Here is a 72,089-nt window from a genome sequence, read left to right as displayed (position 1 = left end):
CGTCCTTGTTAGGAATTCATTCGACTCCTCCAGTTCCTCTACATTAGCAACCTCTTTGGGTTGTCCCAGTTTCGTTTCTACATGTTTCTGGAATTTAGTCCAATTCGTTGCCCTAGGGTTTCTAAAGGTTCCTCCCTTCTCTACCCTCTTTAGTGGGATGCTGAAGCTTATATACGCATGGTCGGAGAAGGATGGTCTATCGAGAACCATCCAATCATACCTTGATATATCACGCTCGGAGCTCAATGTAATATCCAGAACATTGCTGGATGTTGGACCAATGTATGTAGGAACAGTTCCCCTGTTGGCTATCTGCAAATTGGTTTGCAGGATGTAACAAAATAGAGATTCGCCTCTCTCGTTCGTATCTGCTCCTCCCCACGCATTGTGGTGCGCATTTGCATCTGCGCCTATTACCAACCGCCCTTTGCGCCCTTCCTCCTGTACTAGCCTTTTGCACTCCATCGGTGGAACCTCCGCAGCATGGGCCATGTAGCAGGACGCCAGGATAAATGCCTGCTTATTCTTTTGCTCAACGGCCACCGCTACGAGGTCCTCGGTGGTGTAATTAGGCAGCATATATGAATTCAGCTGTTTCCTTACCATTACTACAGCTCGCACCCGTCCTTCCGTTTGTGCCTAGTAAACGCCAAACCCGCGCGCGCTAAGTCCAGAAACCTTTCCTCCCGATGAGAGCCACGGCTCCTGGATCAGCGCCACGTCAAACGAACCCTCCTCAAGGGTTAGGAGGAGTTCGCTGGACGCCACTTTACTGTGTTGGAGGTTTATCTGTAGGACTCGCAGCACCATTGGGCTGTTTGTCCCCCTCCAGCACCTTCGTCTTGACGTCGTCGTCCTCCTCTTGCCCTTTTGGTTTAGAGTATTCGAAGCCCCCTTCAGCCCCTCGTGAATGTTGTGCCGTGTGTTCCTCTGTGCGAGTCACAGCACCATTTAGCGGTTGGTCCTCTTCTAGCACGTTCGTGGTGACGTCGGGGACCCCCACCTGTCTTTTTTCCCTTAGGCTTCTGAGGTCCTTTTCGACTTCGCCCACTTCCAGCGTGTTAGGATTTTTATCCTCGGGACTTCTTTTCCTGAGTCGCATGTAAATTTTGCCAGTGCCAAAGGACATTTTGCCAAGCTGCGTGTACAAAATATTCTCCGCCTGCTTGTTTATTTGGAAGATGTAGAACTGACCATCCTCGGTAGGCCGAGATACAGTAAGTACCTTCCAATCCTGTGTCGGTATGTTCGGATTCTGATTCTGCAGAAGTCGCAGTGTATCCTCCGACTTCATCACGCATGGTATCCATACCTTAACTTTTGGTACCGTGGGGATTTGCGCTTTATCCACCACCTCAAACCGCGCATTCGTGCCTTGCCTTTGTAGGTTTGGAACGACTTCCTCCAGCCACCGCAAGCTCGCGATGTTGTCGCACGCTATCATCTTCACACCATTATACCATCCCCCCGAATCAAAGGTTGGAAGGGGCTTACTTGGTTGTTCCCGCATCATCTTAAGCATTAAGCTAATAAGCTCCCTTTCCACAGATCTCCACCTTTCAGTAGTCATTTGTCCGAACGGACTGCTACGATCAACCAGCGCCACAGTCAGTGACTGCTTTGCCACATCACTCATCTTCTCGGGAAAAGCAGGAGTCTTAGTGTTATCTCCCTTTGGAACCTCCGAGAACACCGGAGTCTTCGCGTTAACTCCCTTTAGCGCCTCCGAGAAAGCCGGAGTCTTAGCGTTATCTCCCTTTGGCTTATCTCCTACTTCCGTAGTTGGAACTTCCCTCTGACTGGCAGCTTTCGAGGTAGTTGCTACCTCGCTATTGGAACCCATCTGTCTTACAGCTTTGGGCCTACTTGTCTTGTCTATGCGACTGCCCTGCCTCGCAGCTCTAGGACTGGGTCCTTTCTGCCTCTTGAAAATAGGCTTATCGCCTTCTGCCGAACGTTGCCTCTTCATTCTGCCATTCGACGCTTCTTCCTCCTCGTACCGGTTGCAGAACCGAGGGTTTCTCGCAGCAAACCTTTTGAACTGCCTTCGACCTACTTCTACCGCTTCATGGGCCCATTCCAAGCGCTCGATCTCCACTTCTGTTGGGTCGACCACTGCTCCCAAGCATTGTACAATTCTTAGTGCTGCACGGTACTGCGAGAGAGCTCTTTTACTTCCTCTGCTCCGTACCCTTCTCCACTCTTCTACTCCGTTTTCATTTGTGTGCTTCTCCAACACGGAGTTCATTGAATCAGCACTACTCTCGCTCCCCGAGTCCGACGCATCGCTTAATTCGTATTTGTCGTCCTTGGATTGCGACTCAGTCCTCCTCTTTACATCCTCCTTATTACATTCAGGTAATGAGTTGTTCATCTTGGTCGTACGACCACCTGCCCGACAAGGCGGGCTCAGCGGTCCAGTATTATATACGGGGAAAGAACCGTCCGCCACAGCAGCGCCCCTTACTGCGGTAAGGCCATAACTACTTCCCGAGATGGCCCGGTATCGGGAAGGCTCCGTTCGAATACAGCCGAATTTATCCCCTGGCTGCAAATCGTCCAATAGGCACGGTCCGCATAACACCCTGGATTAGGGGGTTGGCAGTTCTTGGTCACCGACATCCCGCCGCCCTCCTATGAGGCGAAACGGCGTAGATGTCAGTCCTAAACAGCTACGCCTCATAGTCGGGCGCTATGGAGTTCGGCTAAGCCCTCACACCAACGACAAGGTGCCTACCCTAGTGAGGGCTCACGTCGAATGACTTTAGGCAATTTTTGCGAGGCAATGGTATTACACATAAACGAAGTGCACCAATTCATCCGGCGACAAACGGACAGGCCTAAAGGTAAGTGCAGACGCTGAAAGATAAGCTCAAAGCTATGCACAGCAGTACGAAAGACATAGACACAAAATTGGCACAAATTTTAATGTGTTACCGTCGTATGGTAAATACATCCACGGGCGTATCACCAGCACAGCGAATGTTTAACAGGCAGGTTCGTTCGAGGTTGGATTTGCTATTGTCAGCAGCACAAGAAGACCGAGAAAAACAAATTAAACCGGCGAGTCGGAAGTTTTACGAAGGGGAACGCGTATCAGTGCGAGATTACTACGATAAAAAGTATCAATTCGGTCGTATTCTCAGAAAACTTGGGGAATTGCACTATAACGTCCTCTTGGATGATGGCAGAATATGGAAACGACACATCAACCAAATTCATCGAATCGGCGACAGTATTCCCGAACACAGCAATGATCATTATGGTGAGCTACCAGATGAAGAAATCGCAGCTCAAAGACAATCGTTTTCAACCACGGCCCAAGACGCCAATACTCAAGCTGAGGTAGAAGGACCACCGACATCGTCAGAAAAGGAAAGTACTACTGAGGAGCAGACAGTATCGGAGCCCAGACGGTCACAACGTCAGCGCGTTCCAAAACAACGTCTAACGTACGATGGAAATTTTCAGCCCTACGAAGAATAGGTAAACTGAAAACTACATTCAGCTTAGCGTAATTTCGAAGTTTTCTTCTCTGAGGCGGGAAAGTTGTTATAAATACACCTACATACTAACCTTAAGTATTAAACTCGATACTATTAATAAGCATAATATTTGATACTAGCATTGAACTGTTATCTCTATTATTGAAATAAAGTAAAGCCCCCATTACTGATACTTAGCATAGACTTGACTTGACTTGGCGTAAACTTGGCAACTTAGCCACGATTATACTCCACTTGGCGCATACAATCTGGCATCATAATCAGCGTTGAAATTTATTTTTAAATAAATGTCAATTTGTATGACAAAATGTCAAAATGAAATGGAAACAAACAAATGGCATCTCAAAATGTAAGCGTCACTTAGAACTTGCCAAGTTTTGAGTAATCAGTAACATGCAATGTTCATTTAACAGAACTGTAAGTGACAGTTCTCAAGTCAAGTCAAGTCTATGCTATGTATCAGTAATGTAGCCTTAAGTGATTCTACAGCATTACAACTGTATACTAGGGGGACTCATGAAACCTTATAAATGCCTTATAAAGTGTGTAAACGTATAAATTTATCTAGTGCGTAAACGAGCTGTCAAATTTTGTATGAAAAATCATTTACATAATTTGTATAAATTTACGCGCACATTTCATTGTGTAAACGCGGTAAACTGAAAGGAATGCAACCTTGCAGACATTACAACAGACATTTTCATCAGAAATCTCCAACACCAGCAAGTCATTTGTAAGTATATCTTAGTAAAGACATTTTAGTTTTGATTTTTCACTTAATCTTGGCATTTTTTAATTTGTATAACCATCAAAAAATTTTTTTTGCCAATAATACAGCTGATAAACAATTAAGTTTATCAAGAATATTACTAGGTGCGTTCATATAACAGCGTGTGTAAATGGATATAATTTTACACCTTATAAGTTTATATGTTTTCATGAGTCCCCTTACTATCCGTTAGGCAGAGAATTATTTGCGTCCGATTCATTCGTATACTGAGTATATTGGAGCCGTAGACGCAATGGCAGATATTTTGATTATTTTTGAAGTTTAACATTTGTAAACAGTTGGGTTTCTCTGCTGTCACCATCACCACTAGAGAGCTATTGAAGAGACGCTCCGACCAAGATAATAGGGGAACTCATGTAACCTTATAAAGTGTGTAAACGTATAAATTTATCTAGTGCGTAAACGAGCTGTCAAATTTTGTATGAAAAACCATTTACATAATTTGTATAAATTTACGCGCACATTTCATTGTGTAAACGCGGTAAACTCAAAGCAATGCAACCTTGCAGACATTACAGCAGGCATTTTAATCAGAAATCTCCAACATCAGCAAGTAAAGACGTTTAAGCTTTGATTTATCACTTATTCTTGGTATTTTAATTTGTATAACAATCAAAACATTTTTGTTTGGCAATAATACAGCTGATAAACAATCAAGTTTATCAAGAATATTACTAGGTGCGTTCATATAACAGTGTGTGTAAAACGATATAATTTTACACCTTATAAGTTTATATGCTTTCATGAGTCCCCCTAATATGTTGCGAATTACGCACATATATTTGTTCAAACTTGTCACAGTTACTGATGGAGAAAATGCGAAGCCATCTTTACCGTCTAATACGTAAATTGAACTGTAGAGGAAGAAGCACTTTATGCAATTTAATAAAATCAAAAAATGATAGTTGTGCTAAAATGGGGTAAAGTATTGTATGTTAAAGTATAGCGAAGTCTCAGCGGCTTTATCCTGGTGAAAATTGAGTTTGAATAGTCTCATTCTTTATTCTTAGAAACATGTACGGAGGTACCTCGTAAGATATTAAAAATCCTCAACGCTTTTTTTTTCCATAACCTAAAAAAAACTCATATTCAAACTTCTGTTTAACTTCTACATACCAATAGCTAGCTTTACCACCAGAAGGAGTCACTATTGCTTCTACGCCTATGCTATTGTTTCCTACATCGATGAGCTTTGTAATAAAATAAACAGCTATCTCCCAATATCTCCACTTTTCTCGCCTCGCGAAACCAGATATTGTCGCCCACCAAATCATCGGTGACCTTATTTAAAACATGGACGCGCCAAATGTCGACCATATGGCATTACGCTACCGACTGTCTTACACCTTAAAACTTGGGTGTGACGTTCGATCAGTATCTATATTTTGGAGAGCATGCACTAGCAATTGTATCGAAAATCCAGAGCTGTAATAAATATTTAATATAATTCGATAAATCGGCAGCACTTGGGGTAAAGATAAATAGACGCTTGCATCGTACGCGTCTCCGATATGGTCGCCAAGCCTAAAGGTTACTCACTGGAAGAAAATACAGGCCTGCCATAATGCTGCCCATAAAATCGCTACGGGCTGCCTTCTTATGTCCTCAGAACACCACCTGTACGATGAGGTGAGAAAACTCCGAATAAGGGAAAGAAATGAAATGCTAACCAAACAGTTTCTGTTGAATACCCAGAAACCTGGGCATCCCAACAGACATCTGATTGATGAGCCAACACCGCCCAGGGGCTTAAGGAGTCACCTCCGTAAGCACTATGAGGAAGTACGGCACCTGCGAACAAAGCCGTATGAAGCCAAAAACTTAAGCAGGTCCTTGGTGATCTCCATAAACAGGCGTCGGACCTCTATGTCAGGAATTGCCCGGTGAATCCAGTACTCAAAGAACAATACCCTAAACTTCCAGAAGAGGAACGCACACTCCCTAGGGAAACGCGAGTCACTCTAGCCCAACTTCGATCTGGATATTGTAACAGGTTAAACTCTTACCTATCCAGAATCAACCCCGACATACAAACTGTCCCTGCTTGCAGTGTGTCCCCACATGACACCAACCATCTCTTCAATTGTAATGTGGAACCAACGCCTCTAACACCCCTCTCATTATGGTCCAACCCTGTTGAAACAGCAAGTTTCCTCGGACTCCCGTTAGAGGACATTGATGACAATTTGTGATCGGTGAGACCTATTGGATGGGGCGAAGCACTGCTACAACAACAACAACAACCATCTGCGGAACGATCAATATGATCACATTAAACTTTCTGAGCCATCCCGTCCCTCCCTCTGGTCCCACTAGGAACTTGGGGTCGGCAGAGCCTCGCCTGCTAAATATGTAAGTGATGCATTCATATTTATAACAGGATTCCTCTCGCGTAGATGAGGTTGACAATTTGGTTGCGGAAGCTCTGAACCTATAAAGTCTTGCCGCTTATCAACCCCTTGAGTCCCTCGTTTACTTTGGTGTACAGACATGTTTTGATTGTTTTCTTATAGAGCCAGGGGCGTAGCCAGAAAATTGCCTTGGGGTGTTAAAAAAAAATTTTTTTTTCAGTTAAATAAATTTAAAAAATGTTGTTTTAGCTTTAACATTAAAGGATACACGTCCTTTAATGTTAAAGCTTAGAATATGATATGGAAAAGGTTACATTAAAAACTCAAGCCGACGCATTTCTTTGCCATTTCATCTAAAACTTCATCAACGGTAACAATTTGATCACGGTGGATGCTTAGTGATACACAGCCATTCAATCGATATTTACTCATCGTGTTTCTCAAATAGTTTTTAATCAGCCTAAGAGTTGAAAAAGATTTCTCGTTCGTTGCCATTGTTACTGGAAGCGTACACAAGATTTTCAACAACATGTGAACATTAGGAAAAACCACAGAATCGCATTACTGTAATATTAATCATAGATAAATTGATAAAAAAAAAAAAACAAAAACCGAAGTACCTCCTTCAGGAATAAGTAGAATTCATGCTTTTTGAGCCTATGCATGAGATCTAACGTATACGTATATAAAAGAAAGAAACTGATCGAATAGAAAAATATTTAATTTAAAAAAGTCATATCTACACGGAAAAAACACTAATGTGTTTTTTACATTTTAAAATGTGAAAAACACATTATTTTTTCATTTATCAAATAATTTGAATTTTACATTTTTGAAATGTGTTTTTGATATGGAAAAAAATGTAGATATTACATTATAATAATGTGTTTTCCACATGGAAAATAATGTCAAATTTGCATTATATTTCAAAATATGAAATGTGTACTTCGAAAAAATGCTGTAAATTTAACATTATTTAAATGTTGAGAATAAACACGAGAATTAGTATCGTTTAAGACCCGATTAATGGTGACTTATAACCACAAAACCATCACCAGATAAAACAGCTGATCGAACCTGCCTTAGGGAAATCAATGTAATCAATTAATGGTGCCATACCATAACGATACCGCCATAACCATACCATAGCCAACCAATTGAATTTTGGTTTTCTGCCATATCCACAAACACCTGATTGTTTTTTCCCCTTTTTTTTGCCATTTTGTGTATGTGTATATCATTTTTTTGTTTGCCGATTTTTTGTTTTGGTAATTAAAAACTCTATTGTTTCATTTATTTGAAAGACAAATTAATTTCGTTTATTGTTTATGCAGATCATAATGGATGACTGCAAATTAATTGAATTTGTACGCGATTTCCCATGCCTTTATGACAAGGCAAACTGGGATTTTAAAGACGCAAATAAAAAAAGTGCCGCTTAGAAAGACATAGCAGAGAATTTAGGTGTTGATGGTAAGTAATAATGAATAATCTTATAATATGTGCGTACTTAGGTATGATTATTCCCAATAGTGGCAGTAGTAGTAAGGCGATGGGGGAAATTACGAGAGCGTTTTAGTAAAGAGATAAGAAGCAGTAAAAACACTTCAGGAAATGGCGCGTCTGATGAAAGGCAGTGGGTTTTCTTAGAGAGTCTTCAGTTCTTAAGAGCCCACATTATATCCCGACCGTAAGTATAATGGGATTGCTTAACATGTTTGATTATGAACAAAATTTCTATTACAACAGAATGCGGAAGAGCTTTCAATATATAAACAGAAGTGTTGAAGGTGGCAAAGGTACACCCACCGTTTGCGAGTCACGCCCTGCAACTCCCACTTTACCTGAGCTGCTATCTATAAATACACAGTCCCCTCCTATTCCTCCAGCGCAGCTGTCACCTGCTTTACCTCAGTCGTCTCCAATGCCACAACCGCAGTCTGAGCCATCAACGTCTCGCGGACGAAAACGAACGGCAGTTTTGCGTGATGAATTGGACGCTGCCATAAAGGAGACCGTCCAAACTTTTAGCTCGCTGCGAGAATTACAGTGCCGATATAAGCGCATTTGGCTCCATGACGTGCTCCATCATATCGAGTTTGAAGAAGAAAAATCAGGCGGTGGTGATGCAACGGTGCACTGAGATTTTCATGCAAGCTCAGATTGAGGAGAACGACGAAGCAGAGATTGCGGAATACTTGTACGACAACCAGTAGGGTGATTGCCATTTTTATAAATTTAATTTTAAAACTAAAAGGCTGGCACTACAAAGCAGACAAGAAATGGGTAATTGTTTATTTTAGCTCACAACAACTAAAACACGTCCAAAAATGTCGGGAGGGGTGTCAAAAGGCGGGCCTTGACCTCGGGATCAATACGAAGGCGAAAAAAGAACATTTTGCTTCTATCAAAAGGTGTTCAGAAAAAAACAAATAACCCCCGGTTTAGCCAAAATCGAGAGCCTGATCCAACGCCGGGTACGCGATCTATATTATTTCTGCATAATTGTGTGTGTGTACAACAAAATCCTCAAAAATACAGCCACATGAAAATTTGAAACCGGTTTTTGAAAATATCTTGCCTGAAATAAACTTTTAATTTTCGCCTTTGGATTATTTATACCGAGGTCAAAACCCGTCACCCGACATCTCTGCCAACAGTTCTGGACGTGTTTTATCAGTTTGGAGCTAAAGTAAACAATTACCAAAAAAGGCAGGCATACAAATATATGTAAGTAAGAAGTTTTTGTATATCTTCTTTATATACATATTTGTATGTCTGCCTCTTTACACTTTTTAACGCCAGCCTTTCAATGGCAAAACCTATCTTTTTCGTTTATAAAGAAATTGACTGATTTTTCTATTTAATTTCCTTTTAAGTTGTAATGAAATCTGAATACATCCCGTGGCATATATTTAATATGTCAATACTAGAAGACCCGGCAGACGTTGTCCTGCCCTAAATTTGGCCTACCTGCATACATTTTAATAAGCTTTTTCCGTCTGACTCTGCCCTCCCTCTTCACTTTTTCCTAATCCTTTTATTCACTCATCCCTCCGTCTTTTTCGCTTCATCTATCTCCATCTTCGTCTCATTCTATCTCTTTCTCAATCTCCTTCTCTCTTTTCTCTTCTCTCAATTCCTTCTCATTCTTCTGCATCCCTTATTGCCTGTTGTTGTTGTAGTGATAAGGTTGCTCCCCGAAGGCTTTGGGGAGTGTCATCGATGTGATGGTCCTTTGCCGGATACAAATCCGGTACGCTCCGGTACCATAGCAGCATTAAGGTGCTAGCCCGACCATCTCGGGAACGATTTATGTGGCCACATTAAACCTTCAGGCCATTCCCTCCCTCCCTACCCTCAAATTCCATGACGAGCTTGGGTCGCCAGAGCCTCGTCTGTTAGTGAAACAGGATTCGCCGCGGATATGTGAGGTTGACAATTGGGTTTGGAGAAGCTATATATTGCGCTGGCAACCTGAAGGGTTGCGCTACACAGCCCCTTGAATCTGGTATTTTAGTCGCCTCTTACGACAGGCATACCTACCGCGGGTATATTCTGATCCCCTAACCCGCGCTTCAAGAGGCATTTCAACGGTCGATCTCTTGGGTCACGAGCTTTGGTGGTCCGGACCAGACTTTTTGAAGGTGGCAGAACCGTTTCAAACCCAAACTTCTTCGAAGCTGCATACGACCGACATAGGTTTACGAAAGAAGGTGCACTCTCACGTTTTAAACCCCATTACTCAATGGACGATACTCACGAAATATTCATCGTTTTCAAAGCTTCGCAGAATCATGGCTTATGTTTTGAGATTTATTGGCAATTCACGCGCAAACAAGCTAAACGTCATGAAACTGAGTGGGCCTCCGACTTGCTACGAAGTATCAGAGGCAGAACATCGCTTAATCAAATATACGCAACAACTTTATTTTGGGAATGAAATCGCCCTGTGTGCAAAAAATAAACCTATCCCGCTGCGCGGTAGCCTGTTACGGTTGCAGCCTTTTCTCGATCAACGTGGTATTCTTCGGGTAGGAGGTCGACTTAAATCGGCAAACGTTACTTACGACACAAAACACCCTTGCATACTACCTAAAGTTTCTCCGTTGGCAAAATTAATTATCTCCGATATACATCATTTTACATTGCATGCGGGGCCTCGCATAATCCAAGCAGTGTTGCAACGTCGATATTGGGTTGTCGGTGCTCGTAGCTTAATACGCAATATTTACCACAAGTGCGTCAAATGCACTCGCCTAAACCGAAGTCTCGCTACCCACTCAATGGGCGACCTTCCTTCGGTGCGCACGACGTACGTCCGCTGTTTTACGCATACCGCTGTAGATTTCGCAGGCCCTTATTTGCTCAAATTTACGCATGGGAGGGGGGCAAAATCCACCAAGGGGTATATCTCCTCATTTATTTGTATGGCAACTGGCGCAATGCACCTCGAGCTCGTCGGGGATCTTTCCAGTTCGTTTTTCTCAACGCTCTAAAGAGGGTTGTCAACCGCCGAGGGCTTTGTAAAGTTATGCTCTCCGACAACGGTACGAATTTTGTCGGTGCTGAAAAGGAGTTACGTAAACAATACGAGTCGTGCATGAAAGACGACAAGATACAAAAATTTTTTGCAAGTTCAGCCATTGAATGGCGATTCAATCCACCCATCGCTCAACATATGGGTGGCTACGGGGAGACTGGGATCAAACGGATAAAATATCATTTGAAGGCGTTTTGGGTGACAATTTATTATCGTATGAAGGATTCAGAACGATTTTAACAGAAGTCGAGGCATGCGTAAATTCTCGCCTCTTGGTGAAAACTCTACTCATCATAGCGACTTGGAAGTCCTTACGCCCGGACACTTCCTTGTGGGGGAACCACTAAAATCACTTCCAGGGTCAAGGGTTCTCTGGAAGTGTACACCAAAGATAGCAGCTAATCTCCTCAATGAGGCAGCACTTCTGGGGGCGCTGGCACAACGAATATCTTATCAGCTTGCAACGGCGCATGAAATGGTTTCGGTCTTCACCCAACCTACAACACGGAGACATCGTAACCGTGTGCAGCAAGGCCACCCTCCTAGTAAGTGGACACTTGGTCGAGTAACACAATGCCATCCCGGTGCTGACGGTCAAGTTCGAGTAGATACTCTGAAGACAGCAAATGGAGAAATAGTGTGGCCGATCGCTAAGCTATGCTTGTTACATGCCAAGGGAGACCTATTTTGCGACAAGCCTGTTGCAACACATCAACAATAATATACAAATTCTGAAAAAATTTTATATTTATACAGTACACCTGCTCACAGACTGGTTTTCACATCAGTTCATAAACGTATAAATATTATATGTATTTCGCATTTGAAAGCTACTGGTAAAAAAAAAATTTTAACTAATAATAACTTTACCTTTCAAGGAAGAACCAAGCAAATAGGATACCCACGATGACACGCTCAAGGGAAGCCGAGATTATGAATTTGCAATTTCGCTGTTTATTAGTTTAATTGAATTTCTAATGCTCTTTGTAAACTAAGATAAGATTAATTTTGAACTTATCATGTTTCATCGCTAGTTCAAGGGCGGCGGTATGTTGAGTTCATAATTGCATATCTATAATGTTATAATTTAGTTCCTAAAGGGGTTAATGCGCAAGCACGAAACATATGTTTGACATTTGCTTATATTCTGTTTATTAAAGCAAAAATAAATATTAAGTAGTACAATTAAATGTACATTAAGTGTGTCAAGCACTATTTATTCTTTGGAATTTGGTAAGCCGCTACCCGCATACAGTCCACTGCGTAAAGCAAACCGCCTCAACCGGACAATTCCTTCTGGGGGAACCACTAAAATCAGTTCCAGAGCCTGAGGGCCAAGGGTTCTCTGGAAGTGTACAACAAAGATGGCAGCTAATCTCCTCAATGAGGCAGCACTTCTGGCGGCGCTGGCACAACGAATATCTTATCAGCTTGCAACGGCGCATGAAATGGTTTCGGTCTTCACCCAACCTACAACACGGAGACATCGTAACCGTGTGCAGCAAGGCCACCCTCCTAGTAAGTGGACACTTGGTCGAGTAACACAGTGTCATCCCGGTGCTGACGGTCAAGTTCGAGTAGTTACTCTGAAGACAGCAAATGGAGAAATAGTGCGGCCGATCGCTAAGCTATGCTTGTTACCTGCCAAGGGAGACCTATTTTGCGACAAGCCTGTTGCAACACATCAACAATAATGTACAAATTCTGAAACAAATTTTATTTTTATACAGTACACCTGCTCACAGACTGGTTTTCACATCAGTTCATAAACGTATAAATATTATATGTATTTCGCATTTAACAGCTACTGGTAAAACAAAATATTTAAACTAATAATAACTTTACCTTTCAAGGAAGAACCAAGCAAATAGGATACCCACGATGACACGCTCAAGGGAAGCCGAGATTATGAATTTGCAATTTCGCTGTTTATTAGTTTAATTGAATTTCTAATACTCTTTTTAAACTAAGATAAGATTAATTTTGAACTTATCATGTTTCATCGCTAGTTCAAGGGCGGCGGTATGTTGAGTTCATAATTGCATATCTATAATGTTATAATTTAGTGCCTACAGGGGTTAATGCGCAAGGACGAAACATATGTTTGACATTTGCACCGGCATGGCACTGTGTTACTCGACCAAGTGTCCACTTACTAGGAGGGGTGGACTGGTTGCACACGGTTAAGATGTCTCCTTGTTGTAGGTTGGGTGAAGACCGAAACCATTTCGTGCGCCGTTGCAAGCTGATAAGATATTCGTTGTGCCAGCGCCGCCAGAAGTGCTGCCTCATTGAGGAGATTAGCGGCCATCTTTGGTGTACTCTTCCAGAGAACCCTTGACCCTCAGGCTCTGGAAGTGATTTTAGTGGTTCCCCCACAAGGAAGTGTCCGGTTGAGGCGGTTTGCTTTTCGCAGTGGACTGTATGCGGGTAGCGGCTTACCAAATTCCAAAGAATAAATAATGCTGGACACACTTAATGTACATTTAATTGTACTACTTAATATTTATTTTTGCTTTAATAAATTTTGGTAGAGCACAGAATATTTGTGGCGGTAGTTGCACGGAAAAATAGTAAGTAAGTAAAATGTATGACAACGAACAAAGATATAAGCAAATGTCAAGCATATTGTAACGAATTTGCTGCAAATCCTCTTATTTTCCCTTTTGCTAGGTTCGTATCGCTAAACTGTTGAATAAATAACTCCAATATTGAATAAGGGAAAAATGGCCTTTATTAAAATACTTCACAATAACACTCAAACTGTGCAACGAATAGCTTAATAACCAAACTGATAGCTTAAATGAAACTGACTTTCAAAATAATACTGCTATTGCTCGCTAGATATCGTCTTAGTCGTAACTGCTTGACAACTCAAATCAAACTGAATTCTAGCGCCTCTACAATTGTCGCCTTTTATACTCTTTGATTTCAACCTTCGCATCTTCTAGGCGATTCCAGAATCTACTTGTCCAGCAGCTCTCAAACTTCTCAGCTGTAACTACAATTGCACAATTTTATACATCTTCTAGGCGCTTCCAGAAACTACTAGTCCAGTAGCTCTCAAACTTCTCAGCTGTAACTACAATTGCACAATTTTATAGTTTTTCTCATTGCATACTTATAGGAGTATCTCAGATATATGCATGTATTTGTGCATTGATTCTCCGCTGCTCGTATACGTAAATGGCACATATGTGTAGACGCAATTATTGATTCGTTTATGTAGATACATAATGATTGAATTATTGATGTGAATTCATGTCACTGCTTAGCATCGGCTTAGAGATAGCAGCACTCCTTAGTTTCGTTAATATTCGTAACAATATGTTTCGTGCTTGCGCATTAACCCCTTTAGGAACGAAATTATTACATTATTGATATGCAATTATGAACTCAACATACCGCCGCCCTTGAACTATCGATGAAATATGATAAGTTCAAAATTAATCTTATCTTAGTTTACAAAGAGCATTAGAAATTCAATTAAACTAATAAACAGCGAAATTGCAAATTCATCATCTCGGCTTCCCTTTAGCGTGTCATCGTGGGTATCCTATTTGCTTGGTTCTTCCTTGAAAGGTAAAGTTATTATTAGTTTAAATATTTTTTTTTACCAGTAGCTTTCAAATGCGAAATACATATAATATGTATACGTTTATGAACTGATGTGAAAACCAGTCTGTGAGCAGGTGTACTGTATAAAAATAAAATTTGTTGCAGAATTTGTATATTATTGTTGATATGTTGCAACAGGCTTGTCGCAATATAGGTCTCCCTTGGCAGGTAGCAAGCATAGCTTAGAGATCGGCCGCACTATTTCTCCATTTGCTGTATTCAGAGTAACTACTCGAACTTGACCGTCAGCACCGGGATGGCACTGTGTTACTCGACCAAGTGTCCACTTACTAGGAGGGGTGGACTCGCTGCACACGGTTACGATGTCTCCTTGTTGTAGGTTGGGTGAAGACCGAAACCATTTCGTGCGCCGTTGCAAGCTGATAAGATATTCGTTGTGCCAGCGCCGCCAGAAGTGCTGCCTCATTGAGGAGATTAGCTGCAATCTTTGGTCTACACTTCCAGAGGACCCTTGACCCTGGAAGTGATTTTAGTGGTTCCCCCACAAGGAAGTGTCCGGGCGTAAGGACTTCCAAGTGGCTAGGATGAGTAGAGTTTTCAAAAAGAGGCGAGAATTTACGCATGCCATGTCACCCAAAACGCCTTCAAATAATATTTTATCCGTTTGATCCCAGTCTCCCCGTAGCCACCCATATGTGGAGCGATGGGTGGATTGAATCAATGGCTGAACTTGCAAAAAATGTTTGTATCTTGTCGTCTTTCATGCACGACTCGTATTGTTTACGTAACTCGTTTTCAGTAACGACAAAATTCGTACCGTTGTCGGAGAGCATAACTTTACAAAGCCCTCGGCGGTTGACAAACCTCTTTAGAGCGTTGAGAAAAGACGAACTGGAAAGATCCCCGACGAGCTCGAGGTGCATTGCGCCAGTTGCCATACAAATAAATGACGAGATATACCCCTTGGTGGATTTTGCCCCCCTCCCATGCGTAAATTCGAGCAAATAAGGGCCTGCGAAATCTACAGCGGTATGCGTAAAACAGCGGACGTACGTCGTGTGCACCGAAGGAAGGTCGCCCATTGATTGGGTAGCGAGATTTCGGTTTAGGCGTAGGTGGTAAATATTGCGCATTAAGCTACGAGCACCGACAACCCTGTCCCAGAGGGTGGTATGTATTTTACTCCAATCCCAGTCCCACTCCGAGTCTCAGTCCCAGTCCTAGTCCTAATCCCAGTCCAGTCCGTCTCTGGATAATATATTACTCTGTACCAAAGCACTCATCAACAGCTTTCATTTGATATCCATATTGTATAAACACTGTATAGGCATTCACTGGTCCATGTTTTGGCCTATATCTCGAGATCCTGTACCTGTAGTAACCACCGCGTGAGGTTTACACAACTTGTATGAAAGTTTGAACAAAATCGACCGACGCATCTCTTCAAACACCGGCGACCAACAAGCACACATTTTAGCCTTTCTTTTTATATATGTAGATTTTTATTTTTCACACTTCACTATAATATTAAAACGAAATGCAGATTTTCGTTGCTTTTGAAATTCGGCTTAAAAATTGCACATGGAACAACTAAAGACTCTCCTGTATTAAAAAAATGTCATAGTACCTCTAAATCACGGGCCCCCTCAGAAACAATCCTCCGCAACCCCGCACCCCCCCCCCCCCCCCCCCCCCCCCCCCCCCGGAGGAGGGCCTGGTGATGTGCTATACTTGATATCATTCGCTATAATATTTTTTATTGATAAGCAGGCTGTTTAATTAAACACCAAGCAATTACACGGAAGTATATCCGCACCACCTGAAAATATGAGTATAACTGCGTATACATAACATTTTATTATTACGTATAAACAAATAAAAAAAAATGCAATAAAATAATATTGCGACTATAAACTGAGATATAACCTATCCTATATTTCAAGTTAGATCAAACTACACACGGGGTGCAAAACAAATTCAAAATCGATTCAGTAGTTTAGGAGTCCATTGGCCTCAAACCTGGGACACGTGTTTTTTATATATTAAGATGAATGCGACTGCAAATATGCCACGGGATGTACAGTTTTGTTCACAAAAGTTGTAGCAAAAATTATTGCAACATTTTATCGGTTATTTGTTTCTTTTATTTAATTTTATTAATTTTAGAAAAAACTTGAATGTATTGTATAACGAAAACTATGTAAACCACTTTCAAAAACGTTTTCAAACAAATTAGAAAATTCAAGAAGTTTTTCATAAAAATTCTAAACTTTTTACTAGGATATTTTAGACAAATTTTTTAGTATCGAGTTTTGTAGGTTAATGAATTTTAGTCTAACAAAGTGCAATTTCGAAGTCTGCCAAAATTCGCATTGATTTTTGACACACTTCCAAATTGCACTTTGTTAGACTAAAATTTATTAACCTACTAAATAAACTCCATACTAAAAATTTTTTTTTTAAATTCTAAGTAAAAAAGTTTGAAATTTTTATGAAGATTTTCAAAAACTTCTTGAATTTTCTAATTTGTTTGAAAACGTTTTTGAAATTGGTTTACATAGTTTTCGTTATACAATACATTCAAGTTTTTTCTAAAATTAATATAATTAAATAAAAGAAACAAATAACCGATAAAATGTTGCAATAATTTTTGCTACTATTTTTGTATGTAGATATATTTGAGATTCCTAAGAAAGTACAAAATGTAGATTGAAAATCGAATTATGATACATTAATTTCTTTATTTATTAATATATTATATGCTGTATTGCATGTAACATGAAAGTTGACCTATCCTAATATAATAATACTTTAATTCGAGTATAAAACAAGTAAGAAAGGCTAAGTTCGGGTGTAACCGAACATTACATACTCTGTTGAGAGCCATGGAGACAAAATAAGGGAAAATCATCTCGTAGTAAAATGAACCTAGGGTAACCCTGGAATGTGTTTATATGACATGTGTATCAAATGGAAGGTACTAAAGAGTATTTTAAGAGGGAGTGGGCCATAGTTCTATAGATGGATGCCATTTAGGGATATCGCCATAACGGTGGACCAGGGCTGACTCTAGAATTTGTTTGTACGACATGGATATCAAATGAAAGTGTTAATGAGTATTTTAAAAGGGAGTGCGCCTAAGTTATATAGGAGGACGCCTTTCGAGATATCGCCATAAAGGTGGACCAGGGGTGACTCTAGAATTTGTTTGTACGATATGGGTATCAAATGAAAGGTGTTAATGAGTATTTTAAAAGGGAGTGGGTCTTAGTTCTATAGGTGGACGCCTTTTCGAGATATCGCCATAAACGTGGACCAGGGGTGACGCTAGAATGCGTTTGTACAATATGGGTATCAAACGAAAGGTGTTAATGAGTATTTTAAAAGTGAGTGGGTCTTAGTTCTTTTCGAGATATCGCCATAAAAGTGGACCAGGGATGACTATAGAATTTGTTTGTACGATATGGGTATCAAATGAAAGGTGTTAATGAGTATTTTAAAAGGGAGTGGGTCTTAGTTCTATAGGTGGTCGCCTTTTCGAGATATCGCCATAAAGGTGGACCAGGGGTAACTCTAGAATTTGTTTGTACGATATGGGTATCAAATGAAAGGTGTTAATTAGTATTTTAAAAGAGAGTGGGCCTTAGTTCTATTCGTGGTCGCCTTTTCGGAATATCGTTATAAAGGTGGACCAGGGTTGACTCTAGAATGCTTTTGTACAATATGGCTATCAAACGTAATGTGTTAATAAGTATTTTAAAAGGTAGTGGGTCTTAGTTCTTTTCGAGATATCGCCATAAAAGTGGACCAGGAGTGACTCCAGAATTTGTTTGTACGATATGGGTATCAAATGAAAGGTGTTAATGAGTATTTTAAAAGGGGGTGGGTCTTAGTTCTATAGGTCGACGCCTTTTCAAGATATCGCCATAAAGGTAGACCAGGGGTGACTCTAGAATTTCTTTGTACGATATGGGTATCAAATGAAAGGTGTTAGTGAGTATTTTAAAAGGGAGTGGGTCTTAGTTCTATAGGTCGACGCCTTTTCAAGATATCGCCATAAAGGTGGACTCCAGAATTTGTTTTTACGATATGGGTATCAAATGAAAGGTGTTAATGAGTATTTTAAAAGGGCGTGGGCCTTAGTTCTATAGGTCGACGCCTTTTCAAGATATCGCCATAAAGGTGGACCAGGGGTTACTCTAGAATTTCTTTGTACGATATGGGTATCAAATGAAAGGTGTTAATAAGTATTTTAAATGAGTATTTTTGTACGTGGAAGCCTTTTCGGAATATCGTCATAAAGGTGGACCAGGTGTGACTCCAGAATGCGTTTGTACAATATGGGTATCAAACTAAAGGTGATAATGAGTATTTTATAAGGGCGTGGGTCTTAGTTCTTTTCGAGATATCGCCATAAATGTGTACCAGGGGTGACTATAGAATTTGTTTGTACGATATAGGTATCAAATGAAAGGTGTTAATGAGTATTTTAAAAGGGAGTGGGTCTTAGTTCTATAGGTGGTCGCCTTTTCGAGATATCGCCATAAAGGTGGGCCAGGGGTGACTCTAGAATTTGTTTGTACGATATGGGTATCAAATGAAAGGTGTTAGTGAGTATTTTAAAAGGGCGTGGGCCTTAGCTCTATAGGTGGACACCTTTTCGAGATATCGCCACAAAGGTGGACCAGGGGTGACTCCAGAATTTGTTTTTACGATATGTGTATCAAATGAAAGGTGTTAATGAGTATTTTAAAAGGGCGTGGGCCTTAGTTCTATAGGTGGACGCCTTTTCGAGATATCGCCATAAAGGTGGACCAGGGGTGACTCCAGAATTTGTTTGTACGATATGGGTATCAAATGAAATGTGTTAATGAGTATTTTAAAAGGGAGTGGGTCTTAGTTCTATAGGTGGCCGCCTTTCCGAGATATCGCCATAAAGGTGGATCAGGGGTGACTATAGAATTTGTTTGTACGATATGGGTATCAAATGAAAAGTGATAATGAGTATTTTAAAGGGGCGTGGGCCCTAGTTATATGGGTGGACGCCTTTTCGGGATATCGCCATAAAGGTGGACCAGGGGTAACTATAGAATGCGTTTGTACAATATAGGTATCAAATGAAAGGAGTTAATGAGTATTTTAAAACCGCGTGGCCCTTAGTTCTATAGGTGGACGCCTTTTCGTGATATTGCTATAAAGGTGGACCAGGGGTGACTCTAGAATGCTTTTTTACAATATGGGTATCAAACGAAAGTTTTTAATATGTAGTTTAAAAGGGAATGGGCCTTAGTTCTATTCGTGGACGCCTTTTCGGGATATCGCCATAAACGTGGACCAGGGGTGACTCTAGAATGCGTTTGTATAATATGAGTATCAAACGAAAGGTGTTGATGAGTATTTTAAAACCGAGTGGGCCTTAGTTCTATGGGTGGACGCCTTTTCGAGATATCGCCATAAAGGTGGACCAGGGCTGACTCCAGAATTTGTTTGTACGATATGGGTATCAAATGAAATGTGTTAATGAGTATTTTAAAAGGGAGTGGGTCTTAGTTCTATAGGTGGCCGCCTTTCCGAGATATCGCCATAAAGGTGGATCAGGGGTGACTCTAGAATTTTTTTGTACGATATGGGTATCAAATGAAAGGTGTTAATGAGTATTTTAAAAGGGAGTGGGCCTTAGTTATATGGGTGGACGCCTTTTCGGGATATCGCCATAAACGTGGACCAGGGGTAACTATAGAATGCGTTTGTACAATATAGGTATCAAATGAAAGGAGTTAATGAGTATTTTAAAACCGCGTGGGCCTTAGTTCTATAGGTGGACGCCTTTTCGTGATATTGCTATAAAGGTGGACCAGGGGTGACTCTAGAATGCTTTTTTACAATATGGGTATCAAACGAAAGTTTTTAATAAGTAGTTTAAAAGGGAATGGGCCTTAGTTCTATTCGTGGACGCCTTTTCGGGATATCGCCATAAACGTGGGCCAGGGGTGACTCTAGAATGCGTTTGTATAATATGAGTATCAAACGAAAGGTGTTGATGAGTATTTTAAAACCGAGTGGGCCTTAGTTCTATGGGTGGACGCCTTTTCGAGATATCGCCATAAAGGTGGACCAGGGCTGACTCTAGCATTTGTTTGTACGATATGGGTATCAAATGAAAGTTGTTAATAATTATTTTAAAAGGGAGTGCGCCTTAGTTATATGGGTGGACGCCTTTTCGGGATATCGCCATAAACGTGGACCAGGGGTAACTATAGAATGCGTTTGTACAATATAGGTATCAAATGAAAGGAGTTAATGATTATTTTAAAAGAGCGTGGGCCTTAGTTCTATAGGTGGACGCCTTTTCAAGATATTGCCATAAAGGTGGACCAGGGGTGACTCTAGAATGCTTTTTTACAATATGGGTATCAAAAGAAAGGTGTTAATAAGTATTTTAAAAAGGAATGGGCCTTAGTTCTATTCGTGGACGCCTTTTCGGGATATCGCCATAAACGTGGACCAGGGGTGACTCTAGAATGCGTTTGTATAATATGAGTATCAAACGAAAGGTGTTGATGAGTATTTTAAAACCGCGTGGGCCTTAGTTCTATGGATGGACGCCTTTTCGAGATATCGCCATAAAGGTGGACCAGGGGTGACTCTAGAATTTGTTTGTACGATATGGGTATCAAATGAAAGGTATTAATGAGTATTTTAAAAGGGAGTGGGCCTTAGTTATATGGGTGGACGCCTTTTCGGGATATCGCCATAAACGTGGACCAGGGGTAACTATAGAATGCGTTTGTACAATATAGGTATCAAATGAAAGGAGTTAATGAGTATTTTTAAAGGGCGTGGGCTTTAGTTCTATAGGTGGACGCCTTTTCGAGATAGTGCCATATAGGTGGACCAGGGGTGACTCTAGAATGCTTTTTTACAATATGGGTATCATACGAAAGGTGTTAATAAGTATTTTAAAAGGGAATGGGCCTTAGTTCTATTCGTGGACGCCTTTTCGGGATATCGCCATAAACGTGGACCACGGGTGACTCTAGAATGCGTTTGTATAATATGAGTATCAAACGAAAGGTTTTGATGAGTATTTTAAAACCGAGTGGGCATTAGTTCTATGGGTGGACGCCTTTTCGAGATATCGCCATAAAGGTGGACCAGGGCTGACTCTAGCATTTGTTTGTACGATATGGGTATCAAATGAAAGGTGTTAATAATTATTTTAAAAGGGAGTGCGCCTTAGTTCTATAGGTGGACGCTTTTTCGAGATATCGCCATAAAGGTGGACCAGGGGTGACTCTAGAATTTGTTTGTACGATATGGGTATCAAACGAAAGGTAATAATGAGTATTTTAAAAGGGAGGGGGCCTTAGTTCTATAAGTGGACGCCTTTTCGAGTTATCGCCATAAAGGTGGACCAGGGGTGACTCTATAATGTGTTTGTACGATATGGGTATCAAATTAAAGGTATTAATGAGGGTTTTAAAATGGAGTGGTAGTAGTTGTATATGTGAAGGCGTTTTCAAGATATCGAACAAAATGTGGGCCAGGGTGACCCAGAACATCATATGTCGGGTACCGCTAATTTATTTATATATGTAATAGCACGAACAGTTATCCTTCCAAGATTCCAAGGGCTTTTGATTTCTCCCTGCAAAACTTTTTCATTTTCTTCTACTTAATATGGTAAGTGTCACACCCATTTTACAAAGTCTTTTTCTAAAGTTATATTTTGCGTCAATAAACCAATCCAATTACCATGTTTCATCCCTTTTTTCGTATTTCGTATATTATTATGGCATTTTTTTCATTTTTAGTAATTTTTGATATCGAAAAAGTGGACGTGGTCATAGTCGGATTTCGGCCATTTTTTACACCAATATAAAGTGAGTTCAGATAAGTACGTGAACTGAATTTAGAAAGATATATCGATTTTTGCTCAAGTTATTGTGTTAACGGCCGAGTTGAAGGGCGGACGGTCGACTGTGTATAAAAGCTGGGCGTGGCTTCAACCTATTTCGCCCTTTTTCACAGAAAACAGTTATCGTCCTAGAATCTAAGCCTCTACCAAATTTCATAAGGATTGGTAATGTTTTGTTCGACATATGGCATTAAAAGTATCCCAGACAAATTAAATGAAAAAGGGCGGAGCCACCCACACCCATATCATTACTGGAGTTGAATGTTGACATAATTTACTTATATACTGTAAAGATATTAACTTTTCTTTTAAAATTTGACTTAAAAATTTTTTTTTTTTTTTAAAGGGGGCGTGGTCGTTCTCCGATTTTGCTAATTTTTATTAAGTATGCATATAGTAATAAGAGTAAGGTTCCTGCCAAATTTCATCATAATATCTTCAACGACTGCCAAATCACAGCTTGCAAAACTTCTAAATTACCTTCTTTTAAAAGTTGGCGGTGCCACGCCCATTGTCCAAAATTTTACTAGTTTTCTATTCTGCGTCATAAGTTCAACTCACCTACCAAGTTTCATCGCTTTATACGTATTTGGTAATGAATTATCGCACTTTTTCGATTTTTCGAAATTTTCGATATCGAAAAAGTGGGCGTTGTTATAGTCCGATATCGTTCATTTTAAATAGCGATCTGATATGAGTGCCCAGGAACCTACATACCAAATTTCATCAAGATACCTCAAAATTTACTCAAGTTATCGTGTTAACGGACGGACGGACATGGCTCAATCGAATTTTTTTTTCGATACTGATGATTTTGATATATGGAAGTCTATATCTATCTCGATTCCTTTATACCTGTACAACCAACCGTTATCCAATCAAAGTTAATATGCTCTGTGAGCTCTGCTCAACTGAGTATAAAAATATGGTGAATATTGAATTGTGATAATGTAACAAATAAACACACATAAGAACTTAAATTTTTATAATAGTAGATATGTACACACCTGCTCATATTAATGGTGAAAATAGTTTATTCGTAACATATATTGATGTACAGTTGCGAGCAATAAAATAGCAGTGACAATTATTGATGTATTTTATCAGTTATTTTCTCCTTTTATTTATTTTCGTTAATGGTAGAAATAACTTCAATGAATTGTATAACCAAACACATGTAAATTTATTTCGAACACATTTTCGGGAAAATGCGAAAATTTGAAAGGTGTTAAAAAATCTTCAGGCAAATTTCAAACTTTTATTTAGAGTTTTCAGAATTTTTTTTAGTATGAAGTTTTGTAGTCCAATCAATTTTAGTATAACAAAGTGCATGTTCGAAGTCTCTCAAAAATCGCATTGATTTTTGCCAATTTTTTTTTTCAAAGAGTGTTTTAGATTTGGTTCCATACAGAGAGTAAATATTTATATGGAAGAAAATCTAAAACACTCTTTGAAAAAAAATGGCAAAATCAATGCGATTTTTGAGAGACTTGAAACATGCACTTTGTTATACTAAAATTTATTGGACTACAAAACTTCATACTAAAAAAAATTCTGAAATCCCTAAATAAAAGTTTGAAATTTGCATGAAGATTTTTTAACACCTTTCGAATTTTCGCATTTTCCCGAAAATGTTTTCAAAATTAGTTTACATGTGTTTGGTTATACAATTCATTGAAGTTATTTCTAAAATTAACGAAAATAAATAAAAGAAAAAAATAGCGTTTATAATTCACACTTCTATTGTCGTGTTCACAGCTGTATGTGTTATTATTGATATTCATTTAAAATATAGCATAATCTATAACAAAAATCGTATATGTATATAAAAGTTTCAAAGTTTACACAAATGCCAGAATATTTTTTTAGGTAATCTTTGGTTGGTTAGTAATAGCTCAAACACAGATTTTTGTTGATGCATTAGTGGATGAAAATTTAACACTTTCTAACTTGGACATTATTATAATAAAATTGAATAAGAAACAAAGTTGCATAAAATAGATTTTCTAAAAATTCTGCTCAAAAAGTTTTAAAGTTCGTCAAGGATTTTTAAAGTTACATATATTTATTTATATGAACTAAATTTGCGTATTTATGAAAGTGCAAAAAATATTTATTTAAAAAATTTTTTTGTTTTCCTTCAAAATGTTGAATTCAATTTTTCGTTTTCCGGCAAAATATTTAATTTGAATTTTGCACTTTCCATTTTATACTAAATATTAGTATGTATGTGTAAACACCAAAGTGCAAAACTAGAATAAGAATGCAAAATACAAACTTTGTGGTATTATATTATGCTCTATTTAATATACACGAGGCAGAATTGCAATTTTTACCAATTTTTGATTTAGTGAAATTATTTGAACTAACTTTCTATATAAAAAACCATAATATATGTTTTAAAAATATATGAAGTATTTTCCAGTATCGTTCTTTACTGTATGTATACAGAAAAAACTAAATAAATTACATTATTCTATGTTAAAATAATTTGAAAAGCTTATGATTTTGTAGCAGCATTGTGTTTGTGCAGCAGCAATGGTTGTTGCTTTGTTTTGTTGTGTATCCGCCTCACGCCGAAATGATCTATAAGGAGGTAGTCAAAATGTAAAATAACTTCTAGATGAGTGTACATAAGTTGGGTTCTTACCTCCTGAAACATATTACTCGATGTGATTTTTAAATGCTACTGCACCATCGGTCATAAAATAGTTGGTAAGGTATTCCCGATACTCGCATGCACTATTTCGGCCGCTTCTTCGAAATGAGTGTATTGTCCGCAGCGGGCCTCCACAAGTTCTTAGTTCGTTCCTCCATTCTGCACTCGCCTCTTCTCCGTCAGTGTAGTTTTATGGGCAATACCACCGACTAGTATCGTGGAACATAATGAAATTATGCAGCACTAAACATGCGCAGCCAAAATCCCAAATGTTTTCTATAATGCGGCGGGCCCGCGACAGTCTGTAACAGTCCCTTGTCGTATTCATTCCCGGATATGGTTTCATTAGATTGTTCTTTAAGGGTAATGCACAATCTCCAACGAAGAAATGCGGAAAGGGTTGTGACGATAATGGAAGAGGAGTATCTGGTGGAAGTGGTAATCGATTTTCCAACAGATCTTCCCCAAACCTTGTTCCATGAAAAATGCCTCCATCGTTTTGAATTCCATAATCTCCTGCGCTTACGGCGGTAAACTTGTATTTAGCATCGCATGCTGCCAACAAGGCGATGCTGAAAAAGTTTTTATAATTAAAAAACAGTGATCCTGACTTCGGAGGGCATTTTGTAGCAACGTGCTTTCCATCAATAGCACCTACACAATTTGGCATGTTCCACATTTGGGAAAATTCAGTGGTTATATATTTGTATTGCTGCTCTGTGGGTTCACTTAAATATTTTGGGGAAAGCGTTTGCTAGATAACCTCGCAAGTCTCCAACACAATCATCCTCACAGTGCTCTTTCCAATTTTGTGGCTCCAAGCAATTTGAAAGGAATACCATGTGCCAAGTACCTTAAAATCATACTAATTAATACAATATACGATGTTAATATCTGGAAATTGTTTACTGAAGTGTAATGGATAAACGTTCTTCCACACCAATTTGTTGTTTGAATTTGGTCAGTGATGGAGTCATTAGTTTTAAAAAAAAGTGTCATAAACCGGCAGGGACATTCTTTTATGTACAAACAACTCGCTTTCGTCCATATCCTTAATTATTAAGAAAGTTTTTTGGTGATATCCGGCTTGAGTCCTATTAGCATTAATGGGGCGGGCATGCCATCGTCTTTTTTTTCTTAATTTCCTTCTTTTAGCATATAACGCCATTATGCTGAGGAACAAGTTGTCAATTTCTTCGTCACTGCTCATGTTAGCTTAAACAGGAATAAATATATGTATATGCTTTATTTACTTCTTTCTTAATTATCCATTATATATAGTGCGGTTCATAGATGCGATAGCAAGGAATTGCCGGCAGACGAAACCGCAAACCAGGAGATAAGAAAATTATTGCTCTCAATGCCGAGATCAAGCAATTGGTCGACCAACACAAACAGACCAAACGGTAAGAGCACCTCAGGATAAGCAACCTCTTTGCTGGTGTTGGTAATATATGGTCAACCGCCAATCCCTAACAGACCCTACCAAATATAACGACAGAGTATAAATGCACTTCCCACGGCAGCCGGTTCTATGCACCAAAAGGTTTTGTCTGGCAGTTTCCGTGTTTTATATGAATATACTTACTGTTTAATTCACGTCCTTGTACTCAAATATATATAAATCTCCGCCTATATGTTGGCGGTAGCCACGGTTATACCACACACCCGGACTTGGCATGGCGTAGCCCAGGGTGATTTTTTATAAGCGCGGCCGAAGGCCGCCAACGCAGGAAAGTGTTTTGCGCAAAAATACTATGGATTCCACCCCCCGTTACGGAGGTACCCGCTGGTCATTTTTCGGTTATTCTTTAATATCTTTTGAACGAGTTAAAATTTTTATTTCCGCCTTCGGATTATTAATACTGATGTCAAGACGCGTCGTTTGACACCTCTCTCGATATTTTTGGTAGCGTATTAGCAGTCGACCCCTCAACTAGACTATTACCGTACAATCACTTTTTATAAACAAAACATTCCCAGCTCATGACAGCGATGGTCAGCTGTTTACGGTTATGGCACCATTAATCGATCACAATAGAGATGGTTATGGATATGGGTATGGTTACGACTATGGCATTAGGGTTAAAATTAAAATAAAAAAAATGTAAGGCGCGATAACCTCCGAAGAGATCTAAGGCCGAGCTTCTCTTCCAATTTGCGTCGTGCTCATCTTGATTTTCCCTACAAATTGGCCGGACGGGACCTACATGTTTATGCCGACTCCGAACGGCATCTGCGAGGCAGATGAGTTTTCACTGAGAGCTTTTCATGGCAGAAATACACCCGGAGCGCTTGCCAAACACTGCCGAGGGGCGACCCCGCTTAGAAAAATTTTCTTCTAATTGAAAAAACTTATTTCTAAAATTTTGATGTTGCTTTGCCCGGGGTGCGAACCCAGGGAATACGGTGTGATAGGCGGAGCACGCTACCATCACACCACGGTGGCCGCACATTACGGCATTAGGGTTAAGGAAAGTTTAATTTGGCATTTAGTTCGACAAACAAACAGAACCCTAAGTAATGTTTATATGTATGTTTATATGTAGCTTGTCGCCGTGACGTAAGGACATAGTGTACCTACACAAGTGTGTCAACTAAGCGATAAACGTCAAAACTACAAACAGCCTCGCTCACCTGATGCAAATCTCAGGTCTAGAGTTGCATTTTTGGTACGTAAGAGTACTTCAAGCTGAGTTGCATTTGATAGTTTAATAAAACTTTGTAGTATTTACAGATGAAACAGTTGCATATATTTCCGCGGAAATAAGAATACTAGAAGATTTGTAGCCTGCAACAATGCGAAAACATACGGAAAGAAAAAAATTATTTAAATTAGAGTCAAAATATAAAGCGCCACACGTGTAACATGGAAAAATTTCACTTCTAAGGCTGTTTACACAAAGGCATAAGGGCAAAATTATATACGCGTTTTGGTCGCTTCAGAGCAAAGATAACGTACGGCGTTTCATTGTTTTTCGTATGGCGTTGTCAAAGCGTAGGGACGCAACCAAAGCATTTATGTAAATTTTTCGATACTACGCCCGACAGATGAATTAATGAATGCAACACAACTAAAGCGTCTGTGTAAATCCGCCTTAAGTAGCTGTGAAAGTCCCTGGAAATAAAATGGTGCTGTAAGTGCAAACAAATCAAATTCCTATATGACACTACTTTATTTTCTATGTATTTTTCTTGTATTTTCTCTTATATTTTTTGTCGAGGGAGCCAATAAGGTTTCAGTACTGGTGTAAGTGTGTGAACTATATTTAAAAAAACTAACGAAATACAAGAAAAATGCAACTTATTTCATTAAAAACAAACGAGCCAGTTTGTATTTCGATAGGGGTTTTTCACATTAGGCCGTTTTTTCTTTATTTTTTCTGACAAATGAAAATTTTGTTTTTAGTTTCAAAATTTTGTATATAAAAACACAACTAAATTCAAAGTGTAAATTGTGTGTGCAAATGAGTTTTCAATAAGTGTACATTTTTCAGTTTTTCAAAGTTAAGGAATTGACCTCCATATTCTTATGTTACACAAATATAGTGAACTTGGGTACAGAAGTTCAAATTAAAAATTTTTTCACAATAATTTGAAAAACTCTACGTTTTCTCTGCTTTTTACACTTAAAGGAGTAACCCTCCGTAATAAATTAAACTTTTAATGAAAATCAATAATTCTGAACTGAACACTTTTCGCCATGATATAAAATTAAAATGCTGTGGAACAGGAGCAATACTTTTGTGACTATATAAACCCTGTTTCAATCTTTTACGTCTCTGCACAGTACCCTAATTGGCCGTTTTCAATCGAAATAACAATGGCAACCCAGATTTTCCCGTTATGCTCACTTAAGCGAGTGCCTGTCAGAAAGAAGTCAACGCACTATGCGTAAGGACAGAAGAATCATGATAATATTCAGACGTATGGAGTTTTCATATTTTCCTTTTCATTCCGTTGAATGTAATCGGGGTTGAGGCGAACGAGCAAACGCCTGAATTGATTATATTCACGCATGAAATAAACCCCAAAAACCCCCGTCGCTACGCCCCTGTATAGAGCTGAGCTACATTAAAATGAACGAGTCCACGGCGACGTTACTGACCAGTTTAACGCCTTATAGGTAGTTGGCAAAAGAAACGGTATATACGATCAGAAGGCACTCGAAGACGATGCCTCAAAACTTATAACCAAAACAATAATTATCATTTCCCTGACACAAATTATATAGTTTTTCCTCCGGAGTTGGACACAATCTTTTCATTATATTACTTAACAATTTAAGAGTAGATATTTTTTTTGAATTTGTATTTTGACTTACCAGCAACAACAGAATCATGTTTAATTGTACGCCGCAGCATCATGTAACGAAGCTCAGTTTCTTGCAAAAATTGTTCGTCATCGCCACGTAAAATCAATGTACATATTCTAGAATTAACGCAACCTTTAAATAATTATAAACTATGAAAATAAAATCAATGTCAAACCCACTATCAAACCATGGAAAATACTGAAACATTCACCACCAACTAGACGTTCTTCAAAGTAATCACATTGACCCAAAACACTTGAATTAATATCATTAGCTGTAGTCATAACAGCACCCCCACAAGCTTTCTTTGTACGTTTCAAATATTCTTCTGGTACACGAACAGCACAGAACATATCACAATCTGTAAAATACTGTGTAGCAACATCACCAATTGGTAGTTTAGATAACACAACATTGGCGCTTTACTTAGCTAGTTTATTGTACAGAATACGCCATGCAGCATCAACAATTTTCTGATACTCTTGACATTTATCTACACGTACTTCAACATTATACGCTACAATGACATTTTTCATATAGATGCGTTTAACACAAGCTTGTGAATTCCAATAACATCGCCACAATCAACCAAGATGTTGCGTTTGTAAATATAAAGGAACTTCATATTTGGCAATTGAAGTTTATTACGCCTTGTCCAACATTCTCCCTATACAACAAAAATACTTGCTAACATATTTTGTGTTGTTGTTGTAGCGATAAGGTTGCTCCCCGAAGGCTTTGGGGAGTGTTATCGATGTGATGGTGCTTTGCCTGATAAAAATCCGGTACGCTCTGGTACCACAGCACCATTGAGGTGCTAGCCCGACCATCTTGGGAACGATTTATGTGGCCACATTAAACCTTCAGGCCATTACCTCCCTCCCTACCCTCGTTTATTAGTGAAACAGGATTCGCCGCGGATAGGTGAGGTTGACAATTGGGTTTGGAGAAGCTATATATTGCGCTGGCAACCTCAAGGGTTGCGCTACACAGCCCCTTGAATCTGGTATTTTAGTCGCCTCTTACGACAGGCATACCTACAGCGGGTATATTCTGACCCCCTAACCCGCTGGGGTACATATTTTGTGTCATATTCGATTGCTATATTGCAGTTTTTAATCGTAAAAAATGTTAGAAAATTTACTAACCAGTGGGAAAATTAATTTCATTTGCAATGTGTGCCATCATCCTTAGCCAAAGCAAATGTCAAATTCTTCTTCTTATGATTTGCTTGGAACAAAATTTGGGAGATGGCTACTTTTCAATATCAGATGGCGCCAGTGTCGCTCATTCTACCGTTCTCCATAAAAATACTTGCAATCTACTCATAATGCATAAGCTTGTGTTAAGCTCATCTATATGAAAAACTGCTTATGTGTCGGAGCTATGAATGGGTGCGTTTTTGGTCAGACGATTTTTGCATGGATGATAAGCCTTCCTGCGATTTACAACGAGATTGACTGAATTTTTGTATGTGTGCGTGTCGGGTATTTGGCGCTTGCCCCGCGACTATCAAATAAAACGCCATCAATCAACATTTGCATTGAGAAACCGTAGCGTTCGGACGTGAATATGTCGTCATCGGATAATAACTTTTTTTACTTGCAACTACAGCAGTTTTATTAAATAAAAAGAAAAAGAGTGATAAATAGAAATTGTGGATGAAAAGCTTTTACGCAAAACGTAATAGGTTTACACATGTACATCTTCTAAACGAATTAAAATTGTTATGTAAAGAGGAATATAAAATTTTTTTTGCGAATGGACTCGGAAACATTTGACGAACTTTTGTATATGGTCACGCCGTTAATTGAAAACAAAAATATAAGGCTGCCAGCTGCAATAGCACCCGACATGCGGTTGTCAGCAACATCACGATATTTGGCGACTGGAGAAAAATTTGAAGACCTAAATTTCTTAACAGCAATTTCTCCAAAATCCCGGGCTTTAATTGTTTTGGAACTTGTGAGGTTTGTATTTAATGTCTCTCAAATGCTATCACGGTAAGTAACTTAAAACAAGTAAAAAATCTAGGTTTGAAAGAAGCCAAATAGGGATGTGACAAATTTGCTGAATATAACAAAATTCCACCCCCGTTACGGAGGTACCCGCTGGTCATTTTTCGGTTATTTTTTAATATCTTTTGAACGAGTTAAAATTTTTATTTCCGCCTTCGGATTATTAATACTGATGTCAAGACGCGTCGTTTGACACCTCTCTCGATATTCTTGGTAGCGTATTAGCAGTCGACCCCTCAACTAGACTATTACCGTACAATCACTTTTTATAAACAAAACATTCCCAGCTCATGACAGCGATGGTCAGCTGTTTACGGTTATGGCACCATTAATCGATCACAATAGAGATGGTTATGGATATGGGTATGGTTACGACTATGGCATTAGGGTTAAAATTAAAATAAAAAAAATGTAAGGCGCGATAACCTCCGAAGAGATCTAAGGCCGAGCTTCTCTTCCAATTTGCGTCGTGCTCCTCTTGATTTTCCCTACAAATTGGCCGGACGGGACCTACATGTTTATGCCGACTCCGAACGGCATCTGCGAGGCAGATGAGTTTTCATTGAGAGCTTTTCATGGCAGAAATACACCCGGAGCGCTTGCCAAACACTGCCGAGGGGCGACCCCGCTTAGAAAAATTTTCTTCTAATTGAAAAAACTTATTTCTAAAATTTTGATGTTGCTTTGCCCGGGGTGCGAACCCAGGGCATACGGTGTGATAGGCGGAGCACGCTACCATCACACCACGGTGGCCGCACATTACGGCATTAGGGTTAAGGAAGTTTAATTTGGCATTTAGTTCGACAAACAAACAGAACCCTAAGTAATGTTTATATGTATGTTTATATGTAGCTTGTCGCCGTGACGTAAGGACATAGTGTACCTACACAAGTGTGTCAACTAAGCGATAAACGTCAAAACTACAAACAGCCTCGCTCACCTGATGCAAATCTCAGGTCTAGAGTTGCATTTTTGGTACGTAAGAGTACTTCAAGCTGAGTTGCATTTGATAGTTTAATAAAACTTTGTAGTATTTACAGATGAAACAGTTGCATATATTTCCGCGGAAATAAGAATACTAGAAGATTTGTAGCCTGCAACAATGCGAAAACATACGGAAAGAAAAAAATTATTTAAATTAGAGTCAAAATATAAAGCGCCACACGTGTAACATGGAAAAATTTCACTTCTAAGGCTGTTTACACAAATGCATAAGGGCAAAATTATATACGCCTTTTGGTCGCTTCAGAGCAAAGATAACGTACGGCGTTTCATTGTTTTTCGTATGGCGTTGTCAAAGCGTAGGGACGCAACCAAAGCATTTATGTAAATTTTTCGATACTTCGCCCGACAGATGAATTAATGAATGCAACACAACTAAAGCGTCTGTGTAAATCCGCCTTAAGTAGCTGTGAAAGTCCCTGGAAATAAAATGGTGCTGTAAGTGCAAACAAATCAAATTCCTATATGACACTACTTTATTTTCTATGTATTTTTCTTGTATTTTCTCTTATATTTTTTGTCGAGGGAGCCAATAAGGTTTCAGTACTGGTGTAAGTGTGTGAACTATATTTAAAAAAACTAACGAAATACAAGAAAAATGCAACGTATTTCATTAAAAACAAACAAGCCAGTTTGTATTTCGATAGGGGTTTTTCACATTAGGCCGTTTTTTCTTTATTTTTTCTGACAAATGAAAATTTTGTTTTTAGTTTCAAAATTTTGTATATAAAAACACAACTAAATTCAAAGTGTAAATTGTGTGTGCAAATGAGTTTTCAATAAGTGTGCATTTTTCAGTTTTTCAAAGTTAAGGAATTGACCTCCATATTCTTATGTTACACAAATATAGTGAACTTGGGTACAGAAGTTCAAATTAAAATTTTTTTGACAATAATTTGAAAAACTCTACGTTTTCTCTGCTTTTTACACTTAAAGGAGTAACCCTCCGTAATAAATTAAACTTTTAATGAAAATCAATAATTCTGAACTGAACACTTTTCGCCATGATATAAAATTAAAATGCTGTGGAACAGGAGCAATACTTTTGTGACTATATAAACCCTGTTTCAATCTTTTACGTCTCTGCACAGTACCCTAATTGGCCGTTTTCAATCGAAATAACAATGGCAACCCAGATTTTCCCGTTATGCTCACTTAAGCGAGTGCCTGTCAGAAAGAAGTCAACACACTATGCGTAAGGACAGAAGAATCATGCAAATATTCAGACGCATGGAGTTTTCATATTTTCCTTTTCATTCCGTTGAATGTAATCGGGGTTGAGGCGAACGAGCAAACGCCTGAATTGATTATATTCACGCATGAAATAAACCCCAAAAACCCCCGTCGCTACGCCCCTGTATAGAGCTTAGCTACATTAAACTGAACGAGTCCACGGCGACGTTACTGACCAGTTTAACGCCTTATAGGTAGTTGGCAAAAGAAACGGTATATACGATCAGAAGGCACTCGAAGACGATGTCTCAAAACTTATAACCAAAACAATAATTATCATTTCCCTGACACAAATTATATAGTTTTTCCTCCGGAGTTGGACACAATCTTTTCATTATATTACTTAACAATTTAAGAGTAGATATTTTTTTTGAATTTGTATTTTGACTTACCAGCAACAACAGAATCATGTTTAATTGTACGCCGCAGCATCATGTAACGAAGCTCAGTTTCTTGCAAAAATTGTTCGTCACCGCCACGTAAAATCAATGTACATATTCTAGAATTAACGCAACCTTTAAATAATTATAAACTATGAAAATAAAATCAATGTCAAACCCACTATCAAACCATGGAAAATACTGAAACATTCACCACCAACTAGACGTTCTTCAAAGTAATCACATTGACCCAAAACACTTGAATTAATATCATTAGCTGTAGTCATAACAGCACCCCCACAAGCTTTCTTTGTACGTTTCAAATATTCTTCTGGTACACGAACAGCACAGAACATATCACAATCTGTAAAATACTGTGTAGCAACATCACCAATTGGTAGTTTAGATAACACAACATTGGCGCCTTACTTAGCTAGTTTATTGTACAGAATACGCCATGCAGCATCAACAATTTTCTGATACTCTTGACATTTATCTACACGTACTTCAACATTATACGCTACAATGACATTTTTCATATAGATGCGTTTAACACAAGCTTGTGAATTCCAATAACATCGCCACAATCAACCAAGATGTTGCGTTTGTAAATATAAAGGAACTTAAGATTTGGCAATTGAAGTTTATTACGCCTTGTCCAACATTCTCCCTATACAACAAAAATACTTGCTAACATATTTTGTGTTGTTGTTGTAGCGATAAGGTTGCTCCCCGAAGGCTTTGGGGAGTGTTATCGATGTGATGGTGCTTTGCCTGATAAAAATCCGGTACGCTCTGGTACCACAGCACCATTGAGGTGCTAGCCCGACCATCTTGGGAACGATTTATGTGGCCACATTAAACCTTCAGGCCATTACCTCCCTCCCTACCCTCGTTTGTTAGTGAAACAGGATTCGCCGCGGATAGGTGAGGTTGACAATTGGGTTTGGAGAAGCTATATATTGCGCTGGCAACCTCAAGGGTTGCGCTACACAGCCCCTTGAATCTGGTATTTTAGTCGCCTCTTACGACAGGCATACCTACAGCGGGTATATTCTGACCCCCTAACCCGCTGGGGTACATATTTTGTGTCATATTCGATTGCTATATTGCAGTTTTTAATCGTAAAAAATGTTAGAAAATTTACTAACCAGTGGGAAAAATAATTTCATTTGCAATGTGTGCCATCATCCTTAGCCAAAGCAAATGTCAAATTCTTCTTCTTATGATTTGCTTGGAACAAAATTTGGGAGATGGCTACTTTTCAATATCAGATGGCGCCAGTGTCGCTCATTCTACCGTTCTCCATAAAAATACTTGCAATCTACTCATAATGCATAAGCTAGTGTTAAGCTCATCTATATGAAAAACTGCTTATGTGTCGGAGCTATGAATGGGTGCGTTTTTGGTCAGACGATTTTTGCATGGATGATAAGCCTTCCTGCGATTTACAACGAGATTGACTGAATTTTTGTATGTGTGCGTGTCGGGTATTTGGCGCTTGCCCCGCGACTATCAAATAAAACGCCATCAATCAACATTTGCATTGAGAAGCCGTAGCGTTCGGACGTGAATATGTCGTCATCGGATAATAACTTTTTTTACTTGCAACTACAGCAGTTTTATTAAATAAAAAGAAAAAGAGTGATAAATAGAAATTGTGGATGAAAAGCTTTTACGCAAAACGTAATAGGTATACACATGTACATCTTCTAAACGAATTAAAATTGTTATGTAAAGAGGAATATAAAATTTTTTTTGCGAATGGACTCGGAAACATTTGACGAACTTTTGTATATGGTCACGCCGTTAATTGAAAACAAAAATATAAGGCTGCCAGCTGCAATAGCACCCGATATGCGGTTGTCAGCAACATTACGATATTTGGCGACTGGAGAAAAATTTGAAGACCTAAATTTCTTAACAGCAATTTCTCCAAAATCCCGGGGTTTAATTGTTTTGGAACTTGTGAGGTTTGTATTTAATGTCTCTCAAATGCTATCAAGGTAAGTAACTTAAAACAAGTAAAAAATCTAGGTTTGAAAGAAGCCAAATAGGGATGTGATAAATTTGCTGAATATAACTTGATAACTTTTTTATAATGTTGATACCTCTTTAAAAATGCCCATAATAAAATAATGTATCTTATTTTTGGTGGTTACAAAAATAATTCAACTTATATTACCATATAAAAATATCCATAAAGTTGTATACATATAACTGATAAATTAAAAATATATACACTTAAAACACTTTCAAAAAAAGTAATACTGAATTCTATGAGTCTCTAGTTGGCTTAACATTAAAATTATATTGTAACGAATTTACTTGCAAATCCTCTTATTTGCCCTTTTGCTAAGTTCGTATCACTAAACTGTTGAATAAAAGACTCCAATATTGTATAATGGAAAAATGGCCCTTATTAAAGTACTTCACAATAACACTTATACTTTGCTTCTAGCTGGCTTAATAAACAAACTGATTGATAGCTCAAATGAAACTGAATTCTCGCCTCTACTGTTCTCGCATTTTTATACTCTTTGATTTCCTAGTTGCATACTTCTAGGCTTTTCCATTCCAGAACTTACTAGTTGGTTTCTCAGCTACGACTACATATGTATAATTTGTATAGCTTCTTTCACTCCCCATGTGCTTGTATGTGCGAGCGAAACTTCCACAATTATAATTGCCTACATTTAGGAGCATCTCAATAAGATCTCTGCACGTGTTTGGGCATCTCATCTCCGCTGCGTGTACGTACATATGTGTATACATAATGATTGAATTATTGATGTGCGTACAGTCACTGCTTAGCATCGGCTTAGAGATGGCAGTACCCCTTAGTGTTGCAAATATTCGTAACACTGCCCTCCACCTAATTCTTATCGTCCCGATCAGACAAATCTCTCGATCTAACCGATGCTAGCCTCTCCAAATGAACCACTTTCATTTTGGTTCGTGGTTTGCCAATGGTTTGTATGCGGTACACTACATCACTACAAACGGATCAGTTTTACAACTTTGTATGGGCCTTCCCAGTTACACTGCAATTTCGGGGACAAACCTTTTTTTCGTTGTGGGTTGTATAGCAGCACCAAATCTCCTTCCTGAAACCCTTCCGAATTAATTGCTTTATCGTACCTCGCTTTCCTCTTGTCACTCATAATCTTTGCTCGTTGCCTTACCAGATCGTGTATCTCTCTCAGCTCTTCTTCCAAGACAGCAGTGGATTTCTTGACATTCCTCTCCGCATCGGCATCTATCATACTTCAAATCAGCTGGCAGTCGAAGATCATTGCCAAAAATTACCTTTGCGGGAGTTTGGCCCGTTGTGTCATGTACTGCCGATCGGTAGGCCATCAAGAATAATGATATGTGTGTATCCCAGTCCTTATGGTACTTGTCTACTACTTTCCTTAAATGCTCCTCCAATGTTCTATTGAAATGTTCCACCATATCATCGGACTGAGGATGCAATGCAGTTGTCCGTGTTTTTCGAATGCCCAACTTCTTGCACATTTCTTGGAACACAGCTGATTCAAAATTCCTGCCTTGGTCAGAATGTAACTCCATTGGTACACCATACCTTGCAACCCATTCGTCTTTAACCACTTCTGCTACTGTTTCTGCTTCTTGGTTTGGGATTGGGTATACCTCTGGCCATTTACTGAAATAATCCATAACCACCAGTACGTATTTGTTTCCGCGGTTGCTAGTAGGAAATGGACCTGCTACATCCATGGCGATCCTTTCAAATGGTGCACCTGAAATATACTGCTTCATCTGGCCATGACTTCGGGTTTTGGGCCCTTTCGCTCTGTTGCATACCTCGCAGTTGGCAATCCACTCGGTGACCGACTGACGGCAACCAACCCAATAGAATCTCTGCTTAATTTTCTCGAGTGTCTTCGTGATTCCAAGATGACCTCCACTTGGACCATTATAGCAGCTCGCTAAGCACGCCAGGAATCCTCTTTCTGGGAACAACTATCAGTTTCTTCTTGCATTGACCATCCTCATTCTCCCATACTCGATGCAAGCAACCGGATATCAATTCTAAACTGTTCCACTGTGCCCAATATGACTTCGCAATGGGACTCCCTGATGACATCTCCTCTCTGCTTGGTCTTTCGTTTCGTTCGAGCCCTTGCATAACATGTGACAGATCTGTATCTTCTAGCTGACACTTTCTTAGTTGTTCCTTGTCCCATTCATCCGTACACGTTATAGCCTCGGCCTTTGAACAGTGCTTGCATTCCAAACTACATGGTCTTCGAGACATTGCATCGGCATTTCCATGGGTACTACCTTTTCGATGCTCAATGGAAAAGTCATAGCTTTGTAGTCGCTCGATCCACCGTGCCAATTGTCCTTCCGGATTACTGAACCGCAGAAGCCATTTCAACGCTGCGTGATCTGTCCTGACACGGAATCGCTGGCCGTAGAGGTATTTGTGAAAATGTTTAATGCACTCTACCAATTCCAACAGCTCTCTCCGCGTAACACAGTAGTTCCTCTCTGGTTTTCCAATCGAACGGCTGTAATATGCAACTTCCTTCTCCTGTCCATCGACCAGTTGTGATAAAATGCCTCCTATAGCATATCTACCCGCATCTGTATCTAGAATAAATGTTGCTCCTGGAATCGGATATGCTAACATTGGGGCAGTGCACAAACGCTCCTTCAATGTTTGGAAAGCCACTTCTTGCCCTTTCTTCCATTCAAAAGCTTTGTTTTTCCTTGTAAGATCGTGGATGCTATGGGCTACGCTGGAAAAATTTGGTACAAATCGGCGGTAATATGTGCACAGACCAAGGAAACTTCTCAATTCATGTAGATTCTGTGGTCTTGGCCAATCCTTTACAGCCCCTATTTTTTCGTTCGCAGTGCAGATGCCCTCTGTCGTTACCTTGTGACCGAAATAATTGACTTCCTTTTTAAACAGCGCACACCTTTTGGGACTTAACTTCAGACCATCGCCAGCTATTCTCTGAAAAACTTCCTCCAAGTTCTTAAGATGTTCATCAAAGTTCTTGCCCAATACGATGATGTCGTCCAGGTACACCAAGCATGTTTTCCAATGTAGTCCTTTCAGTACCTGGACCATGAGTATCTCAAAAGTAGCTGGTGCATTAAAAAAGTCCAAAAGGCATTACTGTAAATTGCCACAGACCATCACCGACACTGAAGGCTGTTTTCTCTTTATCTTCCTCCTTCACCTCAACTTGCCAATAGCCGCTTCTCAAGTCCAGTGTGGAAAACCTTTTCGTACCAGATAGCGAGTCCAGAGTGTCGTCAATTCTTGGCAATGGGTAGCTATCCTTTTTCGTAACGTCATTCAACTTCCGGTAGTCCACGCAAAACCTCATTTTTCCATCCTTCTTCTTTACAAGTACTACCGGTGAGCTCCATGGACTAGCTGATGGTTCGATGACGCCGCTGTCGCTCATTTCTTGTATGATTTGACTCACAACTTCCCGCTTCGCCAGTGGAACACTACGTGGAGCTTGACGGATCGGCCTCGCATCTCCCGTGTCAATTTGATGTTTCACAGTATTGGTGCGGCCTGGTTTGGAACCATCCTGGTCAAATATGTTCGCGTACTTTAGGAGCAGTTTTTGTCTTACTCTGATAGGCTTCCTCTAGCCCCTGCATCCATGCCGTGATGTCATTTGAAAGATCAGTATTACTAGATGAAACGTGTTCCTGGAGGTGTTCACAGTTAATAATTATTTCGGCCTCTTGGCATCTTCCCAAAATAGCTCCTTTGGTCAAATTGAATGGTGACTTGAACTCATTGAGTACTCTTACCGGAATACGTTCATCTTGTTTTGTCATAGCCAGGGTTTTTCCTACAAGTATGTTCAGTGCTGATTTATTTGCTGCTTCGACAACCCACAATTTGTTTGTCCCACAATCTCCATCAACCATTGCCCAGATAACTGCTTCTGATTTTGGTGTTATTTGCTGACTCTCTTCCACCAGCACTCGTTTACTGCTGTAGCCTCTCTCGTAGCCGAAATTAAGTGGCACATCCATGTTCTTATATCGCATCGTCTTGCTTTGCATATCGATCTTGATGCCTTGGTTGATTAAGAAGTCCACTCCAATTATGATTTCATCTACAATACCTGCCACTATAAAATTGTGTAGTACCGTGCCGTTCCAAATTACTACTTCACATTCTACTTCTCCAATTACCTGGGTGTCCTCTCCCGTGGCTGTACGTAATCTTGCTCCAAGCAATGGTCTTATCTTCTTGTTGACTGAATCTGATCGAATGATGGAATGGGATGCACCCGTATCTACAGTCAGTAAACGTTCCTTTCCATCCACATGGCCTCCGACAGTAAGATTGCTTGACCTTCTTCCAATTTGCGAGATAGAGATTATGGGGCATTCAATTGAGGGAGTCAGCTGTCGCCCCTTGCGGCTGACTCGCTTTAGTTTAACTATTGAGTGGATTTGGAGATTTGCTCGTCTCCTTCAGCTCTGCGTTTACGGCCACCCACATTGCTGGAATTGTTAGGATTGGTACTGCAATACTTTGGGGGGAATGCGGCAATATCTAATTTTGTAAATAGCACACCAATACCAAGGATTTTCTGTCTTTCTACTATTACAATTTCTTCACATCCTCGTTTTTTACTGCTCGCCACTGTATAGCGATTGTATTGCACAACACTGTATACTTTATAAATTCCTCAAGTGAATTTAAAAATGCAATTTATATAACTCACTTCTTTCCCTGTGGTGCTCTTTGATGAGCATGGAGTGTCAATATCATTTAAAACTTCCGTTTCATGATAGTAAAAGAGATTTGTCTGTGTTCATCGGCGCCAGCCCCACTTCGGCTAATTTCAGCTAGTCGTTGTTTTTCTCGGCGTAATTTATACGCAAAGCGTTAAATTTTTTTTACGTCCTCCACTCTGGCGTTAGGGTACTGTTCTTTATAAATTTGCAGCAGACTTTCGTATTGTTTTGCTTTTTCGTCACGATTCGAATATGTGTTATTTTCCATAATGCTGGTAAACATTGATAATTTTCAATAAATTTTAATATGAATTGTTGTTCTTCCGAGCACTTGTTCATTTTGAATGTCGACACAAACTAAATACAACACTGCTGTTTTGTCAATCACACAATTGTTGACTTTCATCAACTTGTAGCCGACAACAAATACGTGTGTCACGAAGCCACCCGACTGCACTAACACACACAAAATTCAGTCAATCTCGTTGTAAATTGCAGGAGGCCTATAGTCACGGAGCAACCGTCCAGCAAAATGTTCCCGTAAATTGACCAGTAAAATGACTAAAATATGTGTCGATGGACGTAAATCCCCAGCAAAAATGTACCCGTAAATAAGTTAGTAAAATGACTAAAACCTGTGTCGATGAAACACGTAAATCGTTAAGTAGCAGTTGTACAGGGCGGCGTTAAGTTTTGTGACCAGTCCATTCCGTCGTACCAATTTATGTGATTGTCCATACTGCTCACACATATACGGTATTAGGTTATCGAAACTTAAACTAACTATAGTGCTGTACTGTTCTTACATTCACGTTATGGCAGTCATTTTTTAACTGTAACTTTACGAGTATTTTTACGTTAATATGACCGCCTTTTCACTAGTATTATGACCGTTTTTTTACTTGGATTATACTGCTATATAAATAAAACATTTCTTTAATTCAAATCCATTAACATTTCTTTTATTCAACATTTTTATAATATATTAGATTATTTATAATAGCTGCAAATTATTAACTCTAAGTCTTAAAGAAGGAATAGTTTTTCAGTTTTGTTGGTGAGCCATAAATACAAATTTTATTGTATGCGATTGTATGCATACAGAGTTAAGGGGAACTTAAATAAATTAATTAATGATATAGAAGACAAAAGAGAAGAACTAACAGAACTATTGGTTGCAGTAAACCATCAAATCGCGAGTAGGCAATTCACGATTTCAGTTTGTAGTTCAGAAAATTATAATTGAACTTAAATTGTAATTTTCTGAATGAAAATTTCTATTGAAAATTGTGAACTTCAATTGTAATTTTTTCAACTTCAATTGAAATTCCCGAGCTTTCAGAATTTCAATTGCAACTTTCAAAATTTTTTTTTACATAAAATGAACAATTTGACATTTTTTCTGACAGTTAAAGTGGTGAATAGCCTACCAGAGGTTTGAAACCACTTGCATTCGTGTTGGCGCTTCTCTATATCATTAATGTGACAATATATTTTTAATAATTTCATTAATAGACAAATATAAATTTTTTTCCTTTACATTTTAGGACTGTGTACAAAAATATGTAATTTTACATATCACAACCTAAACCACAAAGTATTTCAACTCATAATCAGAGTAGCTTTGTGTTGAATGTTGATTTATACCACAAAAATAACAAAATTCTTAACAAAACCAGGCTAAACGATATCGTTAACTACCAAAAAAAAAAAGTTATTTCACGATGCTTTCATGGATCGATTTACACTTAAATACCGATTTAAATTTTTTTAAGTTTTCACATTTTTTAGTTTAAAATGCGATATATACATTCAGTGGAATAATTTTACATTTAGGGTACTTTATGCTATTTTCTTTTTTTCGTAATTTTACAATATAAGGAGCATTTAGTTGACGGTATTGGTACTGTCAGTTAAATTTCAGCAAATATTTATATTCAAAATATTTTTTTGTTATACATCTAGTTTATAAAGTTTGGTTAAAAATTATTGACAAATTCTTGGCAATTGAATTGCTTTAAAAATCTTTGCAAACTTTACGAGATTGTTGAATATTATTTTAATTAGAGCATAAAAAGCTTAAATTAGTAACGTAGGAAAAAACTTAGAATTATTTCAGTTAAGTTCATCACAAATATTAATATTCAAAATACTTTTTTGTTATACATTGCAATTAAATTGCTCTAAAAATCTTTGCAAACTTTACGAGATTGTTGAATATTATTTTAATTAGAGCATAAAAAGCTTAAATTAGTAACGTAGGAAAAAACTTAGAATTATTTCAGTTAAGTTCATCACAAATATTTATATTCAAAATACTTTTTTGTTATACATTGCAATTAAATTGCTTTAAAAATCTTTGCAAACTTTACGAGATTGTTGAATATTATTTTAATTAGAGCATAAAACACTTAGATTAGTAACGTAGGAAAAAACTTAGAATTATTTAAGTTAAGTTCATCACAAATATTTATATTCAAAATACTTTTTGTTATACATTGCAATTAAATTGCTTTAAAAATCTTTGCAAACTTTACGAGATTGTTGAATATTATTTTAATTAGAGCATAAAAAGCTTAGATTAATAACGTAGGAAAAAACTTAGAATTATTTCAGTTAAGTTCATCACAAATATTTATATTCAAAATACTTTTTTGTTATACATTGCAATTAAATTGCTTTAAAAATCTTTGCAAACTTTCCGAGATTGTTGAATATTATTTTAATTAGAGCATAAAAAGCTTAGATTAGTAACGTAGGAAAAAACTTAGAATTATTTCAGTTAAGTTCATCACAAATATTTGTATTCAAAATACTTTTTTGTTATACATTGCAATTAAATTGCTTTTAACATCTTTCCAAACTTTTTGCGATCGTTGAATATTATTTTAATTAGGCATAAAAAGCTTAGAATAGGAACGCAGGAAAGAGCTTAGAATTATTAGATTCTTAGATACTTTTTAACCAAGGTTATTTCAGTGTGTGTTGTTCGTTTGTTGTACAAATTCGTTGCATATTAATTTTCAAACCAAGAATACTCAAAGGTGTCGTGACATCGTCTTGTTGGTCAATCGCGCGCCGCAACATCCATTGATGGGAATTGACATTCATTATAAAGTAGCGAAGGCACGGTCCTGCGCAAACACATCGCCAACCTTTGTGGGCAAAAGATATGCTGAACTGTAGAGGAAGAAACATTTTTAAAATTTAATAAAATCAAAATTATAGTTCTGCTAAAAAGGGGTAAAGTATTGTATTTTAAAGTATAGCAAAGTTTCAGCGGCCTTGTCCTGGTGAAAATTGAGTTTGAATAGGTCTCACTCTTCATTCTCAGAAACATGTACGAAGGTACCTCGTAAGATATTAAAAATTCTCAACGCTTTTTTTGCAATAACTTAAAAAAAAAACTCACATTCAAACCGGTGTCCTATCCCTACTTCTGTTCAAATTGTACATATCAATAGCTATTTACACCACCAGAAGGAGTCACTATTGTTTCCTACACCATATGGTCGCCAATCCTAAGGATTACCCACTGGAAGAAGCTACAGGCCTGCCAAAATACTGCCCTCTGAACCGCCACGGGTTGCCTCCTTATGTCCCCAGAACACCATCTACATAGTTGAATGTTGATTTATACCACAAAAATAACAAAATTCTTAACAAAACCAGGCTAAACGATATCGTTAACTACCAAAAAAAGTTATTTCACGATGTTTTCATGGATCGACTTACACTTAAATACCGATTTAAATTTTTTTTAAGTTTTCACATTTTTTAGTTTAAAATGCGATATATACATTCAGTGGAACAATTTTACATTGAGGGCACTTTATGCTATTTTCTTTTTTTCGTAATTTTACAATAAGTATGAGTACCAGTAATATTTTGTTTTGTTGACGGTATTGGAACTGTCAGTGAAATTTCAGCAAATATTTATATTCAAAATATTTTTTTGTTATACATCCAGTTTATAAAGTTTGGTTAAAAATTATTGACAAATTCGTTGCAATTGAATTGCATTAAAAATCTTTGCAAACTTTACGAGATTGTTGAATATTATTTTAGTTAGAGCATGAAAAGCTTAGATTAGTAACGTAGGAAAAAACTTAGAATTTTTTCAGTTAAGTTCATCATAAATATTTATATTCAAAATACTTTTTTGTTATACATTGCAATTAAATTGCTTTAACAATCTTTGCAAACTTTACGAGAATGTTGAATATTATTTTAATTAGATCATAAAAAGCTTAGATTAGTAACGTAGGAAAAAACTTAGAATTATTTCAGTTAAGTTCATCACAAATATTTATATTCAAAATACTTTTTTTGTTATACATTGGAATTAAATTGCTTTAAAAATCTTTGCAAACTTTACGAAACTGTTGAATATTATTTTAATTAGAGCATAAGAAGCTTAGATTAGTAACGTAGGAAAAAACTTAGAATTATTTCAGTTAAGTTCATCACAAATATTTATATTCAAAATACTTTTTTGTTATACATTGCAATTAAATTGCTTTAAAAATCTTTGCAAACTTTACGAGATTGTTGAATGTTATTTTAATTAAAGCATAAAAAGCTTAGATTAGTAACGTAGGAAAAAACTTAGAATTATTTCAGTTAAATTCATCAGAAATATTTATATTCAAAATACTTTTTTGTTATACATTGCAATTAATTGCTTTAAAAATCTTTGCAAACTTTACAAGATTGTTGAATATTATTTTAATTAGAGCATAAAAAGCTTAGATTAGTAACGTAGGAAAAAACTTAGAATTATTTCAGTTTAGTTCATCACAAATATTTATATTCAAAATACTTTTTTGTTATACATTGCAATTAAATTGCTTTAAACATCTTTCCAAACTTTGTACGATTGTTGATTATTTTTTTTTTTTTTTTATTAGGCATAAAAAGCTTAGAATAGGAACGTAGGAAAACGCTTAGAATTATTAGATATTTTTTAACCAAGATTATTTCAGTGTGTGTTGTTCGTTTGTTGTACAAATTCGTTGCATATTAATTTTCAAACCAATAAAATTAATGTTCAGACCAAGAATACTCAAAGGTGTCGTGGCATCGTCTTGTTGGTCAATCGCGCGCCGCAATATCCATTGATAGGAATTGACATTCACTATAAAGTAGCGAAGGCACGGTCCTGCGCAAACACATCGCCAACCTGTGTTGGCAAAAGATATGCTGAACTGTAGAGGAAGACACATTTTTAAAGTTTAATAAAATCAAAATTATAGTTTTGCTAAAAAGTGGTAAAGTATTGTATGTTAAAGTATAGCAAAGTTTCAGCGGCCTTGTCCTAGTGAAAATTGAGTTTGAAAAGGTCTCATTCTTCATTCTCAGAAACATGTACGAAGGTACCTCGTAAGATATTAAAAATCCTCAATGCTTTTTTTGCAATAACTTCAAAAAAACTCACATTTAAACCGGTGTCCTATCCCTACTTCTGTTCAAATTGGACATATCAATAACTATTTACACCACCAAAAGGAGTCACTATTGTGTATCATTATGCGTCATGCCCACCTATGCAATACATTTGCGGCATTACGCAACATGAACTTCTATGCCAATATATTTTAGTAATAGCATAATCATATTACAATATTATGCGACATAAATTACATTGACCTAACACAGCGGTTCGCTAACATCAATGGAATGCCGAATATGAAACCTTTGTCAGTTCACACCTAACAAATTCTGCTTAGTCACACACTCCGGTCAATACACTGCCGATCGTCAATATTAGTTTGTCACCAAAATATTTACATACAACCAATAATGTGAATTTTTTATTTATTTTTATTTACTTTTTATACAGTTTTGCAGACCTAACTTATTTGTGTATCTATGAGATGATTATCTAAAAGGTAGTTCTTTGCAATAATTATACAATAATTTCTTAAATTCATTGATGTTTTGGCATTGTTTTATTTCAACTGGAAGATCGTTGTATTCTCTCAGTCCTTCGTAGTATATATTTTTCTTGTTGAACTCCGATCGTACTGCCGGCAGGCGAAAGTTGTTTCTGTTTCTTGTTTGGCAATCGTGAACCTCGTTGTTGTATATCAGTCGGTCGTTTAGATATTTCGGCTGGTTTCATATTTTAATATTATGTATAAATTTTAAAGTATAGTATACGATGATTTCTTTAACACTTAGCCAATTTAGGCCCTCAAGCATTTCATGTATTGGTGTATCGTAACGTTTCAAGAGGATAAACCGCATTGCTTTATTTTGCTTCACCTGGAGTTTTGAGATATTCGAATCCGGTAACGTGAATAAGATTGTAGGGCAATATATGAAGTGAGGCTCTATAATGGATCTATATACCATTACTTTATAATAGTTGCTCACATGTTTACAGGTTCGAAGCATGAATCCGATTTTTTTTTTTGATATTTTAGCTTCTATATGTTTGAGGTGCTCATTGAACTTTAGTTTCTCATAAATTATTATTCCAAGGTATTTCATTTCATTTACTTTATAAATCGTACAATTTGCTATTTTCAGCGACGTATTTTCTTCTACGGAAGATTTCCTCTTTAATATTGTAACGAATGTTAGCAGCACTGAGCGATGCTATCGTCTCTAAGCCGATGCTAAGCAGTGACGTAAATTCACATCCATAGATCAATTATTATGTATCTACATAAACGAAACAATAATTGCGTCTACACATATGTACCATGTAGGTATACGAGCAGCGGAGAGTCAATGCACAAACACATGCATATATCTGAGATACTCCTTAAAGTATGCAATGAGAAAAACTATAAAATCATGCAATTGTAGTTACAGCTGAGAAGTTTGAGAGCTGCTGGACTAGTAGATTCTGGAAGCGCCTAGAAGATGCAAACGTTGAAATCCGAGAGTATAAAAGGCGGCAATTGTAAAGGCGCTGGAATTCAGTTTGATTTGAGATTTCGATTAAGACGCTATCTAGCGAGCAAGAGCAGTATTATTTTGAATAGGAGAGTTTCATTTGAGCTATCAATCAGTTTGGTTGTTAAGCAAGCTAGTTGCAAAGTATAAGTGTATTGGGAAGTACTTTAATAAAGGCCATTTTCCATTATTCAATATTGGAGTTATTTATTCAACAGTTTAGTGATTCGAACTTAGCAGAAGGGCAAATAAGAGGATTTGCAGTAAATTCGTTACAATTGGTGTCAGAAGAGGAATTGTTGAATAAATTCCAGAGGACAACAAGGACATGGCAAAGTTCAGTGAATTGAAGATCCAGCAACTAAAGAAGGAGTTGGAGAGCCGTGGATTGACTACAAGCGCGGCGTTAAACTCGAACTTCAGGCACGGCTACGAGAGGCAATGGAAGCAGAAGGAATTGATGTGGACGAGTATGTCTTTTATCCTGATGGGGACGAGACAACAAAAAAAATTGAAGAGAAAAATGAAACACCGCAGAAAATGGCGAACACAGACCTGAACATGATATTGGCTGCAATATCGGCACAAATGTCCGAAATGTCATCACAAATATCTACCAACATGTCATCACAATTGGAGTCGCAAGAGACACACATAGCTTGGAAGATTGAAGCACAAGAAACGCGTATTTCAGAAATGTGGACACAGATTACATCCAAGATGGAAACTCAACTTTATGTCATCACAGATGGTATCGCAAGAGACACGAATTACATCAAAGATGGAAACACAACTGAAAGAACAAGAGGCACACATAACAGTACAACTCGAAGCGCAGGAGGCGCGCATATTATCAAAACTCGAAGCGCGTATGGACGAGAAGATAACGCAGTTAGAGGAAAAAATCGAAGCCGAGGTGGATGCTTTGAGAGATCGTATACAAGAGTTGCAAATAAATCACCCAGCTGTTTCAGCAAGCAATCCAAAGGTAAAAACACCATCCTTTGACGTTTCTGTTCCTTTCCAGGTCTTTAAGCTACAGTTTGAGAAGACCGGAGCAGTGAACAACTGGAATGCTGAAGATAAAGTTGCTGCACTCTTTGTAGCATTGAAACGACCAGCTGCCGAAATCTTACAGACTATTCCAGAGTACGAACGGAACAGCTATGAAGCACTGATGGCCGCTGTCGAGAGACGTTATGGAAGCGAGCATAGAAAACAAGTATTCCAAATTGAGTTGCAAAATCGCCACCAAAGAGCGAATGAGACTTTGCAGGAGTTTGCCTCGGATGTTGAAAGGTTGGCACATTTGGAAAATGCGGACGCACCCGTGGAGTACACCGAGAGGGTAAAAATCCAGAGCTTTATGAATGGGATACGGGACGTAGGAACGAAGCGAGCGACAAATGCAAACCCAAAACCCACATTCGCAGAAACGGTATCCCATGCACTGACTCAAGAAACAGCGTTGCTTCTGTGTAAGCCAGTTTTCAAAGCACGCCTTGTGGAGGTAGAAAGGCCAGAGTGGGTAGACGCAATATTGGAGGCGCTGAAAGGATCGGAGTGAAAAAGTTATCAAATGTTTCAAATGCGGGAAGGCCGGTCACATTGCACGTCATTGCGATTTTGGTCCTGGTAGTTTCAACTTGGGTGGGCGTAAACGCAAAGCTGGAGGAGATGAGCAAGATCGTGTCAGATGGAAAAATCTAGAGCTAGCTCCAGCTATTGAATGTCCTGTGATACCTGTGTCGCAAATTGGAAGGAAATCAAGCAGTCTCACCGTCAGAGGGAATGTGGATGGCAAGGAGCGTGTACTGACTGTAGATATGGGCGCATCTCATTCCTTGATTCGATCTGATTTAGTCAACAGGAGAGTAAAACCGTTACCTGGAGCAAGGTTGCGTACGGTCACAGGCGAGTATAACCAAGTCCAGGGAGAAGGGATATGTGAAGTCCTAATTGAGAAGGTCATGGTTTTACACAAATTCGTTGTGGCGGAGATCGTTGATAAAGTCATATTGGGAGTGGACTTCTTGGTTGACCATAACATCAGGATCGATATGCGGAGAAAAATTATGCGCTATAAGAACCAGGGCATACCACTTAACTTTAGTTTGGAAAAAGGGTTCAGCAGTAATCGGGTACTGGTGGAGAAGACTCGACAAAGGCCACGAAATTCAAAGGTAAAGGTTGATGGAACAAATGGGCCAAACAATTCAAAACCGAAGGTACCTGTGAGAGAAACACTGGCATTGAAAAGTCCTAACGGACGTAATAAACCGAAGGAAAGGATTTCGCAGAAAGAATGCAAGGGTGGTTTCAAGCCAAGGCACACTACTGTTGTGAAGCGTCGGAACGATACTGATTATGCAAAGCAAATCCGTCCAGCGCAAGCTCTACGAAGTAGTTCATTGGCCAAACAACAGGGTGTGAAGGAACGGCCAGGGTAATGTGTAGTAAGATGAAACACTGGCATGACAAGAACTTTAATTCGGAAGGTTTATTGGCGGGAGATTTGGTACTGTTAAACAACCCTCACCGGCGGAAAGGTGTTCCAGCCAAATTTCGGTGCAGTTGGATAGCCCGTACAAGGTTGTGAAGAAGATCAGTGATACCATCTACCGCATACAAAGCATTGAGAAACCACGGAGTAGAAGAGTGGTACATTTGGAGATGCAAGCGACGTTTAGATCGGGAGATTTGTCTGATGGGGACGATCAGACTTAGGTGGAGGGCAGTGTAACGAAGGTTAGCAGCACTGAGCGATGCTATTGTCTCTAAGCCGATGCTAAGCAGTAACGTGAATTCACATCTATAGATCAATCATTATGCATCTACATAAACGAAACAATAATTGCGTCTACACATATGTACCATGTATACGAGCAGCGGAGAGTCAATGCACAAACACATGCATATATCTGAGATACTTCTGAAAGTATGCAATAAGAAAAACTATAAAATCATGCAATTGTAGTTACAGCTGAGAATTTTGAGAGCTGCTGGACTAGTAGATTCTGGACGCGCTGAGAAGATGCAAACGTTGAAATCCGAGAGTATAAAAGGTGGCAATTGTAGAGGCGCTGGAATTCAGTTTGATTTGAGATTTCGATTAAGGCGCTATCTAGCGAGTAAGACCAGTATTATTTTGAATAGGAGAGTTTCGTTTGAGCTATCAATCAGTTCGGTTGTTAAGCAAGCTAGTTGCAAAGTATAAGTGTATTGTGAAGTACTTTAATAAAGGCCATTTTTTTCCATTATTCAATATTGGAGTTATTTATTCAACAGTTTAGTGATTCGAACTTAGCAGAAGGGCAAATAAGAGGATTTGCAGTAAATTGGTTACAATATCATAAATTTTGTTTTGTCAATATTTATTTTAAGCCTGTTTTGACACAACCACTTATATACTGCTTATAAGTCCTCTTGCATCTTGGACGTAGCTTCTCCCTCCGATGCACAGCAAACAGTCAATAGTGTATCATCTGCAAAAAGCCTAATCTTGCAATGGCTCAGAGAGTTTTTAATATCTTTTATGTATATGATGAATTGTATTGCTGCAAGTACAGATCCTTGTTGTAGGCCTATCTCAGTATCAATTTTAGGGGAAATTTGATTTCTAATTATGGTTTTCTACTTCCTTCCAGTAAGGTAGCTTTTAAACGACTCCAGGGTTTTATTACGTACTCCTATATTATGTAGCTTCCTGAGCAGTATTACCCTGTCGATAGTCTCAAATGCCCTTTTTAGCTCTAGGAACACTGCGACTGTCACTAACCTGCTTGACATTCCTTCCTTCCATTCTGCTACAACCAGGTTTAGAGCGGCTTCACAGGAGTGTTTGGATTTGAAACCTGATTGTTCACTTATGATAATTTCATATTTGTTTAAATACTCGATAAGCTGGCCTTTGACGACTTTCTCTATAATTTTTTCATCGCTGGGCATCGTATTAATAGGTCGTATTTCTTCTGGTTTTTCTGTGCCTTTCACTTTTTCAACTGGTACAACCGTCGTAGTTTTCCAACATGACGGAAAGATCCCGTCTCTAAAGCTTTCATTAATTATGGATGTATACATAAAACCCAGATACTCCATACTATCTTTACATACACCTTAAGTTATCAGTTTTTTCCCTCCATATTTATTTTTCAAAGTAGCTGTTATGCGCATAATCTGTTCAAATTTTATAGGTTTAAGATTCATTAATTCTCTATTTATATCTTCCGGTGTATTTTCTGGTATAATTGCTTCTATTGTATTACATATTTCTTTTATGCTTCCAACGAAGTACTGGTTTAAACGACTTGCGATTTGTTGATCTTCTTCAATTGGTATGTTATTTATAATAATCCGTCTTATTTGAGTTGTTTCGTTGTTTAAATTTACCGCGTCTTTAAGACATTTCCAGATTTTCTTTTGATTATTACAATTTGCCATAATTTTATTTTCCATATATTGCTTCTTTTTTATTTTGATCAGTTTTTTATATTCCCGTTTAGTATAATTATAATTATCCCATTCGTTGCTTTTCTTGGCTATCTTGGAAAGCTCATACTTTAATTTGTTAAGCTCTGTAAGCTTACCAAACCAAATATTCACATACAAACATTATACATGAATATCAATCTGCTGACTTTGCATACAAATCTACATGTATGCATAGTATTAATACAAATATACATGTATGCATACCACCATTACAAATATACATATTTTTAGTTTGTTAGTATTAGGATAATTATGAATGTGTAGGTTAAGAAATCAAATCAACTATTGTCAGACATAGAAGCTGAAACATTTCTTCTCATTAATTTTAACTTTTCATGGCGATCCTGCCAGCTCCGATCAAACATCAGCACAACTGTTAAAACGATCTGACCGGAAAAGATCCTACCAGTTCAACCTTAAGCATAAAATTTTCTGAATAAGCGAAAAATTGCTAAAGGCGATCATCTTAAAGGAAGAGCCTGTCAGATCCTGCTAAAGATCTGAAAGGCTAAAGTAATTAAAAGTAATTATCAAAATCCTAAAAAGGATTCAAATGAATTTTTTCGAAAACAACTTTTTAATTGTTTGCAAGGATGCAAGTGATCCCATTTCACAAGAAGTTTGTTTGCAAGGATGCAAGTGACCCCATTTCACAAGAAGTTTGTTTGCAAGGATGCAAGTGAACCCATTTCACAAGAAGTTTGTTTGAAAGGATGCAAGTAATCCCATTTTACAAAAAGTTTACAACAACGGGCGCATGGCAGCGAATGCATAATCAAGTGGAATAGACACTTCAGGATCCAAAAGGCACGCATGGCAACGAATGCATAATTGAGTGGAATAAATATTTCGGAAAAAAAAGACGGTACAGCAACAATACCAATCCTGACTAACATCAAACTGGCAGCTATCTTATGTATATAAATCTTTATAATTTTTATTAGAATCAATTGAGTGGCCTCAGGAACGCTAAGCCATTAGCAAAAACGAAAGTTTTTGCTTAGGATTTTTTTTCTTCATCTATCTAATTAGGAATAAAATGTATTGTTCGAAAAGAAAATTTTAAATATAAAAAGCTAAAGAAAATTTTTAACACTATCGATGAAAATGACATAGAAATTAATATTTTGTTAATTGCAAAAAAAAAATAATAAAATGCTAAAATTTTTTTTAAGGTAAACAAATTTTTCCAGTGAAGAATAAAAAGTTTCTTATACGTTAATAAAGTTAACTAGATAACAAGTAAAATGGAATGGTTAGGACATTTTTTTTTAAAAACCAGTCAGTTAACTTCGATAGTTTCATCTATCCCTTTGGAAAAAGCTCATAGGACATCTTATAATTTTTTTCAATGGAAAGGGACCTCCCAGATTAATGGAAAATAATAGGAATGGAAGGGAAACCCACAATAGAAGATATAATAAATCCCACAACCAAGGAAGATGAAATAATGACAATGATTAGGAGAGTGTTCCCCAAAAATGCTGAATGTTAAGCTATAGTAGCACCTAATAATTTTTTTTCTCTGAAAATTAAAATTAATTTTAAAATTTTTTTATAAACTATATTACGCTAATAAACCTAATAAAAACATAGGATAAATAATAAAACCAAAATTTTATTAAAAATTAAACTTAGTTCATTTCTCAGAAAGATAATTATAGAAAATTTTCAGCATGGCTTGGTGGACAAAAATAGCTCAAGGCATAATGATAGCGATAGCTGGCTTGAAATGTTTGATTTGGAATAAAAGATGTGAAAGGTTTGGTAGTCAAACATTAATTATTTTTATTAAATAAATTCTTTCTCTTTTATAGTTATTTACTTAACCTATACATTCATAATTATCTTAATACTAACAAACTAAAAATATGTACATTTTTAATGGTGGTATGCATACATGTAGATTTGTATTAATACTATGCATACATGTAGATTTGTATGCAAAGTCATCAGATTGATATTCATGTAAAATGTTTGTATGTGAATATTTGGTTAATTCACATTATTGGTTATATGTAAATATTTTGGTGAAAAACTAATATTGACGATCGGCAGTGTATTGACCGGAGTGTGTGACTAAGCAGAATTTGTTAGGCGTGAACTGACAAATGTTTCATATTCGGCATTCCATTGATGTTAGCGAACCGCTGTGTTAGGTCAATGTAATTTATGTCGCATAATATTGTAATATGATTATGCTATTACTAAAATGTATTGGCATAAAAGTTCATGGTGCGTAATGCCGCAAATGTATTGCATAGGTGGGCATGACGCATAATGCTACACCATCCTTAGCCTTAGAAATAGAGGATTATATAATTGTTTTGTGAACAATTGTATGAGACTCTTTGTTCGAATTTTAAATTATTTTAAATGATTCTAATTTTAAATGATTTTGGTATTTTACTGTAACTTGATATTATAGTGAAAGAGTTTGTGTACTTTGTTTCTAATATGCTGACCTTGATACTTTTATTATTTTTACATTTTTTTTATACATTTTTTCAATGTTTTATACAAATCTTTTTTTTTCAAAAATTTTAAATTTAACGATTATTTTACTTATTTTACTTATTTTATTTATTTTACTTATTGGATTTTATTTGTCTTCTATATTTTACTTATTTTACAGCCGGATTTAAAATGTGTCGACCCACCTAAAATCCGCTTGTTTCTAGAAGCTTTTATTAATTAACCGAGTAAATTGGAATGATTATTTGCAAAAGATGTTTTAAATGGGTTTAAGCCTATTCTTATGGACTATTATTTCATTTATTTTGTTTGTACTATCTCTATTTCCTATACTATTACGTATTAAATTATAATTATTATTTTTGTCTATACTTTTTACTTTATAACTTCCTTTGTATCTATTATCTAGATTATGAGAAGCTTCTTCTTTAACTAACACTAAGTTTCCTATTTTTATTTCCTTACTGTAGCTATTTTATCATAATTAGATTTCTTTACTGTTTTTATTAAACGAAGATTTTCATTTCTATTTTATTTCATTTGGGTCATATTAAACTTAGAACCAATAATAAAAAAATTCTAACTAATTATTCGGAAAATTTAGTGGTTGTAGCTGGTGGAGGAGCAAAAAAAATAAATAAATGTAAGGCGCGATAACCTCCGAAGAGATCTAAGGCCGAGCTTCTCTTCCAATTTGCGTCGTGCTCCTCTTGATTTTCCCTACAAATTGGCCGGACGGGACCTACATGTTTTATGCCGACTCCGAACGGCATCTGCAAGGCAGGTGAGTTTTCACTGAGAGCTTTTCATGGCAGAAATACACCCGGAGCGCTTGCCAAACACTGCCGAGGGGCGACCCCGCTTAGAAAATTTTTTTTCTAATTAAAAAACCTTATTTCCAAACTTTTGATGTTGCTTTGCCGGGGGTGCGAACCCAGGGCATACGGTGTGGTAGGCGGAGCATACTACCATCACACCATGGTGGCCGCCGAAGAGCAAGGTAATTTATAATATTAGTAGTTCAGCTAATGGGTAGGGGAAAGGTACAGTGGATGCAAAAATGTTTCGTATCTTTAAATGATCTTTTTATATTTTCGATATTTTCATATTTTCCAGCAATATATTTTTGATCTTGCGATTTCTGCGGCGGCCACCAAGACAGAATCGTCATTACTTTTATGAAGAATTAATTTTTATTTTTATACCGCGATTTGACACATGCACAACCTCTTTAGTTAATGCATCTATTTGATCTTAGAGAACTATCAATTATTATTCTACATTTGCCTACTCGATAATCAATCATTTTCCACCAATTTGTCCCTCAGGACAACTGCGTTTTCCTTATAAATACCAAGTCCTGTATTGGCGATATTTGCACAACGTATGTACAGCCTGATAAGTAATTGTCCTAAGTCAATTTTATCATCTACAATCAGTTTGATTGTATTTCTTACGCTACCATTTTAGGAACGCGACATGTCTTCTTGTTGCAAATTTATATAGCGCTTCACTTATAGTTTTATAGGTTCTCTTTGTGACTTTTCTTCATTCTTTTCTTTTTTTTTTTTGGCTGGTTGTAAAATATTGGTTTTTTTTTTGTTCTTAGGGTTTGCTTATTTCCACTGTCCTATAATTTTCTATTGCTTCATGATTATTTTTGTCAGGATCATTCAGGGGTGTTATGCAAATTTTTGATTTGCTGTTCGCTTTAGGCAGGCCTGCCTTTACTGTCTATAGTGACATTTTGAGACTTATTATTTGAGATTTTACTTCAATTGTTTATTGCTCTTCCTCAGCTTTGAGTTTGGAAACTTGTGTAGAAGAAAAACAAATTTAGACGCGCTGTTGCACGTTATTCATTTGCCTATATTTAAATTTCATATAGTTTTTAAGTATAGCGGCTATCGCTAGGATTAATAGCCCTATCGTGCATATTAAAGTACCTAGCCATATGTCTGTAGTTTTTGTGTCCTCTTGGGCTTGTGGCTCATATTTTATCAATTTGTTGTCAACTATTTCCTCTTCAGAGGTTTCTTTACCGAATTCATAGCCTGTAGCATTATGCGTCATATCCACCTATGTAATACACTTGCGGCATTACGCATCATGAACTTCTATGCCAAATACATTTTAGTAATAATAATATTACAATATTATACAACATAAATTATTGAACTAACCCAGCGGTTAGCTAACATCATTGGAATGCCGAATATGAAACCCTTGTCCGTTCACAGCTAACAATTTCTGCTTATTATTTACATACAACCAATAATGGGAATTAACCAAATACAAAACTACATGCATACAAATCTACATGTATGCAAGCACGCATACAAATCTACATGTATACAAAGCATGTATACAAACCTACATGTATGCATACCCCATTACCAATGTACATATTTTTAGTCTATTAGTATTAAGATAATTATGAATGTATAGGTTAAGTAAATAACTATAAAAGAGAAAGAATTTATTTAATAAAAAGAATAAATGTTTGACTACCAAACCTTTCACATCTTTTATTCCAAATTAAACAATTCATGGCGATCCTGCCAGCTTGGTCAAGAATTAGCAAAACTGCTGAAAACCTTGCTGGAGGAAAATCCTGGATATAAAATAAGCAGGATTCGCCTTCAAACATTTCATGGCGATCCTGCCAGCCTGATCTTTGATTAGCTAAAAAATTTGCTATTAAGCAAAATTAGATAGATCTTGCTGGAGGAAGAATCCTGCCAGTTCAGATCAAAAATTGGCACAACTGCTAAAAAGGATCTGACTGCCCAGGATTCTGACCATTTGTAAAACAAATAAAAAGTTCTTATTTAAAGAAAGGAAAAAGGAGAAAAAGGACATTTAAACAAAGCAGCCTTTAATGTCATTATGGCAGCACCCAAAAATCTAATATTGGCACCGTTGCAGTACAATTAAACTCTTGGATGTAAACAAAAGGTACTACTATATGGCATCAATTAAGATATTATCAAGGAAAGCCGTTTTTCGGAAAAGATTTGGCAAACTAAGTTGAAAAATATTTGGTGGTAACACAACGGGATCGAAGGACACCTTTCAATTAGCACAAGTTAACAACAAAACGAAACCAGAAATATTTCATGACGAGATCGGAGGCATAACACTCGAGGCAATTAATATAGGTATATAAAAATTTTAGAAACAAATTGGGCGGCCTTTACGGATGCTAAACCATTAGTCCAAACGAGAGTTTTTGCTTAGGAATTTTTTTTAAAAAAATAGAACATGTAGAAAAAAAATAATGTAAAATTTAAACTAAAACAAAAGTATGTACGAGCAATTTCTTTTGAACTTGAAAAAAAATTGATCTAATTTGTTAAAATTTGAAGTAAAATTTTTATGTAAAAAAGAAGTAGGAGGAAAATTAAAAATTTCTTATTCGAAAAAAGGCTAAAATGCTAAAAATCTTAAATTAAACTTTTATAAGAAAAAAAAATTCAAGTAAATTGGAATGTTTAGGACACTTCTGCAAAATAGTCAATCAACTTCAGGCAGTTCACCTATCCACTAAAGAAAGCCTATAGAACATTTTAATAAGGTTTAAAAATTAACCATAACTACTAAAATGCAAAGAAACTCCTCAGATCTTCCTCTCTATTGGTGGGAAGAAAATACCCGACACACTAGGGACTTACAAAAAGAGTTAGAAGGATTAAAGAAATTGTGGAAGATAATAGGTATGGAAAGGGAACCCACAATTGAGGATATTATAAACCCCACTATCAGGGAAGAGGAAATAATGCTTATGATTAGGAGAGTGTTCCCCGAAAATTCCAAATGTTATCAAAAACAAAAAAAAATATATATTAAAAGCCCGTTTAATACGAATAGATAAGAATATTTCCAAATATATTATAAACTACACTAAGAAAATTTATTTTGGAATATAAAATTTTTTTTTTAAATATTTTTAATCAACAATATCCACAAAATAAAAAGTCATAAAACAAAATATCTAACTTATTAAAATTAGAGAACTTTCAAAATGTCTTGGTGGACAAAAATAGCCCAAGGCATCATGGTAGCCATAGCTGGCTACGAGGTAGGTAAAGAAAGCTCTGAAAGAACAGATAACAAGATAATCAAGTATGAGCCACCAACTAAGGTAAATACAGAAAATACTCCGAACATCCCAGATGTTTGGTTAGCAGTTATAGGTTGTGTATTCACGCTATTGATCATCACAATAGCTATGATGCTCAAAAACTATATGAAGCACAAATTTAGGCAGGTAAATCCCGCCACTACTCGTATCTAAGAAACACCAGTTTTTGCAACCCAATACCTAAACCAAACCCAAAGCTGAGGAAGAGCGATAAACAATACAAATAAATCTCAAATAGTAAACCTAAAAATGTCACAATCGACAGTAAAGGCAACCCTGCCTAAAGCGAACAGCAAATCAAAAATTCGCATAATTCTATGACAGTGGAAATAGGCAAAAACTAAGAACAAGAAAAATCTTAAAAACCGACCATCTCCCTTTAACATACCTTTTTTCGATGAAGAGTCCTTCATCTAAGTTAACACGAGTAAAGGCTCCATTACTGATACTTAGCATAGACTTGATTTGACTTGGCGTAAACTTGGCAACTTAGCCACGATTATACTCCACTTAGCGCATACAATCTGGCATCATAATCAGGTTTGAAATTTACTTTTAAATAAATGTCAATTTGTATGACAAAATATCAAAATGACATGGAAACAAACAAATGGCATCTCAAAATGTAAACGTCACTTAGAACTTACATAGAAAATCAAAATTCAACAGACTTCTAAGTCAAGTTAAGTGTTGCCAAGTTTTGAGTAATCAGTAACATGCACTGTTCATTTAACAGAACTGTAAGTGACAGTTCTCAAGTCAAGTCAAGTCTACGCTAAGTATCAGAGTAATATAAGAGTACGATTTCGAAGTGGAGTACATAGCTGGAAAAGAAAATCACGTCGCGGGCGCATTGTCTCGCATTAAAATAACAAATTTAAAAGAAATGTCAGTGGAAGCATGCAAAATAATGAAAGTCACAACTAGATCAACAGCTAAAAATATACAAAATAATGCTAAAATTCAAGAAAGTCACACTAAGAACCCCAAAATATATGAAGCGCTAAATAAATTTGAAGTAAAAAGACATGTCAGGCTCGTTTTCAATCCCCCGAAATTATATTTCAAAAAGGGAAAGTAAATTTGTAGCACCATAAATACAAGCAACCTAATTGTAGATGATAAAATTGACTTAGGACAATTCTTTATCAGGCTCGAAAAAGAAGTCGCCAATTTAGGACTTGAAAAGATACAGTTGTTCTTAGGGGACAAATTGTTTAAAATTAATTATACTCGAGTAGGCAAAATTATTGAATTCTCAAAAAATTAACAATTGAACTAACCCCAGAGGTTGTGTACGTGACTAGCCCCGGGAAAATTAGAGAAATTCTGCAGAAATATCATGACGATCCTATTAGTGGTGGCCACCCAGGAATAAATCGCATGATAAAGAAAATCAAACAAACCTATTGCTGGAAAAATATGCGAGGTGACATAAAGAAATACGTAAATAACTGCATCCACTGGAAGAAGAATAAAACAAATAAACATATAAAACCTCCGAGAGCTTTCGATATAGTACAGATAGATACGGTCGGCCCATTGCCAAGGTCAATAAACGGAAACGAATACGCAGTTACCATTATATGCGATCTCACAAAATACTTGATAACAATCCCAGTACCGAGCAAACATGCGTTAACAGTTGCTAAAGCTATATTGGAGCATTTCATTTTGATTTATGGTCCTATGAAAACAATCCTAACAGATATGGGATCCGAATACAAAAATAAATTATTCGAAGAGCTGTGCAAATTGCTAAAAGTTGAGTACAAAAACTCAACACCATACCATCATCAAACTTTGGGTACTGTAGAGCGTAGTCATAGAACGTTTAATGAATATGTACGTTCATACATATCCAGTGACAAAGATGATTGGGATGAATACCTAAAATATTTCGCGTACTGTTACAACACGACCCCATCGACCGTACACAACTATTGCCCTTACGAGCTTATATTTGCGAAAAATCCCCCCTATGTACGAATTCCTAAACGAGAATAAAATAAGCCCAGTATACAATCATTAGGCATATGATAAGGAAATTAAATATAGACTTCAAATAGCCCAACAGAGAGCTAGAAAATTAGTGAAAGAAGCTAAGGAAAAACAAAAAGTCACTTAGGACAAAAGTAGCACCAGTAAGGATATAAAATTAGGAGATTTAGTATTAGTAAGAGAAGAAGCTAGCCATAAGCTAAATAATAAGTACAAAGGAAGCTATAAAGTAAAAAGTATAGACAAAAATAATAATTATACGTTAATACCTAATAGTATAGGAAATAGAGATAGTACAAACAAAATAAAAGAAATAATAGTCCATAAGAATAGACTTAAACCCATTTAAAATATCTTTTTAATACAAATAATCATTCCAATTTACCCGATTAATTAATAAAAGCAATTGAAAAAAATCTTTTTTTTTCTGCAATATCATTTTTTCACTACAATATCAAGTTACAGTAAAACATCAAAATCATTGAAAATACGACAAAGAGTCTTATACAATTGTTCACAAAACAATTATATGACCCTCTTTTTCTCAGGCGGATGGTGTAGCATTATGCGTCATACCCACCTATGTAATATACTTGCGGCATTACGCATCATGAACTTCTATGCCAAATACATTTTAGTAATAATCATATTACAATATTATACAACATAAATTATTGAACTAACCCAGCCGTTAGCTAACATCAATGGAATGCCGAATATGAAACCCTTGTCCGTTCACAGCTAACAAATTCTGCTTATTATTTACATACAACCAATAATGGGAATTAACCAAATACTCACATTGATCTGCTGAATTTGCAAGCATGCATACAAACCTACATGTATGCATAGCATTAAACAAATTACTCGCATTGATCTGCTGACGTTGCAAGCAGGCATACAAATGTACATGTATGCAAGCATGCATAAAAATCTACATGTATGCAAGCATGCATACAAATCTACATGTATGCAAGCACGCATACAAATCTACATGTATACAAAGCATGTATGCAAACCTACATGTATGCATACCCCATTACCAATGTACATATTTTTAGTTTATTAGTATTAAGATAATTATGGATGTATAGGTTAAGTAATAAATAACTATAAAAGAGAAAGAATTTATTTAATAAAAGAGAAAGAATTTTTTCAATAAAATCAATTATTGTCAGACATTGAAGCTGAAACATTTCGTCTCATTAATCTTAACTTTTCAATTGTTTCCTACACCATATGGTCGCCAACTCTAAGGATTACCCACTGGAAGAAGCTACAGACCTGCCAAAATACTGCCCTCTGAACCGTCACGGGTTGCCTCCTTATGTCCCCAGAACACCATCTACATAATGAGGCGAGAATACTCCTAATAAGTGAAAGAAATGAAATGCTAACCGAACAGTTTCTGTTGAATACCCAAGAACCTGGGCATCCCAACAGACATCTGATTGATGAGCCAACACCGCCCAGGGTCTTAAGGAGTCACCCCCGCAAGCACATGAGAACACAGACGTATGAAGCCAAAAAACATAAGCAGGTCCTTGGTGAACTCCATAAACAGGCGTCGGACCTCTATGCCGGGAATTGCCCGGTGAATTCAGTACTCAAAGAACAATACCCTAAACTTGCAGAACAGGAACGCACGCTCCCTAGGGAAACGGGAGTCACTCTAGCCCAACTTCCATCTGGATACTGTAACAGGTTAAACTCTTACCTATCTAGAATAAACCCCGACATACAAAATGTCCCTTCTTGCAATGTGTCCCCACATAACACCAACCATCTCTTCAATTGTAATGTCGAACCAACTCCTCTAACACCCCTCTCTTTATGGTCCACCCCTGTTGAAACAGCAAGTTTCCTCGGACTCCCGTTAGAGGACATTGATGACAATTTTTGATTGGTCCGACCTATTGGATGGGGCGAAGCACTGCTACAACAACAACATCAGAAAGCACTCGAAGACGATGCCTCAAAACTAACAACCAAAAGCAATAATTATCATCTCACTGACACAAATTTTATAGTTTTTTCTTCCGTAGTTGGACACAATCTTTTCATAATATTACTTAACAATTTAAGATTAGACATTTTTTTCAAGTTGTATTTTCACTTACCAGCAACAACAGAATCATGTTTAATTGTACGCCGCACAAGCAACGAAGCTCAGTTTCTTCAAAAAATTGTTCGGCACTGTCACGTAAAATAAATGCACATGTTCTAGCATTAACGCAACCTTTAAATAATTATAAACTATAAAAATGAAATTAATGTCAAACCGACTATCAAACCTTGGAAAATGTTGAAACGTTCACCACCAATTTGACGTTCTTCAAAGTAATCACATTGACCCAAAACACTTGAATTAATATCATTAGCTGTAGTCATAACATCACCACCACAAGCTTTCATTGTACGTTTCCAATCTTCTTCCGGTACATGAACAGCACAGAACATATCACGATCTGCAAAATACTGTGTAGCAACATCACCAATTGGTAGTTTAGATAACACAACATTGGTGCCTTACTTATTTAGTTTATTGTACAGAATAAGTCATTCATCATAAATAATTTTCTGATACTCTTGAACATTATCAACACGTACTTCAGCGTTATCACGCTCAGCCTTCAATTCCAATTCTATATTTAATAATGCGATTTTAATTTTTTTGTGTGACTTTGGGTCCATCAAAGGAAAGTGCAGCGTCCAAAACCATTTTATAAATACATTTTTTTGTTCATCAATAAGTTTGGAGAACATTGCTGTGGCAGCGCTTTTTTCCAATAAAGCACGTTGATGTTCCTTTGATTCGGGCTTCGACATGTACATCCGTGTTATATTTTGGGCATGCATAATTGTAATGCTTTACGTATAGCTTTAACGATGATACGTGCATACACGCCTTACTGAACATATGGCTTAACTGGTTTTAAGATTACACCTGCTTAAAGTACTAGTGAAGTGGTGCCATGGCCGACCTGATAAGAGAACATTTTTATTCTACACATTCTAATATAACAAAAAATTTACCTCAGCATTTTGAGATTTGGCGACGTCGACTAGACTTTTACGGCTGGATGCACAATATCCAATAGTTTCATACTGGTTGCACGATCATTTGAAATTGTGGCCCTACCACTGGAATCAACAATATGTTTGTATATACTGCGTGAACCCAATGCAGTGCGTACAGCGTCCACAATTGATTGCGAGGCATTGATGTTGGATATGAGTTGAGGTTTACCTTGAGACCTATCGGTACCCACACATTTTTTACACAAAAACTCATATGTACCCAATACAAGTTCAGGACGTTCATATTTATAGACACTGTCCGGTGTGGCCCAAATGTTGGATGTATTCAGCTGGCACTGTTGAGAAAAAATATGGATAAATGAACACAAGTAAAAGTGAAAGATTTGTTTACCATCTGTTGTTACTTTATACATTAGACATTAGAAACGACGACCAGCATCTACAAATTGCATTTTAGCCCTGCAAACGGTTACATCTAATTGAACCCGATTCAGCAAAATTTACAATGGGTGGCTCATATTCACCATCAACCGTGCTTGCCATTGGTGAGATGGTAAGTGTAAAGGACAAAGCGGTTGTTATTAACAAATCAGCTCTTGCAGGTATGCAATACAAAAAGGCCTGCAAACGAGAAAGATCAATGTAATTGCCAAACAAAAAATTAATTTCGAATATCAATACCTAACGTAACGTGGCGAGGAGTTACCCTGATCTTGTACTACATATTTTGTGGTCACCAATGGTGCCAATAAAACTTGTTGATTAGTAATAAAAAGCACCACAAGCGCTGATTTTCAATGATAACGCTTATCGGATTTGGCATCTGATCGGGATCTAAACGGCGTTGGGCTTGATCATACTGTTGCGCCTGTTGATATATACCAGTACCAGGTGCAGGTGGTTGCTAAAGAAAATAATACAAAAATAATCATCAGCAATATTTGAAATATATTAATTGCATTAGCATACATTATAAGCAGGACGTGCGGGTATTGTGGGTTGACCCGGCATGGATGGCTGACTGACATTGGCGCCTGTCCAGGTTGTGTTGGTGGCATCATTTGATCCATGTAACCACCTGGTGCACCTGGTTGTTGTAGAGGATAACCTGGCTGTTGAGGTTATGGAGGACAACCAGGTGGACCAGGTTGTGGTGGATAGCCCGACTGTTTTGGCATTGGCAGATAGGTTGTTGCTGCTGTTGTCGTGGCATTGCACAACCCAGTTGCTGTTGTGGTATATACCTTGGCATAACTGTATTTGGTGTCATTGCCCCACCTGGTGCAGCAGATGCGGGCGGCATACCTGGAGGACCATCCCAGCAAAAATGTAGTGACCGAAAATAGCGACAAACAACAACGGCTTGGATAAGCTATATATTCTTAACCCCTAACCCACTGGGGGTGTACTTCGCGTATCTCGGCCGGCGATGGAGAGTTAGAACGAAATCCTCCAAATAAACAAGTAGGCGGAAGAACATTATTTATTTGGGTAATAGTCTAGTTGAGGGGTCGGCTGTTAATACGCGTCCACAAATATCGAGAGCGGTGTCAAACTTCGCGTCTTGATATCAGTATTAATAATCCGAAGGCGGAAAATAAAAACTTTAACTCGTTCAAAAAATATTAAAGAATAACCGAAAAATGACCCGCGGGTACCTACGCAACGGGGTGTGGAATCCATAGTATTTTTGCGCAAAACACTTTTCTGCGTTGGCGGCCTTCGGCCGCGCTTATAACAAATAACACTGGGCTATGCCATGCCAAGTCCGGGTGTGTGGTATAACCATGGCTACCGCCACGGTGATGCACAATTTTTTTTGTGGGTACAAACACAACAACAACCACATGAAAATCGCAAATTTTAACTGCAAATATCTCCAGACAGAGATTAGTTTTTTCTTTTCCGCCTTTTGATTATTGTTCCCGAGATTAATACGCGTCTCTTGACATCTCTCTCGTTATTTTTGGTATCGTATTAGCCGTCGACCCCTCAACTAGACTATTACCATAGGGAAAGATATTCGCAACGACCACCTTCATCAAAGCAGCGATAGTCACATTTTTCGCAATGTTCATTTACATACAAAAACAATTACCCCACCTGATGCTGAGCGACTATTTTTTTCTTGGCTTTCCAATAAACATGCTTTAAAAGACAACATAACAGTAATTGAAACATGTTATAACATATCTTTTCCGCAATCACAAAAGAAATTACATGCTCGAATTGAATTAATCACTGTGACGCAGATGCTACCAAAAATGCAATAAACTACATCTATTAAATCTTACCTGATTTTGGTTCCTTTGTGGAAAATATAAATGTATTATTAATATAAAATGCAAATACCGTAGCGCACACAGCACTTAATTTAAATTTAGTTTTTATTATATCCGAAATTATTTGTAAATCAATTTTTATTACTCTGCTGTTGCTGCGCTTGTGGTTTCAAGCTGAAAACAACACATGGCGGATTCGCAGAAAATTTTTGTGACGTATTTGAGGGTACATAGCATGTAAGAAAAGGCAAGCATATATGGATCGGACATTTCAATTAGGCCATCTCATTCTGTCATACTAACAATTGTGGAACAATGTGGGATATTTTGTTGTTGGTCGCCATTTTCAGTCACTAGATTTTTGCTGGGTCGTGAAGTAGCATTTTTACACTTTTGTGACCAGTCCATTCCGTTGTACCTATTTATGTGATTGTCCATACTGCTCACACATATACGGGTTTAGGTTATCGAAATGTAAACAAACTATAGTGCTGTACTGTTCTTACATTCACGTTAACTGTCAAAAGGCCGTCATTTTTTAAGTTATATACCTGTAACTTTACGAGTATTTTTACAGTATTTTTACGTTAATATGACCGCCTTTTGACTAATATTATGACCGTTTTTTACTTGGATTATATCTGAAATTGCTATATAAATAAAACATTTCTTTAATTCAAATCCATTAACATTTATTTTTTCAACATTTTTATAATATATTAGATTATTTATAATAGTTGTAAATTATTAGGAAGTTTTTCAGTCTTGTTGGTGAGCTATAAATACAAATTTTATTGTATGCGATTGTATGCATACAAAGTTAAGGGGAACTTAAATAAATTAATTAATGATATAGAAGACAAAAGAGAAGAACTAACAGAACTATTGGTTGCAGTAAACCATCAAATCGCGAGTAAGCAATTCACAATTTCTGTTTGTAGTTCAGAAAATTTAAATTGAGCTTAAATTGTAATTTTCTGAATGAAAAAATCTATTGAAAATTGTGAACTTCAATTGTAATTTTTTGAACTTCAATTGAAATTCCCGAACTTTCAGAACTTCAATTGCAACTTTCAAATTTTTTTACATAAAATTAACAATTTAACATTTTTTCTGACAGTTAAAGTGGTGAATTGCCTACCAGAGGTTTGAAACCACTTGCATTCGTGTTGGCGCTTCTCTATATTGTTAATGTAAATATATCTTTTTAATAATTTCATTAATAGACAAATATAAATTTTTTTCCTTTACATTTTTTTACCTAAACCAAAAAGTATTTCAACTCATAATCAGAGTAACTTTGTGTTGAATGTTGATTTATACCACAAAAATAACAAAATTCTTAACAAAACCAGGCTAAACGATATCGTTAACTACCAAAAAAAAAGTTATTTCACGATGCTTTCATGGATCGATTTACACTTAAATACCGGTTTAAATTTTTTTTAAGTTTTCACATTTTTTAGTTTAAAATGCGATATATACATTCAGTGGAATAATTTTACATTGAGGGTACTTTATGCTATTTTCTTTTTTTCGTAATTTTACAATAATAAACGTAGGTACTCATAGTAATATTTTGTTTTCAATTATGTGATTACAACATAAGGAGCATTTAGTTGACGGTATTGGTACTGTCAGTTAAATTTCAGCAAATATTTATATTCAAAATATTTTTTTGTTATACTTCTAGTTTATAAAGTTTGGTTAAAAATTATTGACAAATTAGTTGTAATTGAATTGCTTTAAAAATCCTTGCAAACTTTACGAGATTGTTAAATATTATTTTAATTAGAGCATAAAAAGCTTAGATTAGTAATGTAGGAAAAGGCTTAGAATCATTTCAGTTAAGTTCATCACAAATATTTATATTCAAAATACTTTTTTGTTATACATTGCAATTAAATTGCTTTAAAAATCTTTGCAAACTTTACGAGATTTTTGAATATTATTTTAATTAGAGCATAAAAAGCTTAGATTAGTAACGTGGGAAAAAACTTAGAATTATTTCAGTTAAGTTCATCACAAATATTTATATTCAAAATACTTTTTTGTTATACATTGCAATTAAATTGCTTTAAAAATCTTTGCAAACTTTACGAGATTGTTGAATATTATTTTAATTAGAGCATAAAAAGCTTAGATTAGTAACGTAGGAAAAAACCTAGAATTATTTCAGTTAAGTTCATCACAAATATTTATATTCAAAATACTTTTTTGTTATACATTGCAATTAAATTGCTTTAAACATCTTTCCAAACTTTATGCGATCGTTGAATATTATTTTCATTAGGCATAAAAAGCTTAGAATAGGAACATAGGAAAAAGCTTAGAATTATTAGATTCTTAGATACTTTTTAACAAAGGTTATTTCAGTGTGTGTTGTTCGTTTGTTGTACAAATTCGTTGCATATTAATTCTCATGCCAAGAATACTCAAAGGTGTCGTGACATCGTCTTGTTGTTCAATCGCGCGCCGCAATATCCTTTGATGGGAATTGACATTCACTATAAAGTAGCGAAGGCACGGTCCTGCGCAAACACATCGCCAATCTTTGTCGGCAAAAGATATGCTGAACTGTAAAGGAAGAAACATTTTTAAAATTTAATAAAATCAAAATTATAGTTCTGCTAAAAAGGGGTAAAGTATTGTATGTTAAGGTATAGCAAAGTTTCAGCGGCCTTGTCCTGGTGAAAATTGAGTTTGAATAGGTCTCATTCTTCATTCTCAGAAACATGTACGAAGGTACCTCGTAAGATATTAAAAATCCTCAACGCTTTTTTTGCAATAACTTCAAAAAAACTCACATTCAACCGGTGTCCTATCCCTACTTCTGTTCAAATTGTACATATGAATATCTATTTACACCACCAGAAGGAGTCACTATTGTTTCCTACACCATATGGTCGCCAATCCTAAGGATTACCCACTGGAAGAAGCTGCAGGCCTGCCAAAATACTGCCCTCTGACCCGCCACGGGTTGCCTTCTTATGTCCCTAGAACACCATCTACATAATGAGACGAGAATACTCCCAATAAGTGAAAGAAATGAAATGTTAACCGAACAGTTTCTGTTGAATACCCAAGAACCTAGGCATCCCAACAGACATCTGATGGATGAGCCAACACCGCCCAGGGTCTTAAGGAGTCACCCCCGTAAGCACCTGAGAACACAGACGTATGAAGCCAAAAATCATAAGCAGGTCCTTGGTGAACTCCATAAACAGGCGCCGGACCTCTATGTCAGGAATTGACCGGTGAATTCAGTACTTAAAGAACAATACCCTAAACTTGCAGAACAGGAACGCACGCTCCCTAGGGAAAGCGAGTCACTCTAGCCCAACTTCGATCTGGATACTGTAACAGGTTAAACTCTTACCTATCCAGTATCAACCCCGACATACAAAATGTCCCTTCTTGCAATGTATCCCCACATAACACCAACCATCCTTCAATGTCGAACCAACTCCTCTAACATCCCTCTCTTTATGGTCCACCCCTGTTGAAACAGCAAGTTCCCTCGGACTCCCGTTAGAGGACACTGATGACAATTTTTGATTGGTCAGACCTATTGGATTGGGCGAAGCACTGCTACAACAACAACATCAGGAGGCACTCGAATACGATGCCTCAAAACTAACAACCAAAAGCAATTACTATCAGTTCACTGACACAAATTTTATAGTTTTTTCTTCCGTAGTTGGACACAATCTTTTCATAATATTACTTAACAATTTAAGATTAGACATTTTTTTCAAGTTATATTTTCATTTACCAGCAACAACAGAATCATGTTTAATTGTACGCCTCACAAGCATCATAGCATAGGGTTGACCCGGCATGGGTGGCTGACTGGGCATTGGCGCCTGTTCAGGTTGTGTTGGTGGCATCATTTGACCCATGTAACCACCTGGTGCAGCTGGTTGTTGTAGAGGATAACCTGGCTGTTGAGGTTGTGGAGGACAACCAGGTGGACTGGGTTGTGGTGGATAGCCCGACGGTTTTGGCATTGGGAGGTAAGTTGTTGCTGCTGTTGTCATGGCATTGCACAATCCGGTTGCTGTTTTGGTATATACCTTGGAATAACTGGATGTGGTGTCATTGCCCCACCTGGTGCAGTAGATGCGGGCGGCATACCTGGAGGACCATCCCAGCAAAAATGTAGTGACCGAAAATGGCGACCAACAACAACGGCTTGGATAAGCTATATATTCTTAACCCCTAACCCACTGGGGCTGTTCTTCGCGTATCTCGGCCGGCAGTGGAGAGCGAGAACAAAATCCTCCAAATAAACAAGTAGGCGGAAGAACAGTATTTATTTGGGTAAAAGTCTAGTTGAGGGGTCGACTGTTAATACGCGTCCAAAAATATCGAGAGTGGTGTCAAACTTCGCGTCTTGATATCAGTATTAATAATACGAAGGCGGAAAATAAAAATTTTAACTCGTTCAAAAGATATTAAAGAATAACCGAAAAATGACCCGGGGTACCTCCGTAACGGGGTGTGGAATCCATAGTATTTTTGCGTAAAACGCTTTTCTGCGTTGGCGGCCTTCGGCCGTGCTTATATGGCTACCGCCACGGTGATGCACAATTTTTTTTGTGGGTACAAACACAACAACAACCACATTATAATCGCTAACTTCAACTGCAAATATCTCCAGACAGAGCTTAAATTTTTCTTTTTCGCCTTCGGATTATTGTTCTCGAGATTAATACTGACACCTCTCTCGTTGGCTTTCCAATAAACATGCATTAAAAGACAACATAACAGTAATTGAAACATGTTATAACATATCTTTTCCGCTATCACAAAAGAAATTGTATGCACGAATTGAATTATTCACTGTGACGCAGATGCTACCAAAAATGCAATAACCTACATCCATTAAAACTTACTTGATTTTGGTTCCTTTGTGGAAAATTTAATGTATTATTAATATAGAATGCAAATACCGTAGCGCACACAACACTTAATTTAAATTTAGTTTTTATTATATCCGAAATTATTTGTAAATCAATTTTTATTACTCTGCTGTTAATGCGCTTGTGGTTTCAAGCTGAAAACAACAAATGGCGGATTCGCAGAAAACTTTTGTGACGTATTTGATGGTACATAGCATGCAAAAAAAGGCAAGCATATATGGATCGGACATTTCAATTAGGCCATCTCATTCTGTCATACTAACAATTGTGGAACAATGTGGGATATTTTGTTGTTGGTCGCCATTTTCAGTCACTAGATTTTTGCTGGGTCGTTAAGTAGCATTTGTACAGGGCGTCGGGCACTTTTGTGACCAGTCCATTCCGTCGTACCTATTTATGTGACTGTCCATACTGCTCACACATATACGGGTTTAGGTTATCGAAATGTAAACAAACTATAGGGCTGTACTGTTCTTACATTCACGTTAACTGTCAAATGGCCGTCATTTTTTAAGATATATACCTGTAACTTTACGAGTATTTTTACAGTATTTTTACTTTAATATTACCGCCTTTTGACTAATATTATGACCGTTTTTTACTTGGATTATATCTGAAATTGCTATATAAATAAAACATTTCTTTTATTCAAATCAATTAACATTTCTTTTATTCAACATTTTTATAATATATTAGATTATTTATAATAGTTGTAAATTATTAACTATAAGTCATAAGGAAGGAATAGTTTTTCAGTCTTGTTGGCGAGCTATAAA

General features: G+C 37.2%; 1 pseudogene; it reads right to left on the bottom strand.

The window, feature by feature from the left end:
- Positions 1-29,612: 29,612 nt before the first annotated feature.
- LOC137245981 (T-complex protein 1 subunit eta-like) lies at positions 29,613-66,796 on the bottom strand (annotated as a pseudogene).
- Between the last annotated feature and the right edge of the window lie 5,293 nt (positions 66,797-72,089).

This window comes from Eurosta solidaginis, chromosome 3 (assembly GCF_040869045.1).
Source record: "Eurosta solidaginis isolate ZX-2024a chromosome 3, ASM4086904v1, whole genome shotgun sequence".
Taxonomy (NCBI): Eukaryota; Metazoa; Arthropoda; class Insecta; order Diptera; family Tephritidae; genus Eurosta; species Eurosta solidaginis.
Note: the sequence above shows the minus strand (reverse complement) of the source record. Positions and strands in the feature narration are given on the sequence as shown.